At 36.9% G+C, this 72089-nt stretch overlaps 1 protein-coding gene across 2 annotated transcripts; it reads right to left on the reverse strand.

Moving 5' to 3' along the window:
• Window positions 1–17190: 17190 nt before the first annotated feature.
• Window positions 17191–38106, reverse strand: LOC116263142 (omega-amidase, chloroplastic). Of its 2 annotated transcripts, XM_031642755.2 has the most exons (10): window positions 37697–38095; window positions 32975–33091; window positions 30028–30252; window positions 29730–29823; window positions 27498–27572; window positions 25320–25398; window positions 18537–18552; window positions 17742–17822; window positions 17562–17644; window positions 17191–17472 (listed from the first exon to the last, which is right to left on the reverse strand). In XM_031642755.2, exons 1-10 carry the CDS (start codon window positions 38009–38011, stop codon window positions 17391–17393), a joined length of 1167 nt encoding a protein of 388 aa, XP_031498615.1. In that variant the 5' UTR covers window positions 38012–38095; the 3' UTR covers window positions 17191–17390. The 2 variants fall into 2 exon arrangements, with proteins under 2 accessions (XP_031498615.1, XP_031498616.1); XM_031642756.2 differs by lacking the exons at window positions 17191–17472; window positions 17562–17644; window positions 17742–17822; window positions 18537–18552; window positions 25320–25398 and adding an exon at window positions 25405–25750 and having other exon boundaries at window positions 37697–38106.
• Between the last annotated feature and the right edge of the window lie 33983 nt (window positions 38107–72089).

Below are 72089 nucleotides of genomic sequence, written 5' to 3' on the forward strand. Positions count from 1 at the left end.
AACCATAAAAGAAACTTGTAAAGATAAATTTTGAGTGTGTTCTATATTGAAAGTTAGCCAAATGTGGCAACCATGTACATCCCTTGGCATTACATAAATAAGAGCTAACTCTGTTGTGCTCTTTCTTGATTAATGAGAGAAAAGTGGCAGGCTAGATGTATGTCTATGATAGACCAAACCACATAAAAAATTTGTGTTGTATGATTGCTTGTTCTCCCTTGATCATATTTTTCACTCATAACTCAAATAAAAAATATGATAGAATCCAGTTGTCTTTGAGGGTAACTCCAGTCAAGTGTCAAAGCTCTCTTTGGTTCAAGTCTAGGCTCCCAACATCTCCCCGTAGTGCGAGCAAGCTACTTCTTAGACTTGGGGCCACTCATGCATCCACTCGATCTCATCAGTCCTACAACTACAACCCTAGACTAAAGGACATGATTGTTCCTACCAAATCCATCACAAGAATGAGGTGCAGCTAAAACTCCCAACCATCTAATGCATTGACATTTCTTGCATCACAATGGCCATGGAGCCAAGTGCCGTGGGCAGTAGTTCCATGTGTTAATGTGAAGGGCCCCACCCCAAGGCTATATCACTTATAGACACTAGCAAGATTATGAGTGCAAGATGCAAGGATCCAAGAAATGTTTGAGATCCTTAAGAATCTCCATATCATCTCCCTCTCCTATATGCTATAAAGCAAGTTCCACCATATGATCAAAGTTCCTCAGAAACTTCATATATAGAAAAGGAAGTCCTAAGGAAACGCCCCGTCAAGGTCCTTTTAATAAGTAGGTGGATTAGGTGCTTCAACATCATACACCACACAAGTTCAAGGACCTTGGTAATCATTTTATGTATTGTAAAAGGCATCAATGTGGAGCATGCACTTTTCAAATATATAGGCAAGTTTAAACACCCTCCTTGGGTTTTATTACCATTTTGAATTAGTGGAGAAGAGGTCAAGAGACTAATGACCCTTTAGTTAGTTGACTGTTATGTGAAGATTCCATGAGGCATTCTTGAAGATGTACTACTGGAGCTTGATGACTCCTTCCCAAATGGATTCGTCATTTTTGACATGTGAATAGATGAGAAAGGCAAACACCAATGATTTTGGATAGACGATTAGTAACAACGGCCGATGCATGGATCGACTGCATGACCAGAGCATTCAACCTCTTGTTTGGTCATGTACTTTGTTTACAATATTACACTTTAAAATGATGTTTTCAATACAAATAATGGACATTGTGCTTCAACTATACATTATCAAACTTTCACAATGTGATGTCAACACCCATAGGAAATAGTCCAAATAAAAACATTAATCTTTATTTATTGCTAAAACAAAGCAATTCACATTAACAAAAATATCAAACTCACATACTTGTATTATATTTCTTCTTGGAGGTGGAGCGATAACTTGGTCCTATAAGAAATAGTGATGTGTTGCTCAACATACTCGGAAAATAGAGTATCTAGCATGTAGTGTAGTAATTACATTTCTTGCTTAGATACATTAGTTCTTGAAAGACTTGAAATTAAACCTTGATCATGAATTGATTCAATTATATTATGATAATCAAACTATAATTTTACTTATAAAAATAGAGTTTTTAGATAAAAAAGTAAGCATTTAATGGTGAAATACCACCATATACATGAAATGATTGAAAAAAATGAAATAATAATTGATTATATGCCTACAAATGATATGGTTGTTGATGCATAAGGGAATTTCAAGGGACATGTTTCCCAAACATGTAGTCCACATGAAGCTGAGATATCTATGAAAATTTGCATTGGGAAAACCACTTTAGGAAAACCTCACTAGTTACCTTAAATATCTTGATGATTAAGTAACGTCAAATAAACCAAGTATGGAAAACGATGTAACTAAATTTGAGGAAGCCTATAATAGTGAGAGCAAATTGATGATCTCATGACTAAGTGGGAGATGTTGGATAGTAGCCATGAGCCATATCCGATCACATTAGGAATTGTGAGGAGGGCCACTCACAATTATTTTCCAAAATAAATTTTTATTGAAAAACAATTGTTTGACAAATCTATCTTTCTGATTTCTCTTGCTGGCCCTAACCATAAAGTTAAGCTTATGGGGAATCCAACAAAGATGACTTTAAATTGCCCAGTGCTCTCTATCTATGGAAAATCAACAAATTAGCCTTTGAGTTGCCCCATTGAAGCAAACTTGAGAACAACCCTCACCATCATCTCCGTCTCATCTCTCATCTTTTGTCAACTTCTCTTCTTCTTTTTCTTTTTCTTCTTCTTCTTCTTCTTCTTGTTGTTGTCCCATGTAGTGTCATTCAAGAAATTTATATCTGACCAGTCAACGGAAAATTTGGAGACTCCTCTAGTGATCCTACTACAAAGATTGAGGGCCCACACGTGCCATCTGTTGTGCAAAGTCTAACAAAGGACCGATAATTAGTTTAATAGTTTCAACCTTTGAACACTAACACAAATGTTAATGTTCTAGACATCAAGTAAGGAAATGGATATGGCTGAAAAGTTTACTTGATTGCAAGAGTTCTGTCTTTGAGAAATAAATTAGCTATTTGTCACTACAAAAAAAGATGGATTTACCGACACATGAAAAATCTCACGTCGGTGAACATCAACTTTTATCAACGTTCAGAAACAAATGTCGGTGAATATGAATTTTCACCGATGTCCAGAGGCAAATGTCGGTGAAAAGCTTCCTTCACCAACACGTGGCTATATTATATCATTGAAGTTTGCATTTTAATGATGACCGCAACTTGTATGTTGAAAAAAGGCAACCTTTAGCGATGTCCTATTCTGATTGTCGGTGAAAGTACTGAAGAGTGTAAATGTTCTCGTGTCGATGAAAGCTTTCCCCAATGATTTATGAAGCAAAGAAGATCATTGGAGAGTTGGAGTTTGATTTCCAAAACTTTGATATATGTCCCACTAATTGTACGTTATTCAAAAAGAAAGACGCAACAAAAAATGCATGTGATAAATGTAGTACTTTGCGATTGAAGGAAGATGATGATGAATTGAGGAGCACAAAGGCCGATAAGCGTCAAAGAACATCAATAAAGTCTCTACGATATTTTCTCCTTACTGCATGGTTGAAGAGAATATCCACAATGACTAAAGTTGCAAAACATACGACATGGCCTAGTGACCAACATGTAAAGGATGCAGTCCTAAGACACTCAACAGATGGTGAAACATGGAAGAACTCTGATGAGATGTATCCATCATTTTCATTAGAAGCTCAAAATGCATCTTTGGGTTTGGCTAGGATAGGTTCAACCTATTTGAAAATTTAAATTCAACTTACAGCAAATGGCTTGTTTTGCTAGTGATATAAAATTTGCCACATTAGATATGCATGAAGCAACCACATATGTTGTTGACATTAATCATATAAGGACCAACAACTCTAAATGCAAATGACATGGATGTATGTCTACAACCATTGGTCAGTGAATTGAATTTGTTAAGGGCTGAAGGCGTACCGTGGGAGCATAATTATGTTTATGTTTTTGTGACTTTGAACTGTAATGAATTAGTTGTATCGTAATATAAGTTCGAACATTTGTTATACATATATGTTTGGTTTATGAACATTTAGTTGCATTGTCTGTTCCATTTGATGTATGAAAAATGTAAGTAGGTATCTTCTATACATATTTTTTATTTTTGAAAAAAATATGTTCTACGTGGATTAGAAAAAAAATTAAAACACTTTCACCGACATGTAAGTTTGCTTCGATGACGATTAATAACAACATATGGTGGACATCAGTTAAAAATTTACTGACGTCCAGGACAAGTGTTGGTATAAAGTTTTACCGACGCTAATTTAGATGCTGGAAAAAACGAACTATTACCAATGCACTTGGACGTCGGTAATAATCAATGTTTACCTACGCATCATAGGCGTCGGTGATAAAAACATACACCTACGTGCTAAACATTGTGGTGGTGAAGATTTTTACCGACACTATCTTCACCTATGATGAAAGGAAAAGTTGGTAAAACCTTTACTGATGCATTGTCATGTTTCACCGACATGTTCCAGCCATCAATAATGCTTAGGTGTTTTGTAGTGTGTGCTCTTGATTATATACATTCCAATAGCAACAGAGTTCTAAATGACATTAGAATAATTTACAACCATGCAACCTGTAACATGTATCTTTAGTAGGTGCTAGCTCTTAACAATATGAGCAAACCAAATGCTATTGATGCCTATGGTTCTTCCCTTTATATTGTCATGAATTTGAATTAAGATTTGCAAGACTAACATGATCTGTTGATGGAAGCAATCTAACCACCTTTTTCATTCTTCCTGCAGAATTAGAGAACAAACCTTTTAAACAAAAGCCAAGGGATTGATTCATTAGCAGAGTTACTCTGGTTGTTGAGTCGCAAGACTTATTTAATCCCATTGATAATTGAATTACCTTTTTTCTTGGTTTTCAATGGACCTTTTGATTGCTTAATAAGTGCTCATAAAGGATCATATGAAGAAAAATCCAGCCCAAAAATCCAAACCCTTAACATCCCTACCAAATGCAGAAACAATATTTATCAAGCCATGATACTTACAGATAGAAACCATATCTCTCTCTACTTGTTTTATATGCCTAGCAGCAGTACATGCCACATGCATGGCTCTAACAATGCCATGAGGTACTAGGTAAGCTCATTATGTCTACTATCACATGCTTTTCGACCTAAGATAAAATTGGTAGCATCCTTACATGTTTCCTTAGTCCTAATTCAGTTTTATTGGGTTTTAGTCTAGTAAACTTAGCATTGTGAAACACTGTTCTCTCTAACTATCAGTGGGTCATATGCAATGGCAAGATGATTAGTGCAAGTTGCATAAATTAACATTAAGTTGCCTGATTCCAGTTTTACTTTCCGTATGTAATTAGCTTTCGTTGCCAATAAGACATGACTCGTTTTTCATGTTCATATGATCATTACTGAAAGCACCTGCAAAAAGCAGGGGAGAGTGAGCTATTGCGATGCAACAAAAAAATAAAAAATAGAACAAACAAAAAAGCCGATCAACAGGTTCAGTTTCTCTTTGCTTCAGAGTGTGGGCGAGTAGTCCCTTCAAGAACGGAAATTAAGTAAAGAGAGCGAAAAGGACACAGCTAGAAGGTGCAGAGTTGCTCTGCCATAGTGGGGTGGGCTGTACACGTGCTCACTGTTTCCACACAGAGCAGCACCACCACCACCACCACCAATGCCAGTACACTTTAGTGAAGCTTCTTCACTACGCTTCAATGCCACAGCTACTGCTGTTCCTCTCTCTCTCTCTCTCTCTCTCTCTCTGTAGATATATGTGTGTGCGCACCACACGTGCAGTAGACCAGGGTGAGACAAAAAGTGGGCATCAGCCCACGCGTGGCCGGGCTGCAGTAGGACATCCTGCTGCAGAATCTGATGATCCTTCTCTCCCTTCATTCACTCTCTCTTTCTCTCTAGTGGCAGCCCTATTTCAATTTTCTCTTTTTTATTTCTCAAATTCACTTTACGATATTTCCTGAGGATCTCTCTCTCCATGATAGATAACTCAACCTGTTGAGCTGCGTGGCATATATTATTCATATCCTCACTTCAATTCTAAATGAAGGTATTCAGGAGTGCTGATTTCGGCAAGTTGTGCGGCGTGTATTAGCCATGTCCTCGGTTTGATTATGGAGGATGGCATTATGATGATATTGAGGAGTACTGATTTCAATTGAGGAGATTTAAAATATGCCATGGAAGTAATATTAGTTCAAAACCATCACGGAGAGATTCATCTCCCAAACAGCCTCTATATGATCTTATTGAGAAAATTTAACATGCTACGTTCCTCGCCAGAACACCCAAAAAAGCAAAAAGATTGCTATATCTTTTGCTGAATCAGAATCCATATTACGGACGACCAATCACTTTATTTCGTAAAGAATAAATTCACTGCATTTAGTGCCTAGAATAGGGTTCTAGCTGTAACACTCTATGTGGTCGCGTAGGCACATGGCAAGTTGGACCGCATTGAGGAGCAAAGATCCATCGTGGACCCAGATCCAATTCAATCTTTGTCTCGATCATAACATTATGTGCAACACCATTGTCCCTTCAGATTCACCTTCTTTTATCTTACATTGGTATCCAACCCCCCATCCACTCCATTGAAACATCACTTTTAGAATTTTCACCTACATTGGGATCCAAATCTAAGTGGGCCTCAAATTTATATCCGATGATTTCAATAGGGCCCATCGGGAAGTTGTGTACCCAGCTAGACTTGTTTTTTTTTTATTTTCCATTTTTTTTTCCATATCGTAGGCTTGTCAAAAATAAGTTCTTAAGTGGGGCCATGGTGAGAAATATATATGGTTGATATCACAGGAGAATGGCAGGATTGAGACTTGGCATACGGTCTTCTTCACACCCTTGACATTCCCCTTTTTACCACCCACTTTGCCACCAGGCCGGTGCGCGGGTACTTGACAGCTTTTTCTCACTGCATGTGCTCTCACAAGAGCCAAAACATCTTTGAGATGCAAGTTTTATATGACTACCAAAGCTTTTTTTATTTCCGACAACTAATCGCCTTTCAGCAAAAAAAAGTATACAAATGTTAATTTAGATTAAAAAAAGTATTATTTCTTTTAGCAAGAATGTTGAAAATGGAACAAGTTTTGGAAAAAATAGAAATTAAGAAGAAGAAAAGAAAAGAAAATATCTCATATAATCAAACCTTCCAATCAATTGGTTGAGAACTTTGTTTTTATTTTGGAAAGTAAATAGATGAGATATACTTGATAAATGAATTTTATTCAACGCGGTGTTACCGATAATTTAAGAAGGATATCTACTTCCAAACAAGAAGAGAACTTCCACTGTCCTAATCCGTGCATGGTATTTATCCACGTAATATCTGTGGCCAATTCACACCATGCCGACACCTTTAGGTTTGGAGAAAGATTAAATTCGTCTCAATAAATTTGTTCAACCCAAGTTAGAAGTCTATTACATGAGCCACGAAAAAACGAAATGACACGGACATAGATATGTACTTTGTATATCCACCATCAGTCATTTATTAAAGTAGGTTGCATAAATCATATACTGTCATGTCAACAGTATTTTTTGATCAAACGACGTATTCCATGTTTAAAGTGACAAGGCATGAATTATTTAATCTAATTAATTTAGTGGACAACTCGAAGTAGTTTTTGCAGGTTCCATATTTTTAGTTCACATATTTAGTGTATATGTACGTACGTATGCATAAGGAAGTTAAATCCTGGCTTTTCACAATCTTAATAACCTAACTCTTAGCCTGCATCCCTTTTTACCTGCCAAGGGGGGAGAGAAAGAGAGAGTGTGTGTGTGTAGGTGTGATGATACTGTGAAATAAACACGTGGAAATTTTACTGTTTCCTACTGGTGCAACTCTAAACCTTGAGAGCAAGGGAAAAGAAGGGCCTTTGGCTCTTGTTCGGACGGTTGGATAAGCCTTCTGCTCACCCAAAAAGTTTATTAGATAGTTTTTAAGGAGATCAGGGACATCCATGCGTCAGAGTACAATTCCCTCAATTGGAAAAACAGCGTATAGATCACTCTTCTTCCAACCACCATCTCTTTCCATAGACTTCTGCTGATCCAGCTCCTCACTTTAACTAAAGTTTCTTAAGGGATCGGGAAACTGAGCAAAAAGAAAGAAAGGAATAGATGCGCCTCGTGCACTACTGGTGATGAAGGCAACCTAAGAATCTCCTTTTCGACATGGTGGGTTGTGTGCTCCTCTGATCACAACATGATACACCAAATTCAAAGGAAGAAGCATCTCATTGTCATGTGAACAATGAAACAGGTGGGCCCTCATTGACACCTTCTGCTGTGGAAAATGGTAGTTGCTTGAGTCTTCAGCAACTCATTGTCACCCTCTTTCAACAACAATGTCTATTCATGTACTTAACGTGCATCCCAATTTCAAATTACATAATAAATGCTGGCTTAAGTCATGTCCACAGATCGTCCTTGAAGGGTTTCTTTCAAAACACCCACTTGTATGTCAAAGTGAGACAAGTTGCACGGTGTGTTTCAGATGAAATTCCCCATCACGTGCACTTTCCTGCTTTGAAAGGTGCATAGTGGAATTTGAGCAAGGGGAGAAAATTCTTCTAAATTCACAGATTCGATTTCAAAACAAGGTATGAGATCCATGCTATTTAAATAAACAAGGAAAATAACTAGAAAGGATCAAAAGTTTGCTTTTCAAATATACAGATTTGATGCTCTAACCAACTTTATGCCACATTACATACAGAAAAAAAAGTGTAGCCAATCAATCTGAAATTGGGTATGATAAAATTCTCTCTGTGTAGAGTTAGAATTGGTTCACTTAAAGTTTGTAAATTGAAGGAGGTCAGGAATGGCCAAAGATTGATGTAGAGACCTTTTTGTCAAAATCATTATGTGGGCCTTCATATATCACTAGCAATTTTGGATGTTATGTGCTATCCAAGAGAAATATCTATAAAATGATCAATTAAATTAATATTTTTGTCATTTTTTATAGTGTGAATTAATTTTTATATGTGCAAATGCCTGTATGTAATTTGCATTCTATGATGGGGCGAATCTAAAATTAAACTTACCATAAAATGTAGTGGTCCCTTACTTCATACGTAGAGAAGAATATAATTTTCAGGAATTTCTCTTCCATATCAAAGAGAAATTACTACGTAGAGAGCTTGGAAGATCCTGCCCCTAATCCTGCCATCACTTTCATCAAGATGAATTCAAGTCTATTGCATTGTTTTTCGAGGATTCGGCATGAACATGTATTGTTTTTTAGAATATTCATTTCTAACATGTAGTATTAGAGCCATTGTTTACTGCTGAATCATTGAATGCATGCTTGAATATTCTTTCCTTCTTTCATGTATGAAATTGGGTTCTCTCTCATACTGCATCTTTCTCCATCCTTGTTGCATGTCAGGCGCAAACGAGCTTCAGATATTTCAGAACTGATTCATATTGATGTTTGTGATTGATTTTCTATTGAAATGAGCAATAATATTTTATCACATTCATAGATGATCATTCTTGTTGTAATTACATGTATCTAAGTGATGAGAAATCTTCGTCCTCAAATGTATTCAAATCGTTTAAGGCCCAAGTTAAAAACCAACTCAGCAAAATAATTAAAGCCATCAAATCTGGCCATAGTGGTGAGTACTATTACAGGTTTGATGGACCATGAGAACAATGCCCAAAGCCTTTTGCTAAGTTCTTAAAGAAAAGTGGTATAGTTCCTCATTATACCATCAGCTACTCATAGAATGAATCATGTAGCTGAGAGATAAAATATGACTCTAATAGATATGGTAAGAAATATGATTAATCACCTTGTCAGAGTCATTTTGGAGAAAAACATTAAAAACTATAACTTGCATTCTATACAGGGTACCAATTAAAGCAGCAATCAAAACCTCAAATGAATTATGGACATGCAAAGGGATTACTATGAGACATTTTTATACATGAGGATGTCTAGTTGAGGCAAGACCATACAAGCCGAATGAAAAGAAATTGGACCATAGGCTAGATAGTTGTTATTTTGTTGGAAGCTTTGAAAGATTTAGGGGTTACAAGTTTTATACCTAACTAACAAACCATTCTTTTAGACGGGAAATGCCTATTTCTTTGAGAATGTTGAGTTTAGCAGATGTGATAAGGTTAGAACCATTTTCTTTGATGAGGAACTTGAGTTTCAAATCTCAAGAATAGATAGATTGTATGAATAAGGAAATTAAGTCCATAATAAATAATGTTGTTGGGACATTGTCCCATTACCTGAAGGTGTAAAGTCTATTAGTTGCAAATGTATATTTAAAATCAAGGGATTCATTAGGTAACATCAAAAGATATAAAACATGTCATATTGCAAAGGGATTGACTTAGAAAGAAGACAATGATTATATGGGTTCTTTCTCTCCAAATTCATTTGAAAGACTCTTTTAAGGTTATTATAAAGCGAATAGCTCATTTTGATCTAGAGTTGTATCAAATTGATGTTACAACAACATTTCTTAATGGAAATATTGATAGGACTATATATATTGTGCAATTAGAAAACTTTGTTTCAATAGAGGCAAAGAAAATGGTAAGCAAACTTAAGAAATCCTTGTGGTAAAAGTCAAGCTTTTTGTCAGTTGCATTATAAATTTAGGCTGTGGTTTCATTTGGCTTTGAAACCAATATGGTTGATGAATGTATGTACCATAAATTTAATAGGCGTAAATTCATCTTCTTAGTTTTATATATTCATAAAAATATTGTTTTCCAACAATAATGTAGGTTTACTATATGAAACCAAGAGATTGTATCGACAAAGATTTAAATGACAGATATTGGTGATGCCTCATTTTATGATAGGGATTTTGATATTTCATGTTATTTTTTTATGTGTTATTAGATTATCGCAAAAAGCTTACACTGATAAGGTACTTCAAAGATATAATATGAAAATTTGTAAGTCAAGAGATACCCTTGTTGCAAAAAGCAACAAGTTTAGTCTCCACCAGTACCCAAAAATGAAGTTGAAACTAATAGATGGAAAGGATTCCCTACACATCTATTGTGGGGCGTCTGATGTGTGCTCAGGTCTATACTCATTCATATATTACATATATAGTTGGAATGTTGGGTAGACATCTGAGCAATTTTGGCATAGATCAATGAAGAGAAACCAAAAGGATAATGTGGTGCATATAAAGAGTAAATGATTTCATGCTCACATATTGAAAGTTAGATTAGTTGAAAATCATTGAGTATTCATATTCTGACTTTGTTGGATACCAAGATAGTCATAAGTTCACTTTGGGTTATATATATACATATGTTGGTTAGAGGAGGTATAACATGAAAAAGTGTTAACCAAAAAGTTGTAGCTACTTTCATCATAGCTGCTGAATTCACAACATGTTATGAGACATCCAACCATACATTATGGTTGTAGAATTCATAACATATTATGAAGTATCTAATCATGCATTATAATTTCAAAATTTTGTTACGGATTTGTACATTGTGAACGTTGTTCATAGACCACTAAGATGACAATAATTCAATAAATCAATGTTTTAACAACAATCATAGTTTTTGTCATATCGACATTAAGTTTCTAGTTATTAAAGAAGTAATATAGAATGGTTAACTGCCTTTAGATAACATTAAAATATGCTCCATCATTGATGTGCTCACTAAAGGTTTAGCATCCAATGTTTTTCATGAGTATATATTGTTACTCATGTGAGTGTTTTGTCACTTGATGATGCATTGGTTTAGTATAAGTTTGTATCTTAATTATTCTTATGCAATAGAGACATTAAAGTTTCTGCATAATACAATTTTAAGTTCTTTAGTTCGATTTTATACTTGTCAATTTTTTATCTTCATAAGGGATTAAAATATAACCAATTGAAAATAGATATGTTATGATCATGTTGCATGTAATTTTCAAGCTACACATCTGTATATGATCTATGTCATTGATTATATTAACATTTGTAATCACTGAATTATTCAAAATGTAGGGAAAACCATTTAGGTTTATGTTAATATGATCATGGACAAGATTAGTGGAAATGATATGTAATAAAATAGCATTTTAGAGCTCATAAGGTTTCCCTATAATGTAGGGTTGTATAATGACATATTTAGCTCAAGAGGAATATTATTAGAATTATTTTATGGGCCTTCATATATCATTAGAAATTTCGAATATTCTCTATACTGTCTAAGAAGAACCATAAAGAGACTAATTAAGTTGGATATTTTGTCATTTTATATGGCATAAGGTCATTTTTATGTGTACATGCATATACGTAAGTTTAGATTTTATGGTAGACTGAATCTGAAATTAGTCTTAATATAAATGATACTAGTCCCCCAGGTTATACGTAAAGGAGAACAAAATTTTCTGGGTTTCATCTTTCCTATATGAAAGAAACTACATATCACATAGAGGCTTCGAAAGATCCTACTGTCACTTTCATCAAGATAGGTTCAAGTATGCTTCTGCTTCGATCGGCATTATTGTTTGACATTTCGACATGAACATATATTGTTTTCTAGAATATTTGGTTTTAACATTTCCTTCACATGCAAACATTATATGAGGATTTTGCCCTAAGAAAAGAACTAAGCATAGCCAACATGCATCTCTATATAAAAAAAGGCTTTCACACATCCAAACAACCCTAAATGTTTTATTCTGTCACCATAAAAAAGAGATTGACTCGACTTTACTTACAAGGTGCCTGAAGGCTCATACAAGATCCTCATGATGAACATCCAAAGCAAGGAATTCTAAATATGATACTTAGACTGGTAGGAGGGTACTCTCTTACAAGTGAACAGACATATACAAATGGGCCTTGTAAATAAAAGAAACATTATACAGACACAAACACATCGGAACATGCTTCCCCTTCAAATTATACGCTGTCCTCGACACCAACTGCACCGTGGTATATCCAGATTCCTTTTGGGTAGCGTTGCTTCATCCTGAACACATACTCCCATGTTGGCTACTCCACATGCACCTACTTGATAAAATACTTCTTTGGCTCGCTAAGATAGTTGATTTTAGGCTGACAAAATAAAATCAACTACTCCATTTGCACCATAATAGAATGTTTGCTCACTCAATTTTTCTGGTTTGCACTGACAAAATGCCACAAGTACTACTCCAACAAGGCAATGATATGCTATGTCTAGTCGTGTATCTATGGGTGAAAACTGGTGAAAAATAGCAAGTCTAAACTGAACAATCGCCAAAACTTGCCTGTGATGCGAGCATTGCAATCACTCATAGTGCTCTTTGGCATGCCCTAGTGCTTCACTGTATTCTTCACAAAAACTCCACCATCTTAACCACAAAATAGAACTGAAGTTGTTTACTTTTGGGAGCTCACATTGAATCCATGGAGAGACTTTTCCATGGATGCTCTGAAATACGTTGTGGTTCTAAGAGGCCGGTGGTTTCTGTCCGACCCCTATCTTGTTGACAGATGAAACACATCTTCACATATGTCTCGACATCATCCCACATCCACGACCAATAATAGCCCATATTCAGTGAGTACTAGGGTCTGGTCATGGTTAGGGTGGCCAACCCATAATGTGTCATGACACTTCTTTAAGAGCTCTTGTCGAAGGTTGTCCCACATTGGCATGAATACACATCCGTCTTTAATGAGGAGAAGTCTGTCATATAGCCAGAACTTCTGCATCTTCCCTGCTTCGACCAAGGCCACCAAGTGTTGTGCCATTGGGTCATGTTGCAGCCCTTCACGAACATGCTCGAGGAGTGCATCCTCCAATTGTACTTCAGAAGCCTCCGCCCGAGTTGCTGCAAGTTCTACATTTTGAATCAACACCTCAGCAACAATGTTGGCCTTTTCTGCCTTGTAATCTAAAGCAAACTCAAACTCTACCAAGAATTCCTGCCAATGGGCCTGCTTTGGGGACAGCTTCTTCTACGCTTAAAAAGAGCTTGTAGCTATATTGTCTATTTTCACAACAAACTGAGTTTCCAGTAAATAATGCCTCTATATGCGAAGGCAATGCACAATAGCAGTCATCTCTTTCTCATGCGTAGTATAGTGTCTCTCTGCCTCCTTCAGTTTTTGGCTCTTATAAGTGATCAAAATGACCATTTTGAATCAACACTTCATTGATGGCAAAATTGGAAGTGTTTATGTGGACTTCAAAATGTTTCAAGTGGTGGAACAACTTAAGCACAGACTCTCGCACAAGAGCTCTCTTCAAAGCTTTAAAAGCATCGTAGGCAAACTCTGTCCATACCCAGATCATGTTTTTCTTAAGCAAGCCAGTGAAAGGAACAACAATCAAAGAGTACCCTTGATGAACCGCCTATAGTAATTGACCGATCCAAGGAAGAACTACATTTCAAGCACGGTAGTTGGCAGCTTTCATTCCTAAATGGCTCTTACCTTCTTTAGATCTATTTGTGGCTCTTTGTGTCCGACAACATGGCCAGAAAGCTGATCTTATGTTGGCCAAAGAGACTTCCTTTTTTTCATGTAGGTCGACAATTGGAGCCCCATCTACAAGTGACAAACATGCTCCTCCATGTTGCTGCTAAGGACCACTATATCATCAAGATAGACCACCACGAACTTGTCAATGTACAAGCATAAGATCATGTTTATCAATGTTGAGAAGGTATTGATCAACCTGAATGGCATGACTAAGAATTCATAAGCTCCATAACAAATTATATAAGTGGTCTTTAGTTCATCTTCTTCTGCAATTCTGACCTGCCAGTAACCCGAACGAATGTCCTATTTCGAGGAGATTTGTGCATTGCCTAACCAATCGAACAAGTTAGCAATATATGTGAAAGGGTATTTGTTCTTGATTGTTACCTTGTTCATGCATGGTACTCCCCACATAGTCGTTTTTAGTTACCATGCTTTATTTGAAACAACACAAGGGCTCCAAATGGTGCGTCCATATGAAAAGAAACCAAGGTTGGTGGCCTAGTTCTAGGAACCAGTTTAATTTGATGATCAACTTCTCGCTTCAGTGGTAATCACCTTGGTAATTCAGGTGGTATTACTTCCTGAAACTCTTTCAATAAATGAACTAGGATTAGCGAAAGAACAACTGGCATGGATTCTACTTCGGCACAAATGGACACAAGGAACGTCTGCTTTTTGTGCCTCATGCCTTTCTTTAGCTGCATGGCTAACAACATAGAAGATGACTTTCCACTAGCAAAGTAGCAGTGCACCCTGTGAGCAATCTACCCCATCAATGTCAATGAATTGAATCTTGACAACATCATAACGTTTTAACTTCGAAGGAACTCCAGACCAAGAATCACCTTGAAATCATTTAAAGGAACAACTGAGAAGCTTGTAGTGGCAACCCAACTCTGATTTGGATGGCTATATGCTTTGCTTCTTCAAGGATGGGTTTGGCCATAGAGTTCACTACCTTTAGGGTTCTCTATCTAGGCTCGAGCTTCAAACCTAATCACTCTGCCTCTTTTTTTGAAACGAATTTGTGTATTGCCCCTGCGTCTACCATACCTACAATAGACTTTCCCTGCAGAGTAATGTCCAAATACATTAGCTCTTTATTCATCATCATATTGATGTCATTCGGCTTTGGACAACATTGAGCATCTAAACTGGCCCCATCCGCGACTGTGTTTCTTCGACCTCATCATCAATAACTTTGTGGCATTGACCTACCTGTCGTCTTCTGTAAGGTGCTTTGGATATTGTCTGGCTACATGCCTATCTCCACAGAACCAACAAGCCATAACTTTACCTTGGTCATTGTTGTTCTTGTGAAAGAAAGGTTTCTTTTCGAATTGGTGTTGGGCCGACAACTCGCCTCCATTATCCCATCGGTCCTCATTCTTTCCTCTATAGTCAGATTACTTTGAGGACTTGAAGGTGTTAGCATAGTTCTTGCATTAGGTATCGGTCAAACGCTCTACCGCCACATAAGCATCATTCAAGGTCTCTAAATTACCTCTTTCCACTTCGAATTTTGCCTATGGCTAAAGTTCCAAAACAAAACAGTCAAGTTTATCCTCTTCATAACAGGTACGTCCAACATGAGTTTCTGGTTGGTCCTCACATAGTCTTGCAAGGATCCTATGTGCTTCAATTCACCCACCATCCAATAGGCCTGCCATCTTGCATTTGAGGGCTTGAAGTAATTGCTCAACTCTCTAAAAAGTCATCGAATGTATTGATTTTGCAGATCTCCTTTTTTATGTCAAGCTATTTTTGCCTCCACCAAGCAACAGTGCCCCTTCCAAATGACAATGTTGTGGTCTTAACCTAGAGGTCATCTTTCACAACGCTCTGTAGATCCAAGTAGAATTCCTCTTGGAATAAAAAGTTATCGATCAACCGGCTATCTCGGTCTCCATTATATTTTGCTAGTCTTTGAATGTCGACCTTTGATTGTCATCACTACCACTCTTTGAAACGTCACTACAAAGTGTGGTTGTTTGCTTGACGTTCCTTAACTTCACCTTGTAGTGTGGTCACTATGTCATAAAGTGAGTGACCTATTCATGACCACAAGTTCAGCCCATCATTTCTGAATAGTCTTCATTTCGTCCCTCAATTCCTCGAAGGACTCAATTGCATTAACCAATGCTTCCTCATGTCTAGTTAGGTCGGCAACCAACTTGTTTAAATTTCTGTCGAGTCTTCCTAACCATGGGATGTGCCCATATCGTCAAAATGGGCCACTCTCCTACCCTTTGCGCTTCGCAAATTATATTGAGCCGTCAGGATATCCTCCTCAATTACCGCTTGTCGGCGTGTTGCTCTACAACTCCTCTCCAACTGTTTTCCCAACTTTAGATAAGCGTAACTCTTATACCAGTTGTCACGGTACGACTGTTCTATAGCCCATGCGGTACGACAATCCTTCTAACCGCCACAAGCTTAAAGGGATGTGCAAGTTCATATATAACTTAAAAATAAAGAGTGCGTAAAAAAAACAACGGACACAAAGAGGAGAAGAACTTGCAAAGAGTTGTTTCATTCACTTAGAAAGCTAGAAAGCTAATACATCACAAAAGAGAGTAAGCGAAGAGATTGACTCGACTTTACTTACATGAATGCCTCAAGGCTCATACAGGTCCTCATATCGAACACTCAAAACAAAAAATCCCAAACATGACACTTGAACCGGTAGGAATCGACTCCCTTACGAACAAGCATATACATATAAACCTTGTAAAAAAAAAAAGACCATAAGCTTACCAACCAAATTACAGGAAAAGGGACTACACCAAGAAATTAAAGGTCGATAGCATCTAATAATTTGCTCCAAAACTGATCAGTCTTTGAACGTGATTGGTGGTGGTTAATGACATCAACAATTGATCCTCAAAAAAAATGCCAAGGCAATCTTATCCATGCAGAATTCTGGAATTTTCAGACACACTGAAATATTTGGGTGCCAGTGGAATTTTGAAAGGAAATGAAAATTTTGTTTAATTACTGGTCCTGAAAATGTTAAATTTCAACCAAAGATCAAAAGCTTCCAGTTTCTCAATAATATGTGCGCTGGCCACATGCATGCAAAGGTCTGGATCTGATGTCGTAAAGACAACCATATTTATTGAACGATTCCATCATTCATCAGACCTAACCATCCAGCAAGAATACAGATGATCAAGCTAGCAGCATACTCCTGTCTCTGCACGGTGGAGAATAGTTATTCGTGTTGTACAAAAACTCCCGCTAATGGGGTTCCTTAACTAATAGCATTTCATTCCACGTAAAGGCACAAATCAAAGACTACTCAGTTTCCCTTAATCTGCAAATGTCAACAAGTTGATACAAATCTCCACGCCTTTGCTTCTCCAGAGGAAGGCTCATTCTGCAACCAAAAACATGAATCGACTTGAAATAACAGGAAAAATAATACCGAAAAAGCATGGTGAGAACATTTTAACAGAGATATTTGACCTTCTCAATTCAATCTGTGAGTAATCAACCTCAGCTACTATGGTCATCTCTTCGTGCTCAGTTGTTGCAATGATTTCTCCAAACTTCCAAAGAGAGAAAGAAAACAATAAGTTTCACCATACTGGATCTTCAATGAAGTAAAAACTAAAAACAGATAAGCAGCCTTTTAAACTTTCATACAGGTCCAACAAGGGTAGAGTGACCCCAGGCAACGTAACCAGCACCAGCATCTCGAGCAGGTGAACATGTTGCTACAAATACCTGGAATCCAAGCACAAAAATTAGGTTCCTCCGGATGCCAAAGAAAGAAAAAATGCGATATAAAATTGTTACCCTGAAATTTGCATCCCTCCTTTACTACCAAGACTATCTATACAATTTCTCAAGCTAGGTTCATATTAATCAGGCATACAAAAAATGGATTTTTCTTTTTCTTTTTGGTAGATGATGGTCTTCTTTAATTCTTAAGGACCCAATCTTAATTCTATCCTAATAGGCGAGCCCAGACTTAGCACAAGATCTATACTCACATCTCGACAATTCCAGGCCAGTTACTTGAAGTTGATGTATCAGTCCAGTGAAGGGCCAGTTATGAACTTGACAAGGTAGATTTCCATAGATCATACTTTTATCTATGACCAAATATGTGAGGTTATTTCAGCCAAGAGCAAAGAAAGGATAGAGGCCTCTGCTAGAACGAGAAACAAGAAAATTTCTTGCATCTTCAATTAGAAGACATTACATTGAATCGACAATTCCTTCTAACTTGAGGAAAAAGTATCTGTCCATGCTCTCAGAGAGGATTTACTGAGAGAAGTTTCAACCAATATATCTTCCTGTAGGTTAGTCCTTACTATATTCAATTAACAAGTCATCTATTCCGTATAGATTATATAAGTTCTTAAATAATGCAAGCTTCCCCAAAAATTAATATTAGTGGTAATTCCCCAGAAAAAATATAATAATAAGAATTACCTGGTTATCAACTGCCCTGTCGAACAAGAAAAGTAAAAAAGGCATCATTAGGATATCTATAACAAAAAAAAAATCATGATTCATGATAACAAACTACAGGAAAACATAACTGAATAAAACTGTACTTATTTGACACATATCTTAAGGGTCAAATCTGCATTCTGATTTGATATACTAACAATTACAAATGCATATGATATCGAAGGTTATTTTACAGAGACGAGAAAAGGAAACACCCAGCCTATACATCTGAATTATGGAATTCGAGGTAATAGTGAAAGGGAAAAATAACAGAAAAGTAAAGTAGCAGCACCAATTACAGCCATAACTTGCGACAGCTGGTCAAGCACTGGATAATATTGTTAATCTCTAACTACTTAAGTTATATATTACAGTATTATTGCACTTACAGTTTGTAGAAACCAGGCTGAAAGGAGAACGCAAAATCAATCTTCATTAGAAAGCATAATCACGTTTTTATAGTGATTAAGCCATTAAGGGCAGCAAAAAGAATTACATTAAATGTCCACTAAGAAACGGAAAAAGTAGTTAAGACTACCACATGACTTATAGATATTTCATAAAATCACCTAACGACTATAATTATTTCTCAGCGCTCCCCTCAAGTTGGACTGTTGGAGCATGTATGTCAATCATGCTTAGCTTGTTACAACATTTTCAAAATCAGAAATAGAATAATATTTGTTAACATGTCCACAACTTGATCTTCTAAAGCAACATGAATAGTAGAAACAATCCATGCTTGAATCATACCCAATGACAATCTACTTCAATATGTGTCATCCTTTTGTTCTGAATTGTTAGCAATGTATGTCGCAGCTTTATTATCACACAACTTCATAGGCAAAGAGAATTGAATTCCCAGGAATGCAAGCATTGATAACCCACGATATCTCTATGGCATTTGTGCCATCGCTCTATATTCAGATTCTGCATGCGATCTCACTACCACACACTTACTCTTACATGATATCAAGTTTCCTAAAAAAGAAACACAAAAAACAGTGATAGGATTTTTATCATCAACAGATCTTGCAAAATCAGCATCAGTAAAAGCAGTAATATCAAGAGAGGAACCTTTTGTAAATAGAATGCCCTTTCCAGGAGAGGATTTTAAATATTTGAATACCATCATAGCAGCCTCCCAATGCACCATACACAGTTTGTCACTGACTTAGCTTCTAACTGCTAGAGATATATCAAGTCTTGTGACAATAACATATAAGAGTTTATCTATCAAAGACTGATATGATTTTATCAACACACTCTGAATCTTCATCCTGTAGGTGAACTTTAGGATTTATAAGAATAGACACTGCTTTTGCCCCTAACATCCCTGCCTCCTATAAAAGGTCTATGACATACTTCCTTTGACACAATACAATGTTTTCTTTATTTGTTGCAACTTCTATTCTTAAGAAATATCTGAGAAGACCAAGATCTTTTGTGACAAAATTCTGATGTAAATATTTCTTGGTTTCTTGGATGTCAATTTTGCTGCCACCTATCAATATAATGTCATCCACAAATACCACCATGACCACAATACCCCGAGAACTTCTTTCTAAAAAAAGAGAGTGATCAGATAGAGATCTCTGAAAATCAACCTCTGACATTACCTCAAAAAGTTTATAGAACCACACATCAAGACTTTGTTTCAGACCATAAATAGCTTTCTTCAACTTATATACCTTATGACACTCCTCATGTCAATCAAACCCAGGAGGTTGTTGCATATACACAGTTTCAAACAAGATTCCACAGAGAAATCCATTCTTTCCATCAAGTTGTGTCATGGTCCACCATCAAGAAGTACAACAAAAATAACTAATCTGATGATCCCAAGCCTAGCTATAGGAGAAACGTCTCAAAGAAGTCGAAGCCATACGTTTGTGTGTAGCTCCTTGCCAACAAGGCACACTTTGTACCTCTCCACAATACCATTGGACTGGTACTTAATAGCAAATACCCACTTGGGGCCTACTATATCTGCCCTAGGGGAAGGTTCTACAAGCTCCCACGTGCCTCGTGAAATCAATGCATCTAACTCCTCCTGCATTGCCTTTTTCCATTGAGGACCAATCAGTGCCTTGTGGTGGCTCAATGGAACAATAGTAGAAAGAGCCCTTGCAAATTGCTGCATGCTATGCCCTAATTTGTCTAGTGAGCCAAATTTAGAAATGGGAGGGTGCACTGCTGTCTACCCTTCCGTAGGGCTATAGGTAAGTTTGATATCAACATCTATTGGCTCATCTGCACAAATATCATCCTCAATATTGTTAGTGGAACTTACCTCATGAGTAGGAGATGATGAAGGCTCATGAGAAGAGGTGGCAGTACCGCAACGTAAGTAGACCAGCAGAGAATCTTGAAATCTAGTTGGTATGGGAGCTGAAGGAGATGGGGATGCAACTGACATACACTCCAATAGAAAAGGATGAATGGCTAAAGGAAAAGACTCATTTGGATCAGGACAGATGACTCTTGACTAGAATAGTATGGAATAGACTCATTGAATGTAACTTCCACACTATATTCTTTTCTGACCATGAGATCATAGCAATTGTACCTTTTTTTATGTTTAGCATATCTCAAGTAAATGCATTTGATGGCATGGGCCACAAGTTTATCTCGAGTAAGCCCAAGTTTATGAACAAAACAAACACATATAAACACCTTAGGAAGTTAGGAGCCAACTGAAATAGAGGCCGGTCTGGATACAAAAGCTTTATAGGTATTTGATCCCCAATAGTCGACAAAGGCATGTAGTTAATCAAGTAACATGTAGTTAGGATGGCATCCCCCTAATAATAAACAGGCATATTGGTCTGAAGCATAAGAATTCGGGCAACAACAAGTAAATGTCTATGTTTTTTTTCAGCAACTCCATTTTGTTGAGATGTATGAGCATACCATGTTCTTTATAAAAGAGAAGTAAAGTAGAAGTCTTGAATTTCAAGGGCGTTATCAGTGTGAACAGTATTGACACAAAGATTAAACTAAGTCTTCGTTTCAATAATAAAATGTTTTCAGATACAAGGAATTTCAAATCTCTCTTTTATTAAGAAACCCCATGACAACTTGGAAAAATCATCAATAAAAACCAGATAGTATATAGACTGGGACCGACTAGGAACACGACTTGGTCCTCACACATCTACATGAAGATAAAAAGACACTGACTCGACTTTTGCTGGCTGGAAGGAAAGGAACTACGATAGTGCTTGCCCAGTTGGCGAACCTCACACTGGGAAAAAAAGTGTCACGAGAGATCAGAGGGATGGCATTATGAAGTTTAAACAACAATAGATGGACCAACCTAAGATGCCAGCAAAAGGGGACCCGAACTAAATTTCTCACTTGAGTTTGCAGCTCCAACTGGTTCAAAGTAGATGCTGCCTTCCTCACAGCCTCCACCAATCTTTCTCCTCATTGATAAATCCTGAAAATGCAAGAGACAAGGACAAACAACTTTGCAATGTAACTCCTTAGTGCTGTGTCTAATAGACAAAAGTTTTGTAGGAAAGTGTGGCGTATGCAGGAGATTGTTAATATGTAGATCAAGAGTGAGATACATCCCCTTGACCAGCTATAGGAGATAAACTTCCATCTGCCAAATTAACATGAGCAGAAGGGGAGGTAGACAGATAGGTCCAAAAAAAATTTGGAGTCTCCACAGAAGTGGCGAGAAGCTCCAGAAGCAATTATCCACAACTTACCTTGATATTGCTTCTTAGTACCTATTGACAAGGTTGTATCTGTCACAATTGTAGAAGATGAACCAGTAAGAGTGAGTCTCTGAGCCAACACCTGACTATATTCTGCGTGAATGAGATTAAGGGTAAATGATTTAGCTTGAGAAGTAGACGTTTGATCAATGCTAGGAGATGTTGTCTGTGTTGTGGTCTTAGTAGAGGATGTAGATCACGTAGAAGAGTGGTCATGCTTGTCCAACATCGGTCTTCAAATGCCCTTGTTTACCACAATAGGAACACTGAAGACGTTCACAGCCTCCACCTCCACGCCCACAATCTCTGCCTCTACTAGATAAGTTAGAGCCAGGACCACAACCTCTACTAACAGCTAGGGCAGAAGATGTTGAATCACCTTGGGACTGAAAGAGAGATAGAGCAAGCCAATTCAATCTGTTATAGGCATCTGCCAATTTAGGAATGTCACCGCCCGTGAGCATCTGCACCTTAGCAATAGAATAATCAGCAGATAGCCCAAACAAAAATTGTGCAATCATCATCGTATGTTTATCACAACACAAAGGGCACAAGGCATTGAGTCTCTTATGGGCTGACCTTACCAAGGCATAGTACTGTGCCAAATTTTGACCACCTTGCAGCATGCCAAAGATTTCCTGCTCAATTTGCAAGAAGCAACCAATATTTGTCTTGTGAATAATCATGTAAAACATCCCACATCTTCCTGACTGTATCGAAGCACACCAGTCGGCTAGCACTGTGAGGCTGCATGTTATTCATGATCCATGCTATCACAATATCATTATCCTCAGTCCATGCAGCACAGTTTCCGATTTTCTCAGTGGGTTCCTTTTCAACAAGTATATGCTTGCAACAGTGCCCTAAGACTGACATCATAAAGGTCTTCGACCAAATTTCATAATTATTATCATTCAATTTCACAGAGGCCTCATAAGAAAAAGGGTTAGCAAAGGCTTTATAATCTGATGTTAAATCAGATTTCTGCTCTCCTTCCTTTACCTCGATTTCAGCCATAATGAAAGCTTAAGATAAACTAATATATCAGTCAGCCAGCCTATGAAAGACTCGACAGCAGAAAGAAACAGTCCAGCAGAATGACTCCTAGCAACAAGATAACTCGGATTTCCAACCACCCAAGCTACTGATAATACATGACAAATAAATTCAATAAATTAATCGAATGCCCGAACGAATCAGAAGCAACAAGTCTATCCATTGCAGTTAGGTTTCAGGGCATAAGACAACCAAGCTTAAATCAGATGGAAACAAGAATCTATTATACTAGCAGTTTTTGAATCAGATTCTGAAATATATCACAACACAATGCACCATGTTCTTAATTGAATCTGTAGCAACTTGATTCAACTCTTCCAACTAAGAAAGAAACAAATCAAATGACAACAGAAGAACTCCAAATTCATGACTCCAACTGCAATGTATGTAACGACTAGATCAATATCTTCAAAGGTCCATGACACCATCAACAGGATAAACAACACTTCTGTGCAGTCTGCTCTAACTGCTATAGCCAACTTACATCACCATTCTCAGATTAGGGCAAGTTCTGACATCCCTCTACGAGCCTTCTCAAGTTTGCCAACATCTATACAGGATTGAGTCTCTACTGACAGCAACACTAGTCAAGACTCAAGATCAAGGGTTTCTGATTACATCTGCCTACCGAAATCATGTGATCAGATCCCTGATCTTTGGGTGAAAAGAGAAGAAGAAACTCAGACCAGAATCTGTGTCAGTGCATCAGATTGAAGAGAGAAGAGGAAGAAGTGAGGAAGAAGGTAGGTGGGGGAAGAAGTTCAACCTGCATGGCATCAGAACCTCCTAGGAATGTGATGCTCTAATACCGTGTAGAAACCAGGTTGAAAGGAGAAAGCAAATCTTCATTAGAAAGCCCTAATCAAGTTTTTTTTTATAGTGATTAGGGGCAGCAAAGGTAATTGCATCAAATGTCCACCAAGAAACAGAAAAATAATTAAGAACCACAGACTTATAAATATTTCATAAAACCGATTAACGACTATTATCATTTCTCAGTCCAGTTACATTAAATGTTTTTCCTGAAAATTCTTTGAAGGCTTTTTAGGTTTGGAAAATGTCCCCTTAATGCTTGGGAAGTGCCAAAAAGTGCAATTCTCCATCCAATAACAACAAGCACAGAACCTTCCTCATCATCAAAAGGAAAATGCTTTCAGGACATAACAGAATTCAAAAAGATAAAGTGTCTAAGTAAAACCGAACTTAACTTGCAATATGATGAAGACTTGACATAATGGGCAGCTGGAGAAAATTGAAGATATGTGCTTGGTGGACAAAGGGAAGGTGTTAGACATGTTTAACAGCTACCAAAAATTAGATTCATTTTGCATAATTATAGTAGCTTAGGTGTCTGCATATTTTTCTTTTTCTTTTTCTTTTTCTTTTTTGGAGGTGCTCCAGTAAAGTTACAAGCTTTTGTGCCTCACATAACTGCACTATTGTTCAAATCATATTCATGCAGAAACACAAATTGCAGATTGCAGTAATAATAATTTAGGATGTCAAGTTAAATCACCCCCAGAACTCTACTGAATTCCAACCATCTTATCCAAGCTGCAGACAGAATAAGGGGAGATTAGAGGTAAATATCATCCCTTTGACTTACCAATAGCCATATATAATTGCACATTTTAACAAGTATCGATGTCCATTGAAATTCTACATAATTCTAAACACAAGCTGCGTTTCTGAAAATTTCGCTTTTTGCTTTTAAGCTTTTGTTTTAAAACTGAAAGCTTATACGCATGCTCCAATATGCACATCCCGTTTTTCAGAAGGCACTTATACACAAAACTATAGATTAGCTCCAGGATAACCAATGTTCCATCAGCAGCATCAAGAGAGAGGGGGAGAGAGAGAGAGAGATTCTACGAGCTATTAGAATAATTCAGATTGTATATGTTTGAGCCGACTGATTTTAGATATCTTATACAGACAAACAAATTAGTCGCATTGAAGCAATCACAACTACTATTACCTTGCTCGCTGTAGTAGTTCCCAATGTAAGGGACCAGTGGTCATGTTAAATGCTCCAGGGTAGCATAAGAGATGAGCTCCTGAAACCAGATTGGTGTCCTCCATGTCAAAATACACACGAAACAATTAGCTATTTGTATGTTATCTGCTATTAGCTCTTCCTTCCTTGGTTCACATAACCCAAACACGAAATCTTTTTTATAATCAATATAAAACTTTCTTTTTGTCATTTCATCTGTTAATCTCAATGAGATGACAAGAGAGCAATGGAAGATAGTGAAAGCATGCAGAAGATGAATATGCACGATCCACAATTGGGCCATGTAAAGTTCCTCTCCATGTAGGGCAGGTAAGGGCACATGTAGACTAAATGAGACTGCTGTTGCATGCTGCTGTAGATAAAACTGCCCAGATAGTGGAACAATTCTTGAACTGCAGGTGAGATCCCAAGATAGCCTATTACTTCTTCAATTTAATTACAAATAAAAAACAGAAATTTCCATGTTCATGCAAAGAGCATCCTTGAGAAAATGTCCACAAACTCTACAAGCCCTTACATTTTTAAGCTTATCAAGAGATTCTTTTGATGGACTTTCCGGAGCTAAATACAATGTATAACAATGTCGACAACATCAAATTCAGAGAGATGTACGTGTGTGCGTGTATGTGTGTCCATTGTACTATACATGTGTGTGTCCATCAAGAGCGGGGAGATGAATAACATGAAATTGTTTACTTTTATCAAAAACCTGTGAGTTCTGCACTTCTGTTATATAAATTATTTGAATGCCGATCATATTTTACCAGTTAGTATGCTAAAATATGAAGCAACAGAATGAAACTGCACAAAACCTATGAAATGGCCCATTGACAAGAAACAGCAACTGAATTACGAATCCAAAAAATTGATAAAGTAATCAAGGATGTTAGATAATCAAGGTTTCATAAACATGAAGTAGGAAACAGAAATAGGCAGGAAAAACTAAAACAGTTTACACAAGAACTGTTTCATATACAAAAAGAAAAAGGATCTCCATATCATAATCATTGACATGCAAAACATGTGTATTGAAATCTAAAAAGTTGAAAACCCTAACATGGCCCAGGTTATCTGATTGGTTTGCAGCAGTATTGTAGAAGAGCTATTAGAAAGCCCACCAGATGAACAAGGTATGTGAAGTTATGCTCCTATATATGGTCCCAGTATTCCGAAGTTAAATGTTTGAATCTGGATGTGCAGATATTCTATAATCTCCAAGTACGGCTGGAGGCTGGCCTAGGGCCAGCAAGTTTGGACTCTTGCAGGTCAAATGCCCTTGCAGGATGCTCAGACCCCTGACATTTTGATTATCGGTCCAGGACAGCGCAAGGGTCGTGTGAGTGTCCAAGCTCAGTCCTGTACAGGCTGGGGCTCAGCCCCATGCCTTCAAAGGGGAATATGAAAGAGAAAGATCACATTGCAGACCTACAGAAAAGATGCCTGGCACTGGATGCAATATCGCAAGTCCACAAGCACCAGATGAGGCCCAGGAAGGGAGAGAGGAAGCAGGGTTTCAAGAGAAATACTTGATCACAAGAGAGAGAGACTGGGTGTCATTCATGCGAAGATGGGGACTTACGCTTTTATATTACCCAGCTATCAATGGACTCCCATTACCTTGCCAACCCAACCCAATTGTTAATAGGGCCGGGCAAAGGTTATTTACAGCCCGAGGATCATTTTAAAGACCCAGGCCTGGCCCATCACCCAGCCTTAATTTGGGGCAACAGAGGTCATGAAAATACAAGATAAGGTCAATTGAGATCATTTCAGCATTCCACGTTGTTTTGTTCCTTTCCCCATTTTCAAGATATTGCACACCATAATTATGTATCAATCCAATAAACAGATCACCAGGATATAAGTTTCATTGCTTGCATTAGGCACACATCTTTCAGATGTACATGTGTGTCTACATATTCTCATACCCATATCCAGACATGCAGGTAAGTGAACATGCAGAAATATGTTTAGACAAATCAATAAATACTCATGTATGTCTGCATGGGTAAACACGTGCTTTTCATGAAGAAGCTATTGCAAAGCTGAGAAAGATGTCCCAATAAGATTTCAGTTAAATTGATTTGACTGGAAAATGAATACTCTTAAGTCTTAACAAAGAAGTGAGCAACAACAGACCTCTTGCGCCATATAACATGCCTAGTTCTTGAAAGCGGATATCATAGCAGATACCAACACCAATTCTCCCCACATCTGCAACCAAACACTCGGTCATAAGGCTTTGTATGCCTATGTGCAAGCTGAAGCATAAACATCTATAACAGCAAAAGGAAATGAAGAAAAAGGTCTGCCATATGGAGTCCAAAACCACAGAAACAAGAACACTTAACAATTCAATTTATAGCACACTTCAGCATCTTTTAATGTTGAAGAGAGTGGACATCTGTTACATGATTTTGAAACGTTTAAATGACCAAGTATAGAATCAGCACGTGACAGAAGTAATGCGAAAAAAACCACATATACCAACTAAACAATGAGAATTTACAGTGACACGATTGAAATAACATAGATAACCTATAAGAAAACTATCAAAAACTGAATCTAGGTACAATTGTTCCAAATGATAACTACACCTTAGTCATACTAAAAAATTCAAATATGTTAATAAGCCTGCTCTAGAATCAAGGCCTACTTTGGATGGCAAGAGCGAAGAAACTCTAAACCAGGTTTTTGGCAAGCTTTAGAACCACAAGTTCATAACTTTTTTTTTTTAAAGATGGTTCATCTGACCATCACCATTGCGTGCTGGTGGAGTGTTAAAATGAAGGGGATGCAACCCCTTTCCCTAAAAAACCGGGTTCGGAGATTCAAAAATGAAAACCTGCCACCGCTCAAACCCACCCACCAACCTTCCTCCACACCCCCCTCTTCCCTTCAAGCAATGTTATAAAAGGCGTAGCGTATCGCGTATCGGTCAGCCCGACCTATATGCCATATCGTAACGTATCGCAAATGTAGCGTAGCATATCGTAAAATTAATTTTTTAATTAAAAAATATTAAAAAATCAGAAAAAATAGAGAAAAATCATTTAAAATCTGAAAAAATAAACAAAAAATCAGAAATCAAGAAAAATGTTTTCAAATATCAAAAAGATCATCATACATAAGGGACATTCATGTGTATCGGCAACACATTCAAAAATAAGAAATCAGAGATTCAAAATAACATAATAAGCACCCATCACAATTTTAAACTTGAAAATTTTATAGAATCTTAGGACTTAGAGTCTTAGGACTTAGAATACATCACAATTTCATAAGTTCAAAACATATAGTTATCATCTTTCATGATTCAACGATAATATCTCCCCAAATCGATGAATCCTCAGTTATTTTTTATGAAAATGGGCAAAATCTCTCCCTCCCACGTCTCTTGGAGTCTTCAAATACAAGAAGAAAGAGAGGGAGGAGTGTTTAAACTTTAAAAATTAAAGAATTTTGTGTTTTTCCCCGTATCATACAATACGGGGGTGTATCTCCCATATCGTACGATACGGGTGATACGCTTACGATACACGAGCATATCGTGTATCGTAAGCATATCGTATTGGTTTTTTAGACCTATACGATACGTATCGCACGATACGGATAACATTGCCTTCAAGTAAGTTTGGTCTTGGCAAAACTGAATTATGTGGTAGTGAAACCTGCTCTGACATCCACAGTTTGGCTTCCTACCAGATTTACAGTGCCATCTGCACATTACTAAAAAGGAAAAAGAAAATATTGGCTGTCATAAATAGCAGGCTTCACCAGCAACCGTCGATTTTATGTCAGAAATTTTCATTAGTGAGTATAACATGAATACATGAGAATAAGAGCACATACATGCTGGAGAGACAACAAATGTCTATCAGTATCCATTCACCATCAGATAGTGATGCCAATAAGCATAAAATTATTCATTAATTCAATCACAATATGTTAACACCCCCACAGTTTCTGTTGAAAAAGCATATGGATTTAGATACAAAAACATAAACACACACACCTGTGATATTAACTAAGATCTTATCTGGATGCATCTCCCATAAATAAGTAATGCCTAGGCAGGAATTTTGCAACATAGGTGTGTTTAACCATTGAAAAAGCCACAAGCTTAATTCTAATGGTTGGAAAATGTCAATTTGAAAAAACTGCCCACCCACTCCAACAGAAGATTCCTCTACTTCCTTACAGGTAGACCGCCAATCCAGCTTCCAATCCCAAATCATCAATGTTCCTTGCATGTATATATGTATGCGGACATAAAGCCATCCATTTCCCTTTTTACCTTTCTGATTTCTAGAACACTATTAAACCAATATCTATAAAGACGAGGTATATGAGCAAGCAAGACTTACAAACCTGTATCTACTATAGTCGGTGTTTCTCCTGCAGTAAGGGTTTTTGATTCCTTGAAAGTAATCTTTCCTGGAATGTCAATGTCAAATAGGTGTATCTGCAATCAATGTGTCCACTAAATCAGACACGTCACAAGTCACTTGATCAGTTTTATGTTAATGTTGAGGAAGAAAGGGAGTCCATTGAAGACATAGACTAAGTAACATTAAACTGTTCAGTGGGTGTGCATAAGGAATACTTTGATTTCGTACAGCAGCATTTCTGCACCTATTTGCATAAGCCTAATTAACAAAATCCTGACCTTTCGATGCTTAGCTTTCAGCTTTCCATCTGAACCAAATATGCAACAAGTATTGTATAACCGATCACCAAAGCGTTCTGGTATAGACCCACCAACTATTGTGATCTGCTTACTGCGAGCAACTTCAGATAGCATTGCGGATGATGGAGAAGCATCACCACCAGCATCAATTTCTTCCGCATACACTGGAAAGCTATCATTTGAATATGGACTGTTCCAGATTTCCTTCAGCACAAATAGGAAAACCACAGAATTGGTGCCACAATATATCAGAAAGGAAACAAAGTATCGATACATAATAAGTGACACTACACTAGTTAGCGGGTAACTCAAATAGAGGTTAATCATATGATCTTAGATTGTTATCATCGCTTCAGAAAATATATACCATAATCACTGTTCCAAAGAAAAAGTACTTGATAGCAACTACGTTGTCAAAAGCAGGTCTATGTCCTCACGTTTGGCAGTCATCTAGGCTAGCTGTTTCTACATGACCTGCCACTTGAAAACACCTAGAATATTTTCTAGGGCTCAGTAACCTAGAGGTTTTTCATGACAACCTAAATTCTTGTTTGTTTTCTTCTTGTGTTTGTGCAGTTTTTTTTTTCTTTTTGCATGTGAATTTTCATTAAAAGTGTAATGCATATATGTGTGGCCTCACACTTATAGATACAATTCATACACTATTATACTATGAATGAAACTGTTCATATGATATTTTAGGTTTTTAACTATGTTTTGTATATATCAATAATCTTGTCAAAAAAGTTTTTCTTATTTATTAGAATTATAATGGAAGTCAGTGTTACAAACAATGTTAACATGAAACTTGTGATTATACTGAGATATATGTTCCTTCTTATTTTCCAATTATATTAGTAATTTCCGTGTTTTGTCTTTAGGAATTTACTTTACAAAATTGTAATTAGAGATTTAATAGTTGGAATTTAATAAATGGAAGATTTTGCATAACTTGAGCCATTGGAAAAAGAAAAAGATATTTCCTTGTGAGCTTTATTTTTATGTTACATAACTCATAAACATTAATTGTTCAACTTCATTAAATTTGATTTTAAAAAACTTTTGATTATGTTCACTGCCACGTTTTATGCATTTGTATATCAGATGCATTTTAAATGTTTCATTGTTAGATGCAGAAAGAAGGAAACCCATCTTTGACTCACTGCCAAAAGAAACTGATTATTGCCATCCAGGAATCCTCTCTAGGAAGAAATCAAGCTTTCTAGCACTTGACAGAGTGAATGGAACTCAAACACTCTATGATCTGCAGCACCTGTTGAGGGTTCTAGTTGGAAAGAAGGAAGAATGAAATCCTAAGTGAGTAGAGCAAACTGCTTAGCACAACTGGTATGACTACTGAATGAACCAAAAGATTCTCTAAGCAAACAGGGCCTTCCTGAAAACCTAATCTTCCAATCACTAAATTGATCCACTTACATTACCTTAGTTATTGTAACAAAAAGATGTCAATTCTTTCTTTTCTAAATTTATAATATGCTTTTAGCCACACTTCGCTTGTCGTTATTACTCTGCTGCATTTTTTATTAGGAAATATATTGGTTTTATTGTTAATTCCAACTAGTATTTCATTTTAATAGCTTCCCATTTTGAGGAGGACCACTTGATGGGCTTAGTCCTGCCTAGGCTCTAGCCTCGTTAACCATGTAGGTTGCACCTCCCTAGAATCCATTTGGCATCGTTGGCTGCTTTGGGCATCCACCATCTGGTGATATTTCATCTCTGTCCGGTGACTGCTATAGCTTCAAAGTTGTTGTTAATAGTTTTTTTATGATTTGTTACATGTTAAGAGATTTCAGCCGATCTATTTTGTAGTTAAGGTTTGTTGAGTATTGTTGTTATCTTCAAAGTATGTCTAATGTTTTATCTCTGTCTGGCGACCCGTACAATATTTTTGTTAGTTGTACCAACTTACAGCAATATGGTTCATTATGGGTCTGGTTGAAGACCCATTTTTCTTAGTTTCTGTCGAATGCTAGACTTAGAAGATCCAAGATGCTTTGTTATCTGTTTTCCTTTTCACGGGCTTCTGCTTTTTGCTCAATGCTCCCTTGATCTCTGCCTGTGCCGACTCTGTGGGGGGCTGGTAGCACAATCCAGTCCATTGACTCAAATGACTGGCTTAGGAAGCAAGGTGATGTTGTCAGAATACATGTTGTATTAATAATTTAATATTTTTTTTAATTAATACATTAGGTAGTTTTTTTTTCTTTAAATGAGTATTGCAAGTTGCTGCCATGCTATAGCCTTATACTTTTTATCTTAAATCTTCGTGTATGTCATAGATTTCTATGTTCTGTATTATTTCTTCCTAAATTTGTCCTTTTTGTCTTACTTATTTGTGTGCCACAGCAATTTCATTTATAGCTTTTCAAATATATATATATATATATATATATATATACATTGCATTTCTTTTCCTTATTTCTTAGTTTTTTTGCTTATAACAGTTTCACAAAATGATAAAACTGTCCTTGGAAGACACCTATTGGGAGGCCGAGCAGCTAACTTTCTAGTCATTGGACCAGTCAACAGCATGCCCTCTTGACGATTGCTTCATGTATTTAAAGAGGGGATAACTCTTCTAATTTCTTGGAGAGATTTTTGCTCATTCTATTACTTGAATATATTAGTTTTCATATGTGGTGTTTGTGTTTTGTTCTCACTTTGTGATTTTATATACCCTTTGAGCATATAGTGTGAGGTTCATGTAGATCTTCAAGAATATTAAGATTTACTTCTTGGAGAGATCATATCAGTTTCAAAGCATTTTTACAGTTACATGAAGCATTATTATCATTCAACATCAAGATGTGAACCATGCAGGTCATGTACTAAATCTTTACAGGAGTCTAGAATCATTATCTAGTCCAGAATCATTATCTATCAAACTGATTAGATTGCTCACAGGCAGGACAACTAGCTTAGCACCCTTGTCTGCTGCTTCTTCAATTGCTTTGCGTGCATGGGCAATGTTCTTCTCTTTGTCTGCAGTAACTAACAACTGGCAAAGAGCAATCTTGAACTGATACAAAAGAAAAAATTATCAGTAAACAAATATTCAAAACAGATGATGGTGTTCAAGTTCATCTGTTATATAAAATAACCCTGAATCATGTCATTAAATAGGGAAGACCAATGTACCCTGAATTCATGAAGGAATAATAAAAAAGTAGATGTTACCTATAGTAACATATGTTCCAGCTTCAAGTGATCCAAAAAAACGGGGGGAATAAATGCTGCTTAGCAGCATGAGTCATCCAAATTGTGGACTATATTATGTATTTAGACATATTATGTATTTAGGCACTTCTCTCAGGAACAAATAAGCTTCTGACATCAAAATATCCTTGTGTCCTACTCCTTGCTACTTAAACTGAAGTCATGGCCCTAGTAAATGAACATGCCCTTTAAATTTTCAAGTGAAAAAGGCTTGCTAGAAGGCCAGAAGTGTGCCCTATGTAAATTCAACACTTTGTCAGACATTGCAGAACTTTTGCAATATAGTAGTTTTGTTAGTTACCTTTTCATTTGCACTTTTCTAGGTAAAACTTTCAACTTCCTGAAGGAGGAAGCAATGTTGTCAGTATGACGATATCAGACTCTATGTCATATTGATTCCCTCAATGATACATTATCAGACTCTATGTCATATTGGTCCCCTCAATGATACATTTTAACAGCCTACATCAGCCATATCAGCCATGCCTGAAAAGATTTTCAATACGAGAAAGGCCAAAAAAAAAAAAAGTTCTAAAAATCTCATGCACACAAAAAGAACCACCTTACTATATCTCTAACCTTAAAATCTAGAACTTCAACTTTAAACCAAGAACTTCAAGAAAAAGGAAATGTTAGATTTGAATGGAATATTATTTCTAAAACACAAATGAACAATACATTTGCTAAGTATGGAACCAATAGGGTCATATGAAAGGAAGCTCCTGAGTTAAGAACCCAAGAATACCTACTTGATGATGTAGATGCAACTGTAGCTTCCAATGTTGGAGTATCTCCTCCTTGTAGTAGAAGTTGAAGAGCATCCAAAAGCTTTAGTTGAAGTGCATTTACCAACTTGTCAATATCTAAAGTCAATGATGCATTATTACTTTCATCATTCATGTCTCCAACTCTACCTTCCTTCTTTCAAATTTCTTCAATTTAGGACACTTTGATTTCAGGCATCCATGTTCACGACAATATAGGCATTTAAGTACATAACTTTTTTTTCCCCTTCCTCATTTGACTTGTTAAAGTGTGGTGGTCTATATGGTCTAATATTAGACCCAAGACGAGAAGTTGCTACAGCACCATGATTCCTTTCTTTAAAGATCTAAACGATTCTCTTCCATTTGCAATTCAGCAATGGCTTCAATCACTTTGGATCAATGAAACAAAGAGGTTTTCACATCATCAAATTCTGGTCTTAAACCAATAACAAGTTTATAGAACTTTTCCCTTTGAATTTGTTTTTCCATTAACCACATCATAGGGGTCTACCCAATTTGGTTCAAACATTGTCATCTCATCCCACAATTGATCCATCTCGGCAATGTATTCTTTGATGGTTTTATTTTCTTGTCGGAGTATTAATTTTAACTTGGATATTGCACATATAAGCCACGTCCTTCATCATTTGAGTTTTCTTCAAGACAAAAAAACTCATGCTTCATGAGCCTAATTGAGTTTAGAAATTTCTCTATCGGTTGCATTCTTCACATTACTTAAGATCCAAGTAACATTTTTGTGACATCCAATCTTCCCTTCTTCCTAGTTCTTTTCATAGTCAGATACCATCTTTCTTGGTATCCTATCCTCTAATTCTTGGGCTTTATCATCAACTACTTTAGTCGATATTTGGCTTTGGTCCCCTCAACCAATTGCCAAAAACCTTACTTCTAATAAAGTGTTCCATGGTTCTAGCTCATTGAGAATAATTAGTATAAGTAAATTTTGGAAAGGGAATTGTAGAAACTTTCTCATCCATAATTCCCACAAGATATATAGGAGGTCAGCAAAAAGGTGATTAACTTACAAGTTTTGAAGCAAATCTGGCTGCAAGTTTAGCCTTCAAATAAATCAAGATTGATGCCACACAACTGTCAACAAGAATCCTGTCAGTCCTTTCAATCCAATCATCAAACACTAGGTGGGCGGAGTCAAGACATAATTTTCCTTCAATAAGTATCAATCAAGCTGCTGTTCTTCACAACAACAATGAGCAGCAACCAATTTCCAAGAAGAAAACTTTCAACAGAAGAAATCAGCAGCTAAAATCCAAACAGTAAATTAACTGAACAGTTGGTGAACAAAATCTTCCATTCATCCTGAAAACACTTCCCTAAGACGAACACAGCTTGAAGAATCAAGAGAAAATCAGGTTGTGCAGAGCCCAAGCTCTGATATCATGAAAACTAGAGCTCTAACTTGTCACAAGAGCTATAACTCTTCAACCACAGAAATGAATAGTCTAGCACACAGAAAATAATGAACTCTCTTGTAGAACTGAATATTATTTCGCAGGAGACCTCAGAAAACTGGCCTAACAAGCCATGCTTTACAACAGTAAACAGTGCCTATTTATAAAGGAGAGAAGTGAGAATAATAATGAGGAGAACTAGCAGTAGGTGTTGGAGTGGTTCGAACAGCTAGAAAAGCTAGCCGTTGGACCAGCCAACAGCTAGAATATAAGATAATATAAAGAAAACAAAAAAAGAATACATGCCTATCCACATAATATATACATAGCCTAGACATGAAAACTTTCATTTGTTTATTCCTTAGTCATCAATGATCAAACATGTGAAATTTTGCTTCATAAGGGTTTTGCTTAAAAAAAGTTTGACCAAGCACACTTTTTTCCCATTTGCATGCCTTTAAGGTGAATCAGCTGGCCTGCCAATTTTAGCAGAACTTTGCCAAATGCAAAGGTTTTGCCTCTACCAAAAGGACATCAAACCCTGTTTGACAAAGGCAAAACTTTTGCTCTAGGCAAGATTGCTAAAAATGGTAGATCAACTCATTTTTATATACTTTTACAAATATTGATTAACCTTTTGCAAAGCAAAAATTTCCCACTTTCTTGCCACTTTCCAAGACAATTTTTCCTTCCCAAAAAGTGCTGCCTACATTTTAAAGTTTTGTCATTGTTGCGAGGGTTTTTACATTTTACTTGGAAAAAAAATATTTGTATTTTATCATACAAATTATATATAGCAAAGTTTGTTTGTGGAGAGAAACCTTCTTCAATCGATGGATATTCTATTAAATAATTGATCTCTTCATTTATACCTTCCACTAGGATGAGGGTCTAATGAGGCCCAGATTCAGAGCCTTCAACTCAGTATCAAGACTATGCACAGGTATAAGGCCTAGACACTTCACCAACTTTAATTAAAACCCACTGCTATTTACAAGGAAAAAAATCACTGGCTAGACCAATCAAACGGAAAGGGACACTTTCAGTTTCATCCGTAAAGTAAAAAAAATGCAACTAAATGAAGGACATTGTAGCCTTGTTCTATTCCATATAATCTGTGCTCCAGACACTAGACTAGCTAAACAACAAGCAGGAAACATTTCTCTGGATGAGATGACAGACTTATAAACAACCCCATTCAAAGTTTTCTCCTGTTTCAATATTGAATCAGAAGGCGGAGAGTTGGAGTCAAGTGTAGACCACTTGACAGGGTTGCTCTCTTACTAATGTTTAGATTATCCTTTTCTTCTTTTTCTTTCAATTCTGTAGTAAATTTTACATGACTGATCATTCTAACCCAACTTATATAATGTCCTATTCTAGAGCTATCTATCTAGACTACTCTCATCATCTCTTTCCGCAATATAATGCTGAACGTGAGCACTGAATAAGAAGAGAAACAGGAGGAGCTATCTGGCTTGTCTAGAATCTGGATTGGTATTCTTAGGATCGTAAATATAGCAAAAATTTTCTCTTGCAAGAGTTTCGCTTATGAAAGGTTTTCATATGACAAAACTTTTGAAACTAAGTCAAATGGCCCCCTAATTAACTTGTAAATTGTCTGCTTGGAATAAGTTCTCTCACGCAAAAGTTTCGTGACTGTCGTCTATGGCAGAACTTTTGACGTGAATCAGACGGCCCACCAATTGTTGCAACACATTTGCCTATCAAACGAGCCGAGTATAATAAAATCGCAAAAAGAACATATGTGTTGAACTGAACTAGGCAAGTTCATCTTGCCCTCAACAGATTAATCAAATTAAAGCAGGAAGCAAGAAGGATTAACGAGGCCACCCGATTAGATCAAGAAATAGTATTGAGAAGGCAGATCCAAGAAAACACTATGAAGCCACTCATCACCTCGGTGGAATCATCACTCCGGAGCACATCATCAACTGAATATCACTCGCTCCTTGAACTCACTCAAGCGACCGGCGGCAATTTTAGATGAAGATATGAAACCAAATCAAAATCACACTAATTCAACAAAGAAGAAAGAAGCAGAGAATGCAAGCAAAGAACAACCGGATTTCATTTCGATCTTTACCTGTGTACTTCAAAATTTACATCTGAAGATAATTCTCCTCCTAAAATTTTCCCATTTTCTCCACAAAAGCACGTGAAATTTCATAAGAAAGATAAAGGAAGTACCTTTTGGATGGGTGGTGGGGGCAAGGGGATGGCGGGAGGTCGTCGGGACTCCTCGGGCTTGAAAGCGGAAGCCATCGCAGAGAATGCGTTACTGGATGTCGCCCGCTTCAGGACGGCGATGCTCCGGGAAGCAGGGGAGACGCAGAGCGCCCTGAGAGGAGAGGACGAAAGAGAAGAAAAATTGCACCCGCAACCTGGAGAAAATGCGGGAGAGGCGAAGAAGAGGCGGAGACACAACCCCAAAGAAGATGCAGATGAGGAAGAAGTAATAGAACTGGAGCAAGGAAGCGGCATCTGTGAGAGTGCCGTCAGCATCCAGCCTTTGTTTTTTCTCTTTTGTTTCTTTTATTTTTTTCCTTCTTAGCCTTTTCCTCCAACCAAGAGCGCATTGCATGCAAAACCAAACCACCATGGCCACAAAACCCCCCACCTACCTTTTCCTACTTTTTTCCATCACCTCGTTTGTTCTAAAATTGCGTCACTGGGCGTGTTTGTTTGAATATGATTTCCCGAACACTTTGTCCCATATTTCTTGAAGAGGAATCTTATGTGCAATGTCACAGGATGGAAGACAGGTTGTGGGGGTGGGTATCAAAGCCCCCAGTGAAACAAATCGAAGTCTATTGGCAATGCAGATCTGCAGAATTTTTAACCAAACAAATATCTTGAAAGACTGGTTTCAAAAGAAGTATTTGGCTCAATGGTAGAAGCTTATGGACAAGGAAGAAGCCGTGGAAGGGCTCCCGGGTTTGGAAGAGCCTTGGATGGGGTTGGAGGTGGACAGAGGGCCATGTGCAGTGGAATGCAAGTCAAATTTTGGGTTGATGATTGACAACGGACCCTCCTTCTTGATAACCTCGGTAGTCTTTATGATAGTCTATGGGCCATTGACAAAAACATTTCTCTGCCAGAGAAGCGCATACCAAATGTACGGCTACCAGCTCTTATCCACATGGGGCAGCAAAGGGTGCTCAGCGCCATACTTTTATGTGAAGTCAATGACACGTTAGTATGGAAGGACAATGCATGTATGCGCCTCAAGAGTGGAAACTCAGGACTAGAGGAACAACAACAGTTTGGAGGAGGAAGATTTGGTTGCATCACGCCCCTCCAAGGACAGCCTGGACTCTTTACTTCGCATGTGAGGGTCATATCTGCATCCAAGACAGATTAAAGAAATGGGGCATTCCTCTGGTTAATAGATACCACTTTTGTTGCAGTAAAGAAGAATCGAATTGGGATCTTTTTATCTCTTGTAAAGTAGCCCAGTCTGTTTGGGTATGCCTTACTTCTAAGTTTGGGCGCCATCCAATGCCGAAAAATAATGTAGGTAAAGAATTTGAACTGAGTTAAGAAATAGTGGCATTCAAAGTGGCTGCAAAAATTTTGGAATGTCTCCTTTCATGTAGTTATTTGGAGGCTATGGTGGCTTAGGAATTGTTTTGCTCATGACAAGATTGATGCAAGTATTTTGCTTCCTTTTAAGACGTTCATATGGAGATCATGTACCGAAGTTTACAGTTCTATGAACTTAGATGAGAATGAGCATACTCTGCTTAAAATCTAGCTCGAAACAAGGGGTTGTCTGCAGTAAAAATGACGAGCTTGAAGTGGACGCAGATCTGGTGCAAATCATCTCCTTCAAAATTAATGATAACAGGTGGGTGATGGCAGTGTGGTTCAGTGTCAATGATCCACAAGCTTTGAGAGCTGTGGATAGAAGGGACCAGGCTGAAATGGGGCTGCTAACTAACTGGCTGCAGGGTAGAAGATCTTCCAAATCTAGGAAGAGAATTATAACTAACAACAAGGATTGGAGCAGGCGCATGAAGGCCTTTCTAAAAGGCAACATGGCTCCTTCGACGAGCTGTGGGGCACGATCTTGTTTTTTGTGGTAATCACATCCTTATCATTAATCATCTCCCCACCCTCAATGCAGGCATCTGATTTGTCGGTATGGGTAAAGATGGTAAAATTGACACAAGTTGATGGCTCTAGTATTAACTCAGACGCTATGTAACACGGGTACTGCTCTGAAGGAGCAGACCTGCACCGTACCGGATGGGTATGGGTGCAGCTCGGATACGCCGTTGATCGTACTGGGTATGGTCAATGTACTTGAGGTCAAATCCGACCATTTCCGAACTCGGTTTTGGTTTTTAACGTGTTTTACATTTAACGCTTTTTATATTTTTCACGTTAAAAATATCGAAACCCATCAAAATCTTTCATCGACAGCGGTTCTTCACTTCATCTTCACTGATAGAGACCGACGACGGGAGGTGAACGGCGAGCGGTGAATAGCGAGCAGTGAACAGCGATTCACCTCAACGGTTCTGCTTCTTCCTCTTTGGCAAGCTCTTTCTTTTGGTCTTGCTTGGTCTTTAGGGCTTTATTTAGGATCTTTCGTTTGTTTTGTGAAGGTCGAGTTCCTTTCTTCATTTTTTGTTCTTCTGTTTTCTCATATGTGCCTTTCTAATCATTCTTGACCGGTTGATCAAGCTCTGTTCTTCCATTCTTCTGTTAATGCATAAGACTATATTTTGTGGTTGTTGTTGTGTTAAAAACATCCAATATATCCTATTTTGTTTTGTGGAGATATTATGTTTCCTCTTCGTTATTTTTAATATGACAGTACACAGATCGAGCTCTGTTCTTTTGTTTTGTGGAGATATCATGTCTCCTCTTCATTTTCATTTTTCTTACTCCAGAGTTGTTCAAATTGACTTTTCTGGTTTTCCCCTTCCTCCTTTTACCTAGCTGCCCTTCATTTTTCAATTTTCTCAGTCGAAAATCGTTCAAAGTGGTTTGTCATGAGCAAGAGTGATGAAGGTCTGTGAGCTCTTTCTTCCAATAACACGATTTTCATCTTTTTGGTAGATCATCTATTTTTTGTGTTTTTCTTCCATGTGTGCTTGCACTGTTTTCTGGTAGATCATCTGATTTTTTTTTACGTGTTTGAATTGTTGATATATATTTTCAGTTATCTCTTTATTGATTATAGTTTTTTGCTTTTCAGATATAAGTTGTAATGGCTGATAAAGGAAAAGAAATGATGCCTACAAGTAGAAGTGGAAATATGGCACGTAGCAGTAGTAGTGTTAATACCGCTGTTGTGGTAGAAATGGATAATCCATCTCAACCTCTTTGACGCTATGTGAAAAAACTAGGAAAAGCTAGTGGTGGCGGTGGGTTTCGATCATAGTCATTTTACGGGCTCTTATACACATTGCAAGACACATTTATTGCATATCAAAGGCCATGGAATTAGACCATGCACAAAAATTAGCAATGAATTGATGAAGGTATTGAAAAAAGAACAAGACGCAACTGAAACGAAAAAATCTTCAACCAAGTCAAGTGAACTATATGTTCCTCTTTATGCTATTGAAGAAGGTGAAGATGCTTCAACAAAAAGAAAAATAAACATGTTCATTGGACCTACCAAAACAATAGCACAAGCATTCAAAAATATGGGAAGGGTAAAGATGGATAGAAGGATTGGAAGGTTCTTTTTTGCAAGTTCACTTCTATTTAATGTAGCCAGAAATCCTTATTGAAAAGATGTTGTTACAAGTTTGGCTAATAGCAGTTTGGTTGATCATGTACCCCTGAGTTCATAAAAGTTGAGAACAATAATTATTCCATAAGAGAAGGTAAACATCGAAAAAATATTAGAGAAAAATAAATTTTCATGGACACAATATGGAGTATCCATTGTTTCTAATGGGTGGACTGATATACAAAGACGGCTACTGATAAATTTTATTGCTTATTTGCTTAATTGACCAATCTTCTTGAAATGTGTTGATGCATTTGGGGAGAATAAAAATGTTGTGCAAATGAGCAGGGATGAATTTGGCAAGTGATCCCAAGTATAGTCACATATTTTGAACTCCTTGTGTGGCACACAGTATAAATCTAGCATTTAAAAGTGTTTGCAACTCATCAAAAGATTATACAAACACTATTAAATTGTGTTCATGGATAGAGGAGCTTGATCATGATGTCAAAAACATCAGAAATTTTGTTTTAAACCACCACAATGCTCTTGTTGTATTTAATAAGCATTCTGATTTGAAATTGTTGAAGGTAGGAGAAGCTCGTTTTACATCCATTATTGTAATGATAAAAAGAATAAAGCATGTGAAACATGCATTAACACTTATGGTGGACAATGATTGGGAGTTTTATCGGAGTGATGACATTGTGAAGGTTCGAGAAATTAAAAAATGTATTTTAGATGATGAATGGTGAGATAAGATTACATATTTTCTGCAGTTTACAGAGCCTATTTGGCAGATGCTGAGAGAAGTTGGTAAAGAAGGGCACATGCTTCATAGAGTTTATGATATGTGGGATAACATGATTGAAAAAATTCAAAACATCATTTTTAGACATGAGAAGAAGAATGTTGCACTTGATGATCATGAGTTTTTCGATTATGTGCATAAAATTTTAGTAAAAAAATGGAATAGAAGCAATAACCCTTTGCATTGTATGGTACACTCCTTAAATCCCAAATATTATGGACAAACAAGGTTGGCAGGAAGTACTTGTTGTGTTCCTCCTAATCGAGATCCGGAAATATCAAACAATAGGGAGATATGTTTGGGAAGACTATTTTTTTTATTCTCATCAGTTGAAGATAATAAATAATGAGTTTGTGAGCTTCTCCGATGGAATAAGTGATTCATTACAAGCTGCAATGGCAAGAGATGAAGAAGATCCTGCTAATTGGTGGTTATGTTTTGGAGCATCGAGACCAAATCTCCAACAACTTGCATTGAAGTTATTATCTCAACCTGCAACCTCTTCATGTTGTGAAAGAAACTGGAGCATTTATTCTCAAATTCACAACACCAAGAGAAATAAGCTAACTAGTAAGCGAGTAGAAGATTTATTTTAAGTCTACTCCAACCTACACTTACTTTCATGTACTTCAGATGATGTGTATTCTCTTGCTCAAAGTATCAGAGATACCAGAGCACATTGTAATCGATAAGAGAAATTATCTCAGCCCATCTCTGTTTTCCTTTATAGTATCAGAGCAATCACAAAGAAAGGTCACATCCATGGCTTTCCCCAGTACTCCCATCGCATCAAACCAGTAGTTTCCTTACCCATCCAAGTTGAATGTAGCCAATTTTGTATCCATAATGCTTTCTCAAACATATTTCTTCCTATGGAAAACATAGGTGCTTTGCCTTATTGAGAGCCAAGATTTGCAGGGGTTCATTAATGGAGAAGTCGCTGCACCAAATCAACTTATCATCAATGGTAGCAAGCAGGAAGTTACCTACAATGGAAGAAGTCGGATCGCCTCCTGCATGGATGGATCATAGGTACACTCTTGAAGGATATTCTAGGCTTGGTTGTTGGATTGGAAACAACACAACAGGTGTGGAAAACACTTGAAGAAGAATATGCATTGGATTCCCAAGAGAGAGAATGTTGCTTGCTGCAAAAGTTGTAGGAGAAGAAAAACATGATATGGCAGATTACATCTGAATTTTCAAAGGTACATGTGACAAACTTCAGACGATTGGAAAACCAGTGAAAGATTACACCAAGGTTTTCCTCCTCTTGAATGGATTCAGACCAGAATATGAATCTTTCATCATGTCTATGTTGAAGCCCCTAGTTCCATCTTATAAGGAGGTTGTCTCGCTACTCCAAAGCCATGAAACAATGAAGCTGCTCAATGGATACAAAAAAACATTCTGCACCAATCTACACTCAAAGACATGGATTCAATAGCAATCATGGAGGATGAGGAAAACCAACATTCTCTTCTCAAGGTAGAGGGTTTTACCCATACAACCGAGGACAACAAGAGAAACCAGGAAACTCAAATAGGGCACCACATAACCAAATGGATATACAACAAAAATCAGCGGACAACAAAGCCAAAGCTACAATAAACAAAGAAAAAGGTATTATCTGTCAAATTTGTTCTAAACCAATTCACTTTGCACTTAGATGTTGGTTCAGGTTTAATGATGCCTACAAAGCAAAAGATACTATTGAGGCACTGGTGGTAGTAACTATGGCCGACAACCAAGATCATTCATGGTTTCTAGACTTTGGAGTGACATCACACGTAACCTCAGGCACATGTATGCTTGAAAATTTATCTAAATACAAAGAAAAAGATAGAGTACTAGTTGGTAATGGAAATGCTCTTAAGATCACTAATGTTGGAAATGCTAAAATCAGTTCCAAAGATGGATTACAGTTAAGAAATGTGTTGGTTGTTCCTGAAATTAAGATGAATTTGATGTCAATAAGCTAGTTGACAAACGATTTACTAGTCGATTTTTGTTTTTCACATGATCGCTTCCGAATCAAGAATAGGGAGTTAGGACGAGTGATTGGTAAAGGCCAATGGCAAGGTGATCCTTACGTTCTTGCAGCTGAAATAAAGGAGGCATGCTTCTCGGATCGTCAAAGGGTGGTTAGTCTAGAGATATGGCATAGGAGATTAGCTCATGTTAATTTTGGAGTTTAAAAGTTTTTGAATAGACAAAACCAAATCTGTAGCTCAAATATTACGGAAAGAAATATGTTGGTTGTTCTATGGCAAAATCTTCTCATCTACCTTTCTTTTCTATTGATAACCAGGAATCACAACCTTTTGACATATTGCATTGTGATTTGTGGGGTCTATCACTAAATTCAGCTGCCTTTTCCCTTTAAAAGAGAAATTTGAATTTGTGCTATGTTTTGAAAGGTTCATAACATATGTAAAGAATCAATTTAATAAAATGATCAAAGTGTTCCACTCAGATAGTGGAATAGAATTTGATAATTTCAGGATGGAGAAAATTTTTCAAGAAAATGGGATTCAACACAGGATGTCATATCCATACATGCTACAACAAAATGGACTGGCAAAGAGAAAACATATGGTTGTTATAGAACTCAGCTTAGCTATGTTGTTCCATGCTGGTTTGCCTCCCAAATATTGGGTTGAGTCATTCAATACTGTTGTTTGGGTTCATAATAGAGTTCCTTCGCTTGGTCTGAACATGACCTCCCATATAAAAATTTATTTAGAACTAAGTCTGACTATAGTTATATGAGAACCTTCAGATGTTTATGCTACCCATACCTAAGAGATTATGCCAAGCATAATCGAGGATCATTGCCTGCATTTTCTTGAGCTATAGTGCGGTGCATGTCAAAATAGGATGTGTTAGGCATTGTATTTTGATGGGTATAAATTTTCATTCAAAGATATAGATGATACAAGAATTGAAATTTCTGAAGATGAATATGAAGCATGGTTTTCTATTGATGAAGAGGCAAGTAAAAGCCCACTTACTGGAGAATAAAAACAAAACATTGACCATGACATAACAGCAAGTGATGTCACAACAATGCATGGAATAGAGGAAGAGAGTCGAGTTGATCTTAAACAACCTACTGGTTCACAAGGTGGCAGCATGGACAATGGTGAACAAAGAGTAGAGTAGGGTAACATGGAGGGGATTGCTACATCCTCCAATGAACAGCCTGAAACCGACCAAGTAGAGACAACTTCAACACATGTTCCCATGAGGCAAATGGTGACTCATTCAATGCATGGAATAGTGAAATTGAACCCTCGGTATTTGCTCACTTGCGAGACATTGCATGAACCAAACACCATTAAAGAAGCTTTATCATATGTAGGTTGGACAGCTGCAATGGAGGAAGAAATTAATGCTCTCAAACAAAGACAAACATGGGATTTGTTACATAAAGAACAGCCTATGCATATTATTCACTGCAAATGTGTATTTAAGACCAAGGTAAAAGCATATGGAAGCTTAGAGTGATTAAAGACAAGGATCATGGCTAAGGAATACAACCAACTTCTAGGTATAGATTTTGTGGAGACATTTTTGCTTGTTATTAAACCTACAACAATCAGAATTATCTTCACTTTTGCTCTATCTAGAGGATGGATGATACATGAAATTGATATAAAAAATGCATTTCTCCATGGCAAGCTCGAAGAACTTGTGTGTATGGAACAAGCACTAGGATTCAAGGACTCATACCAGCTCAATCATGTTTGTAAGTTAAACAAAAACATATATGGATTGCGTCAATCTGCTAGAATGTGATTTAATAAATTTAGCAATTTTCTATTGGACTATGGATTTTTTTGTAGTCTAGCAGTCTCCTCTTTATTCATATGCAAAGGAAATTGTGGAGCTAGATGGTTACTTCTGCGTGTCGATGACATACTAATAACTGGTGACATGCCCAACACATTGAAGGAATTCATTTCAGATATTAGCCACACCTTTGCTATGAAAGATTTAGGAAGCGTCCATCATTTCATTGGTATACAGGTACAATATAGAGAAAAAGATATATTTTTGAACCAAACCAGATATGCCAAGGTGATCCTCCAACAAGCTAACATGCTAAATTGCAAGTCTAGCAATACTCCCATGGGAGAATCCCCCTACTATAATCAGTTGAAATCAAACCTTTAGGATGCTACTTTTGCCAGGAGCTTGGTTGGGAGCTTACAATACTTGATGTTCACACACCTGCATTTGGTTTATAGCTTGAATTTTGTGTCACAGTATATGCAATTACCATCACAATTTCACTTCTAGCTAGTCAAGAAAATCCTCAAATATGTAAAGGCCACTATCAATTATGGTTTAAGGATAAAACCTACAACTTCTATGCTTCTTCAAGGGCACTCGGATGCTGATTGGGCAGGCTATAGCATATACCTTGTGCCTAATTGCATCTCCAACTCTGCTAAGAAGCAGCCCACCATAGGGCAGGGCAATCAAGTTCAGAGGCAAAGTATTGTGCACTAGTTGCTACTGCTTGTTCGCATACCCAAAATTTCATTTTTGGTTTTGGAGTGTTTCAAAAAAATGAGTTGTTTTGAAAATAAAAAAGAAAGGGACTCACCCGTCGGTACGAGGATCGACCATTCCTGGCGCCCTTACGAGGGGTAATCAATCCAAGGGCTATGTTTATTATTCATGTATGTCGTTTTGGCTTAAACATCTTTTTCATTCTATATGCGGTGTAGAAAAATATTGAAAGTTTGATATTTCAAACTTTTGAAAAGGTTAAAGCATTACTTGAGAATGTGAAATATTTTAGGAAAAACTAGAATTGAGAAATCATTGTAAATACCATTTGGAAAGCTTAGGAAATCATTTTGAACTCATTTTAGTGTTCATTTAAGACTTTAAGTAGGTTTGAGATTTTGCTCTAATTCGGTTACTACATAGTTAGAGCTCCATCTCATCTTACTTAAGTTTTTTTAAAGATGTGCTTGTGGTCATTTGTGGTATTAAGTGAATGTGGATGCATAAATGCATTGATCATATATGGTTCATTCATACCACAACTTTCATCTAAATGCATTCTTACCATCACGTGCATCTAAGATTTTTGTTTTCATATTTATCATATATAAGAAGGAAAAAATTTTGAAAATGGATTGGGGTTGTAGACCATCAAACATGAATTCAATATTGGGTCATTACTTGATTTTTGGTCTTGATAAAGTCGGTAAATAAAAAAATCACGAGAAAAAAATGTTAAAAAGAATAAATATGAAAAACTCTCATGAAAAGAAAGAGATGGAGATATAGAGAAAGACATGCATATACGTGTACATACCATCATATATACACATATATGAAAGTTTAAAAGAAAAGGGGTATTGATTTGAAGAAAAAGAGAGATTTTAGAGTAAAAGAGAAATATACATTTGTATATATGTATATGTATAAGAAATTTTGTATGGGAAGATATTTGACTTGAAAAGAGAAATAAAATATTCAAAAGATATGAAATAGAAGACATGTATATACGCATTCATGTGCACATGAAAATTTGTAAAATAGAATGTGGAAGCATTGAGAGAGAATGATAAAGGGAATCATCATGTGCACATATATGTATATAACATGTAAATACATACATGTCTTCAAGAGATTCGAAATCAAGAAATAGCTTAAAATAACCGACTTCAAGTTTAATGTAGGCCGGAGGGGAGATTGGACTCATGCAAAAGCCTAAGCTAAGCCTTCAAAGCCATATTAGAAAGGGTCTTTCGAAAACATTTTGGAAAGCATGATTTCAAATATTTTTATATATGAACATAAAACATGATCATTTCATTGTTTACAAGGGAATATGTTTCTTCCATCGTTGGGTATAGAAGATAATCAAACCATATGATAAAATGCTCATTAGGGTTCCTGAGTTCCTAATCGGATCAATAGAACGCAAAATAGCGCAAAATGACATGAAAATGCATATTAACATGTACATTTTCGTGAGAGTTTCCCCCAGGTTGGACAAGTCTCAACCTTAAAAATTAACATAAGAATAAAGAGAAAATCCCAAACCATACCTTCATTCTCACCGTGCATTCACATATAAATGGAAAATCAACCAACTATGCATAGATAATATCTTGAAACAAAGCAATATTCAAGGAAAGAGAGAGAGCATGATTCAACCATAAAATGAAATATCATCTCATCTTCTCATGCTCTCAGTGCACTCGAGCATAGTCTCTTGACTCTAAAATAGAGATTGAGAGCTATCTCATATGGTCATGGGAAGATGAAGAGAAGAGAAAAAAATGAAACCAAAACAAGGCTATATTTAAGAAAAGATTGAACATGATGCAATCATAAAATGAAATGCCATCTCTTCTTCTCATGCTCCCGGTGCACTCGAGCATAGCTTTTTGATTTTAAAATAGAGATTGACAGCTATCTTATATGGTCATGGGGAGATGAAGATGAGAAGAAAGAAGAAAACCAAAACAATGCTATATTTCAGAAAATAGATGGCATGCTTCAATCATAAAATGAAATGTTGCTTCACCTTCTCATGCTCACGGTGCACCCAAGAATAGACCATTGACTCTAAAATAGAAATTTTAGAGCTACATTGTATAGCCATGGGGAGATGAAGAATGGAAAAAATAAAGAAAAGCATGGAGTGGGATGAGGGTTACATACCTCTTATGAGAATGATGTTGAGAAGAAAATGACCACCCTTGCTTGGAATGATCTTAGATTCACCTTGAGTAGAAATCCAAGATGATGAAGATGAGGTTTCCAAGAGATCTTTGTGCTCTTTTAAAGAGTTGTAGCTTGATGAAGTTTGCTCCAAGTTGGAGAAGAAGAAGAAGAATGAGAAGGAAATGGATGAAGAGAGCTAAAAACTCTAAGTCCTCAAGTGAGAATGCACTAGAGCTTCTCCAAGGCTAGCTCCTTGCCCAAGAGGGAGAAAATGGGGGTATTTATAGAGTTTTGGAGTCAAAACTCAAAATTCAAATTTTTTTAAATTTCACAACATTTTCATGCGAATTTCAAATAATTTTGCATTATTTTCAATATTTTTTGAAAAGAAATAGGTTTGAAATGAGTATGATTGGTCATTAGCCTTAAAATTCATTTTTTGAGGTGTAGGGAAGACTAATGCCCACTAAAAATGTTCAAAAATGCCCTCCAACGATCAATTTTTGAAGAAAAATGGGGCCTACGCACAAGGCAAGCTCCATAAGGCATCTTCGGCAACGCTTGCGCACGTTGCTGGCTCCCACGCGCGGTTGTGCATTGCACGACGCACGATCGCACGGTCGTGCGTGGTCATGCGACTGCGTTGTCGCACGAGCGCAATGCTATCATGCTCGATTGCACGCGCGCGGTCGTGCGTGGTCATGCGACTGCGTTGTCGCACGAGCGCGCGTCGCGAGACACACATAAAAAAAAAATTAAATTTAAATAAAATCAAATAAAATAAAAAATGTTGTTTATATAGGAAGCATAAAACATATTTTTTCAAAAAAAATGTGTAAAAGAAAATGTTTTTGTTAAAAATGGGTGGCCAACTCTATTTCGGGCCACTCCATGCTTGTTTTGAATTCAATTTTGGTTCAGTCGGTTGTCGACTCGTTCAAGTGTGCAACTTGGGTTTAAAACATGTTTTGTTGTGAGAATGAGACCTTAAAACAAAGGGAAGGTCTGCACACACGCGACGCTCAAATTTTGTCGTTTCGCACTTAATTTCGAATTTTAGGTTTGAAATGCTTGATTTGAATATGAACTTGGGTTTTGCATCTAATTTAGATCCAAAATTAGATTTTGTGTTTTGGTAAAAGAGTGTAGCATTTTCGAAAAATTTGGGTGATTACAGATGCCCCTTTTTGTTACTAAGCCAGCACTAGCCGTGCTTAGTGACAAAGATAAACACCCCAGATTTTTCAAACAAAACATGTGTAGAGTGATGTTTCAGGCTTACCCTCTCACTTGGTTGTTTGAGCTTAAATTGCAAGATTAACCCCCTTAAAATGGATTGCTTTAGCTTGCATTGTAGGTTTGACCCCTTACCTACGTGGGTTGTCCTCATATTGTAGGTTTTACCCTTTACCTCCATGGGCTGCTCTCAAATCTGAATTGATAATAAAAAAATGCCCTAGTGTAATTGTCATGTTTTACGACTGGGAAGAATCCAAATTGAATGGTAGATTGGATGTGAAAACATAAATATTTGTCATTGATTGGAAAATGGATACAAAAGGACTAGGCATAGAATTTCTTGATGTGAAGAGCATTAACAGGATGAACATGTTTCAACCCATCAGCATCAATCACTCGGTATGAATTATGGGGCAAGGCTTCCTCAATAACATATGGGTCTTCCCAGTTTGGTGCCCACTTACCTCGCAGCCGTCCTCTAAGGTACACCGCCGATCGTAGGACTAAGTCATTCACTTTGAACTGTCTCTCGATAGCTGACTTGGCAAACTATTTGGCGTCCCTTTGGCGATAGGCTTCAACGTGTTCGGCTGCTTTTAACCTATGATACCATGGTACGGCTAATTTGAAGCCACACTCGCGTCGACGCGACGCGGGTGCGGATTCGGGTGCGGGTGCGACCCTGATTCGCACCCAAGACCGTCAACGCTGAGTCGGGTGCAGTCAAATGCACCCGACTAAAAATGTCATTTATTGACACGCACCCGACTCGTGTCAAACGTGAGTCGGGTGCGATCAAAAACGAGTCTGGCCATTTTTGTCCTTTTTAGGGTTTTTTTTAATTTTCAAGAAATGAACAAAATTAGTTGGGCATGGGTGCACGGCTTTTTTTTCCCCCTTTGAACGCTTTCTTCGTTCTCTCTCTTTGCTGCAATCCCTTCCACCAGCGGTAGCTTCCTCCCTGTCCGGCGACCGGCGGTAGTTTCCTCTCTGTCCAGCGACCGGAGTTGGCTGCGATCATCTCTTCTGGCGGCATCCAGGTATTTCGTTTTCTCCAGCCGTCTATCTCCCTCCACTGTTTTCCCCATTTCGTTTTCTTCCTCAACCTCAACCCTCTTTCAAATTTCAATGCCCCTATTTTCTCTCATTTTCTCCAGCCATCTTGTCACCATCATTCCCTTCTATATCTGTGAAATGTTTCTCTTGAGCTCTTGTGAGTCTGTGACCTTGTTCTTAGGACATGGTATTACCATATTGGCTATTGCCTATTGCAGACTTTCTCTCTCGATTACTATTACAGGACAGTATAGGTTAGCATCATATATTATATAAATGATTGTCTCTACTTCTTAATTCTTATATTGGCAAAAATAGCATGCTTGATTGCTTTCTCCTTCTTCGCAAGTTTCATATGCCATGACTGCTCTAAAATCACATTTGCAAACATGGTGGGGTTAGCAGTACCGCTCTGAAATTTTATTGGCTGCTCTTAGCCGTTAATGCAAGCAAAGAATGAATGCAAATTTTTTAGCCGCACCATGGTATCATAGTTTATTGGCTGACATTATTTATTTGCTTTTGTTCACATTTTTTTTTACATTCTATCGTCTGGTTTATCATATATCAAAATCAAATAGTTTGAAAGATTGCTTTGTCAAATAGTTTCATCTATGGCTTGTTCAAGCCAATGGATCTCAAAGTAATTTTTTTTTTAATCTAAAATATTGATCTCAAAGCCAATGGACAACAATGAATTCATTGTTGGCACTCTGATGTGAACAATGGTTAAGCGAATCGGCTGAATCAAATTGGAATCGTTTATGAGTTGTGTTGAAGTTAAAATGATCTCTCTTTTATATAAAAATATCAGAGAGCAACAAAATGAATAAACTTGAAAATATAAAGTGTTAGAACCATGATTATGCTTCGTGTGTCGTCCTCGAATTGAACCATGTGTTAAATGTTGAAGAGGTCTGTTTCCATTTGAATAGGCCGATTCAAGTGATTCAGCAAAGGTTTAGCTTCAGGAGTTGTTGAGTCATGCTCAATTATCATAGTTGTCTGCATATCATGATTCTCTCTTTGTTGTTCTATTTTTTTTTCATGTTATTCTTCTGCCATTGGCACTTGGGCTGAACATATGCATGATGGCTGATGCAGTGGTTGATCAAAATGCTAGCTCTCCTTATGCTTGATTGGTGCTTAATGTTAAGATTTGGTTTCTTGATTTTCTCACTTGCTAGCCTCTTGTCATTTATTCAATCTGAATGTCACTTGAATTTTTGCAATTATTGTTTCATATCCATAGATAGTTTTAAAATTAAAGCTCATTGTTCGATGTTCTACCTGTGCAACAGTGCAAGAGCTGGTCAACACTAGATAAAGTGATAAACCATAAAAGATGGCAAATAGAAGGAAAGTAAAAGAAGTTGTTTCAGATTCTCCTGCAATAGGTTCTTCATCTAGTGTGAATGTATATGAAGGTGATGTTTCAAAGTCTTCTACGGTACCTGGTGAAGCATATGCATCTGAAAAACAACCACTATGAAAAGAAATGAAAGTGGTCACTAAAGATGTAGGCAGTGGTGGTGGAAATGTGAATTTTGTATACAAATATTGTGAAGCTACATTTATAGGATCTTACACAAGAATTAAGGCACATTTGTTGAAGTTGTCAGGTTGTGAAATTCGAGGATGTCAAAAAATTTCTACAGAAAAAGCTCGAGAGTTCAAGAGGTTGCAAGATCGTGGTGATGCAATCCACAACAAGAAGAGAACAAGTATTATTGTGACAAATCCTAAGTGCTCTGATAGGAAAAAAAGACTATGAAGGCATGTTTTGATTCTTGTGGATGGGCAGAAATAGATAAAGTGATTGCTAAGTTTTTCTATTCTAGTTGCATTCCATTCAATGTAGCTAGAAATCCATTTTGGAAGAAGGCTTGTACTATGCTTGCAAATATCAAATTATCAGGATATATATCTCCATGTTCAGAAAGGTTGCATACATCACTTCTTCAAAATGAAAAAAACGAGGTTGAGCAAAGTTTAGAAAGGAAAAAGTTTACATGGAACACGACTAGGGTATCAATTGTTTCTGATGGGTGGACAGATGTTCAAAGATGTCCACTAATTAATTTCATTGTCATTGTATATGATGAACCAATATTTTTTAAGGCAGTTGATGCATCTGGAGAATATAAAGATGCTAGATATTAGAAGCAATTATTTACAGAAGCCATCAAGGAGATTGGTCCTGATAAAGTGGTGCAGCTCATTACAGACAATGTCGTTGTATGCAAAAGTACTGGACTTAGTTTGAGGTATGATTCTCCACATATTTTTTGGACTCCATGTATTGCACACGAATTTAGCACTAAAGGACATATGCAATCCTCCAAGTGAAGATGTAGATCCCAAGGGACATGAGCTATTCTCATGGATTCAAGAGATTGAAAAAGATGCAAGAAATATTAGAAATTTCATCATCAATCACCAACATGCATTGTTTCTTTTTAGTAGTTATTCTGATTTGAGATTGTTAAAGGTTGCAAAGACAAGATTTGCTTCAATAATTGTCATGTTGAAAAGAATTCAAAGAGTGCGAGATGCACTTATTCATATGGTGTTTAGTAGAGAATGGAGCTTTTATCGGGTTGAAGATGAGGCTAAAGCTCAAAGTATTAAAAGCCTTATTGTTGAAGACGAATGGTGGGATAAAATTGCATATTTTTTGGATTTCTCAGAGCCAATTTGGTGCATGTTGAGAGCTGTTGATAAAGATGAACCTATGCTTCATAAAGTTTATGAAATGTGGGAAAATATGATTAAAGAAATTCAACATATAGTTTTTAAGAAAGAACAAAAAAACATTGTACTTAATAATTCAGAGTTCTTTGATTGCATAAGTACAATATTAGTTGAAAGATGGGATAAAAGCAATACTCCCTTGCATTGCATGGCACATTTTTTAAATCCCAAATATTATACTAAAAAATGGATTGAAGGAACTCCTGAACGTGTTACTCCAAATCTAGATAGTGAGTTAAATGCTCAAAGAATGTCATGTATGGACAGACTTTTTACATATTCTTATACCAAAAAACAAGCAATTTGTGAATATAACAAGTTTTTTTAGGAAATTTTACTTTAGAAGGTGCATCAACAGCAAGAGAAGATGATGACATGAGTCCTTTTGATTGGTGGGCATCTTATGGATCAGAAATGTCTGTGCTTCATAAACTTGCTTTGAAGTTACTATCACAACCTGTTACATCATTGTGTTCTGAAAGAAATTGGAGTATATATGGTCATATACACAACATTAAAAGGAACAAGCTCACTAGCCAACGTGCAGAGAACTTGGTTTATGTGCATTCTAATTTGCGTCTTCTTTTAAGGAAAGAAAAAGAATATAGGTATTTCTTTATTATGTTGTTTTGCTTTGCTCAATTTCTTATGTTGTGTTATATGGTCAATATTTTTTATTGTTTAACTTTCATCTTTAATAAAATGCAGTTGTGGATCATCTCAATATTGGGATGTAAATCCAGATGAATTTGATTTTGATGGAGAACACAATTTACATATTGCTAACATGGATTTTTCTGATCCTGTTTTTCCTTTTGAGGCATTCGATGATGATGATATCATCGAAAGCATTGAAGAAAATCAAGATATTGCTGGAAGTGAAAGTGGAACGCAACTCTGACAATAGAGGTAATATGTATGAATTATGAATTATGACTATATGAACTGTGATTTGTGAATCTGTTATTTTGTGAACTCAAAACTAGAGTATATTTCTTGTTGAATGTTGAACTTAAGTCTGTTGATTGATAATGATATTGATATCATGATTAGCAAATTGCTGTTTTGATGTTGTTATTTAATAATTTTGTGGTTTATGACAATTTTTTGTCATGTATATACTATATACATATTAATATTATTACAATAAATTAATTAATGATAATAATAATAATAATAAATACTCTCACTGCACCACCGCACCTAAATTTTTTGAAATGTGCCACACCGGCACCCGCACCTTGGTGACATAGCTTTTAATCTCTTTTTATCTAACAAATCAAGCTGCATTAGCCTTTTTTGCTGATATTGATGTAAAGGAAACTCTATAAGAGAAGTGAACTTCAAAGCAGGTTTCAATACATGTAATGGTAAAACCACTTCAGTTCCATAGACTATCTCTACTGGAGTCGCATTTGTCAGAGTTCTCATGGTGGTGTGATATGTCCATAGAGTGGTATGCATCCTTTCATGTCAATCTCTTCTAGTTTCTACTGTCCTCTTCAAGATGCGGCTCAGGATCTTGTTAGTGGCCTCTACTTGTCCATTGCCTTGGGGGTAATAAGAAGCTAAGAAATGATGCATGGTATGGTACTTGCTGCACAACTGTCTCATCTTTTCATTTTTTAAATGAGTCCCCTTGTCAGACACTATCATGAGGGACTCCAAATCTGCAAAGAAGATTTTTGTGAATGATGGACACTACATGACGCCCTTCCACTATTATGAGTGTGACGACTTCTACCCATTTGGTAAAATAGTATGTTGCAGCAAAAAAATACTTATGGCCATTGGAAGCTGCAGGAGATATTGGTCTGACTACATCGAATGCCCACATTGAAAATGGCCAATGAGTTGTCATAGAATGCAAGTGAGAGGCTGATGCATGGATTACTAGAGCATGCAGTTGACATTCTTTACATTTTTTGATGAACTGTTAACAATCTTTTTGCATAGTAGGCTAATAATATCTTGCTCAAATTATCTGTTTGTTGAGGGTTTGGTAACCAACATGGCCCCCATAGTCTCTTCGATGTGACTCTTTGATGACTTCCCTTGCCTAATCTTCATTAAGGTACTGAGAGCATTTAATACTAAATCCACATTTGTATAGCACTCCTGCAAGAAAAAAGTACCTTGCTGACATACATTGAATTACTTTCTGTTCATTTTTTGGCATTCCAGTCAAGAATTCTCAGCTTTCAATGTATCTTTTAATGTATTGATACCAAGGCATATTCCCCTCTTAGATATGATGTACATGCTTCATTGTTTCAAAAGCATGGTCTTTTAATCTTCCAATCTCAAAAGAATGGATTGCTTCATTGGTTCGAAAGGTGATGATGGACCCTAGACTCCCGAGACCATCCGCAATAGGGTTACCTTCTCTCTTTATGTGAGCCAGTTGTACTTCTTCAAACTGACGGATCAAAGTGGTAGCGATCTCTTGATATGGCACCAATTTTTCGTCTTTGACTTGAATTTTTCCATTCACTTGGTTTACGATAAGTTGAGAGCCGCCGAAGACAAGTACCTTTTTCACTTGAAAACTTAGTAAAGAACGAAGTCCTTGTATGAGGGCTTCATATGCAGCCATGTTATGGGTACATAGAAAGTCAAGTTTCAAAGAGTACGGGATCATTTCATCTTCTGGAGTGATCAGTAAGATGCCTATACCAACTCTCATCATGTTTCTAGATCCATCAAAGTACATTTTTCATATCAGAATTGTTTCCAAACTAACTCTCATCACGTTTCTAGATCCATCAAAGTACATTTTTCATATCGGAACTATTTCCAAACTTATTACGTGTTCGTCCAGAAACTCATCGTTAGTTTTGATCTCAATGTATTGTGGAAAATATGTTGACTGATCTGCAATTGCTTGTCCTTTTATTGACTTCTGGGACACATATTCAAGATCATATTGCATGAGCAGAACTTGCCATTTGGCGATGTGTCCATTAAGGAAGGGTTGCTCCAAGATGTACTCAAGAGGATTTAGCTTGGAGAGTATCTTGACCTCACAAGCTAACAAATAATGTCTCTGCTTCTGACACATCCAAACCAATGCTAGATAAGTTTTTTTTATTGGAGAGTACTTCTTCTCGTACTGGACAAAAGTTTTGCTAATGTAATAAATTGCATGCTTGATGCGACTTCCTTCTTCATATTGTGCCAAAAAGCTGCCACATGCTGACTCATTCACTGTGATGTAAAGCAGCAATGGTCTACCCAACACCGGGGTTTTAGAATTGGTAGATTTATGAGGTATTTCTTGATCTTCTCAATGACTGTTGACATTCAAAACTCCATTCAAACTTGACGCATTTCCTTAACAGTTGGTTGAATGGTTCGCATCTCAGGGCTAGATTGGAAATGAATCGTCTGATAGACTGGATTCGCCCTTGCAAGCTTCGCAACTCCTTGATATTGTTAGGTGGTGGCATATCAATGATTGTTGTAGCTTTGGTGAGATCCATCTCGATCCTTTTCTTACTGACCAAGAAACCCAAAAGTTTACCTGATTCAATCCCAAACATGCATTTTTGAGGATTCAAGCGAAGCTTGTACTGCAAGAGTCTCTCAAACACCTAGGCGAGGGCTTCAATGTGATCTTCTCTTCTCTTGTATTTGATTAATATGTCATCGATATATGCATCCATGATTTTATGCATCTGGTCACGGAAGATAGCGGCCATGGCTCTTTGATAAGTTGCACCAGCATTCTTCAATCCAAACGGCATCACAGTATAACAAAAGTGCCCTAGGGTGTAGTAAAAGTGGTTTTATGTTTATCTTTGACTGCTAATTTGATTTGGTTATATCTAGAACATCCATCCATAAAAGTGAACATGGCATGACCTGCAGTACTGTCTACCAACAAATCAACGTTCGAAAGTGGATAATTGTCTTTTGATGTGGCTTTGTTCAAGTCTCGAAAGTCGATGCATAATCTGACTTTACCATTTTTCTTAGGGACCACCACAATGTTAGCCAACCATTCGAGGTAATCGATAGCACGAATCAATTTTGTCTTTAGTAGGTCCTCTAATCCCTCTTTTACAGGCTCTTTTAGTCGAGGATCAAGTTTGCATAACTTTTGCTTAACTGGCTTGCAACTAGGATTTAAGGGCAAATGATGTTCAACCAACTGAAGGTTTAAGCCTTGCATGTCTTCATAAGTCCAAGCAAAAGCTTCTTGGTTACTTATAAGAAAGTCCACCAATCTTTTCTTCTTATATACTGACAAACTGGTTCCAATTTAAAGGATTTTAGGATTCTCACTAGTTCCAATATTAATCTCTTCAATTGAATCATTAACCAAGGATGAGGGATGTTCTTGTTTCTGAATCTGAGTGAATTCCTTGTTGATGAAATTTTGGATAATGTTTTTTATGACAAAATTATCCTCAATGTCATGACCAGAGGCACGATGAAACTTATATAGTTTTTTTTTATCTCCTCCCATCATTTTTGGAAGCTCTGATACTTTTGGCAAGACGATAGTTCCTTTGGCAAGGAGGTATTCTAGGATCTTCTCACTGAACTGACTGAGATGAGTGAATTTGTGGTCATAACCTCAGCCTGGGTGTTTGTTTTTCCTTTCATCATTGCCTTTGGGAAACTGTGTGTTCCTCTTATGATTGATTTCTTCGTCCAGCTTATAACTGGTGTTGTTGTCCTTTCAAATCTCGGCATTAGCTACGAAGTGTGCAGGCAACTGTGTCTTTCCTCCTTTCTTTCCATCTTCCTTATTCTTAGGAGCAATGATTCCACTAACATCACCTTCCTCAATTCCTTCCTCTATTGAATTTGTTTGTTCAATCAACTCAGCAAAAGTCTTGATTGGGGCATTACGGATGAGACTTTTCAAGGGCGGGCAAGATTTTTTCTAATGAGTGACAAAGCTTGTGTTTTAGAAATGGGTTCCTTCATCATGTTGCATTGAATTCTGCATTTTTAGATGAATTCTCGAGCCTTTTCTTCTTGTTTCTGACGGAGACTGCAAATGGTACTGAGGGTTGGGGCCATAGGAGCATTTTGCTCAAATCTTTCGACAAACATGTTAATCAATTTGTCAAATTCCTTTAAATTTGACCGGGTTGACATTGTCTTTGTACCATTGCGCCGCGATACCATCAAGAATTTTTGGAAAATAACGAAATAAAGCTCTATCATTTGTCTAGATTTTGTAGCAAGCATTGAAGAAGGTTGAAAGATGAACGTGTTGGCATGTGGTTCCATCATATTTGACGAACTCCTTGGGTAAGCCTTTCACGTCTTCGTCCCATTCAATACCAAGGTAGTAATCATCACATGAGTATGAGTGTTTTCTTTTTCCCCTGAGTTCAAGGTTATTCATTCTTTTCTCCATTTCATAAAACATGCACTTAGTTGGAGTTTCATCATCACTTGATTCAACTAATTCTGGCTTTGTCTTTTTCTTCTTTCCCTTGATCTCTTTTACTTTTTCTTCAAAACTTCACTGTCCGAGCTACTGCTGGGGATATATTTTTTTGTCTTTTTGCCTTTTTTGGTAGGCTTTTTCTTTCTTTTGGATTTTTCTTTCGAACTTCAAGTGGTGATAGGGCTAGGTGAGCTACTTTCCCATAATTTCTTTTCCCATCTTGCTTCTCTTTGTTGTCTTTTTCTTCTTGAGAGGAAGTAGTTCAGGTTTTTCCTCCTTACTGGTTACTGAATCTGAACCCAGATAATCTTCATCCCAATCTAAAGGAGAAGTTTTGTTGTTTTTCTTCTTTCTCTTCTACTTGACAGCTTTTTCAATTTCTGATTTTGGAGTAAGCATCAGGGCCTTTTCTTCTTCTTGTTCCTTTAGAAATCGCTCCATGAACAACCAGAACATAAGGTAGCCTTCTGGCTCAATTGTTGGGAGGTCAAATGTTTTTGGCCTAAGCTAGGAAGATGAAGTCTCGTTCTGAGGAGTCTGCTTATCTTGTGATTTTGTTTCAACCATCTTATTGGCTTTCAAGTATCCACCTTATGAGACAAGAAAATGAGAGTCATTTGAGGAAAATGATGACAAAATGAAAGTTCATATTGCATAAAGAGTTTTAAAAAGTTACATTCAAAGAAAACACCAACAAAGATGACAATGACATAAGGAGTGCAAAGTTGACAACATAAACTTTCAGGGAATGATTGATGGTGGTCGGTTGGTATCCCACCACTCGGCATATTCCTTCTTTACCACTGGGCCTGTGAACCAAGTGTATCAGATCTGTGTCTTCCATTTTTGTCGAGCCACTGCAAACAATGCTGCCCATTGAGGAGAACTGAGGTCAAATTCGAGAATAGCTTCGATTGGTGCATGCAAAGAAACTATCTTCTGCTCTGAGAGAACTGTGTCGCGCATCTATCAGCACAATAATCAACTATGAAGTAAGGGCCCAAGAGTGTGGTACACCTATGATGATGGTGAGTGTATTGAGGCGGGCCCTGATGACGATCACAATAGTCCCAAACGATCTCATCTCCATCCAACTGATCGATCAGACAACGGTATTGTTCTAAGATTGTCAATGCTCCATCAGTGTTTCTGAATAGATTGGTTTGGGGTCCCGTGTGCTTGAGGAACCACAATTGCAAAGCATATGTGCATCCTTCTATAAAGAACATCTCCAACGGTGAAGCGGGTGAGTCCTCAGTAATAAAAAGTCAAGGTTGTCATTGCTACAAACAAGTGTCAGGTCCCACTATGCCCCCCCCCCCCCCATATCCGAAAAAATTGGGCAACACGAACATTTAGGAGGTCACTTCCACTGGTGAAAAGGGTCACTCCCACTGTGCAAAGTATCATACAATGTTAATTTCTTCCTATGGCTTTTCGAGGTAAAGTGGAAGGCTCAACATAGGCTCCAAATTCTTCATACAAGTTTTTCAGGTTAATGCTTTGGTTTTCAAGGTTCTCTACTAGAGGCCAAGTTTTTCATCCAGTAAAGGGAGCAATAAGGTCATTTGCATGAACCTTGGTCGGGTTCATGAGGAATTGTTTTTTCAATGGTTCATTTGGGTCACAAGTTGGGGTGGGGAGGTCTAGTATTTCAGCAAATTCGTTTAATAACATTGTCATTTTTCCCCATAGAAACGAAAAAGAGGAGGTCCTTGGGTTCCATTGCTCGACAATTGCGTGCACCAAATTTCCATCCACTGATCGCACTCCTCTGGCTGCCACTGTCTTGAGCTCACATTCTTCAAAATAAAAAAGAAACATCCAACATAATGTGGATGCCAAGACCAATACCATTCGGGGGCCAAAGGTTTAAACTCAAGAGAGATGTAAGTAGACCGTTCAGACCCTTCCCCAAAGAGGATATGACCATAAGAGAAGGTAACACCACATTGGAAATAATACATCTTGAATGATGACTCTGAAGAGTAGAGATTAGATTAGTAAAAAAGATTGACTAGGTTGACAAAAACAATATGGAGTAGAGGTATATAATGAGGTTGTAAAACATCACACAAGGTTTTATGCACATCCATATGACATTTGAAATAATTTTGGACAAAATAGATATATGAACCTAATTGAGATAATTTTGTGTCATGATAATCCAATGTCAAGTTATGCTTATATACTTTAGCTGAATCACTTAGTAGCATAGATTCTCCCTTGGGCAACTAATGGTAGGATTCATCAACTTCTTCTTGATCACTCGTTGATATACCACAAATTACCACTCATGGTACTAACAAGGGGGCTTTCCCGCCCAAGGTGTAGTCCAGTTGTAAGGCTTAGTCTTGTGCTACTGCCTAAGACCAAGCCCGGCAACATAATGACCGGGACAAATAGGTATGAAGAATTTTGAAATATGAAAAATCATGCAAAATTAATTGTCCCTAATGCAATGTTACTTAATTTAATGATTAAAACAAATAGAAGAGCAAACATTGTTTTCAAACAACTCTTAAATTGAGGAGGGTTGTATTTGATACTATATCTAAGTGAACATGATTGATCATCCTTAATTAGTCTTGTATGCAAGAAAGCAAATACAATCACCAAGAAATGTAATGAAATGTTGATGGGGTCAAGGCCAAAGAAGGGAACATACTTTATCATCGGCAATATGGGAGATGTTCAAGTAAATAAAAATACATCGATGATAATCATATACAAACGATGACGGGGTCCCATCACGTTCGCCATCTGTTTGCATTCCCAAAATTTTATTTTTGGTTTTGGAGTGTTTCAGAAAAATGATTTGTTTTGAAAGTGAGAAAGAAAGGGACTCGCCCATCGGTACGAGGATCGACCGTTCCTGGCGCCCTTACTGGACGTAATCAATCCAAGGGCTATGTTTATTATTGATGCATTTCATTTTGGCTTAAACATCTTTTTCATTTTATATGTTATGTAGAAAAATATTGAAAGTTTGATGTTTCAAACTTTTGAAAAGGTTCTTGAATCATTACTTGAAAATGTGAAATATTTTAAGGAAAACTAAAATTGAGAAGTCTTTGTAAATATCATTTAGAAAGCTTAGGAAATCAGTTTGAAGTCATTTTAGTGATCCATTAAGACTTTAAGTAGGTTTGAGATTTTGCTCTAATTCGGCTACTACTCAGTTAGAGCTCAATCTCATCTTGCTTAAGTTCTTTTAGAGATGTGCATGTGATCATTTGTGGTGTTAAGTGAATGTGGATGAATTAATGCATTAATCATATATGGTTCATTATTACCACAACTTTCATGTAAATGCATTTCTACCATCACATACATTCAAAATTTTTTTTTTCATAATTATCATATATAAGAAGAAAAAATTTTTGAAAATGGATTGTGGTTGTAGACCATCAAGCATGAATCCAATATTGGGTCATTACTTGATTGTTGGTCTTGATTAAGTTGGTAAATAAAAAGATCATGAGAGGAAAATGTTAAAAATAATAGAAGATATGAAATACTCTCATGAAAAGAAAGAGATGGAGATATAGAGAAAGACATGCATATACGTAAACATACCATCATATATACACATATATGAAAGTTTAAAAGAAAAATGGTATTGATTTAAAGAGAAATAGATTTTAGAGTAAACGATAAATATACACACGTATATATGTGTATGTATAAGAAATTTTGTAAGGACAGATATTTATTTTGAAAAGAGAAATAAAATATTCAAAAGAGAGGAAATAGAAAACATGTATATATGTATTCATGTGCATATGAAAATTTGTAAAATAGAATATGGAAGCATAGAGAGAGAAGGATAAAGGGAATCATCATGTACATATATATGTATATAACATGTATATACACACGTGCCTTCATGAGATTCAAAATCAAGAAATGGCTTAAAATCACCGACTTCAAGTTTGCTGCAGGCCGGAGGGTAGCTTGGACTCATGCAAGAGCTTAGGCTAAGTCTCCAAAGCCATATTAGAAAGGGTTCTTTCGAAAATATTTTGGAAAATATGATTTCAAATATGTTTATATATGAACATAAAACATTACAATTTCATTGGTTACAAGGAATTATGTTTCTTCTACCGTTGGGTATGGATGAAAATTAAACCATACAATAAGATGCTCATTAGGGTTCCTAAGCGGATTATTAGAAAGAAAACTACCGCAAAATGACATAAAAATACATACTAACATGTACATTTTCATGAGGGTTTTCTCCGGGTTGGACAAGTCCCAACCTCAAAAATTAACATAAGAATAAAGGAAAAATCTCAATTCATACCCTTATTATCACCGTGCATTCACATGTAAATGGAAAATCAACCAACTATACACGGATAATAACTTGAAACAAAGCAATATTCAAGGAAAGAGGAAGAGCATGATTCAACCATAAAATGAAATATCATATCATCTTCTCGTACTCTCGACGCACTCGAGCATAGCCTCTTAACTCTAAAATATAGATTGAGAGCTATCTTATATGGCCACGAGGGGATGAAGAGAAGAGAAAAGAAGAAAACCAAAACAAGACTATATTTAAGAAAAAATAGAACATGATGCAATCATAAAATGAAAAGTCATCTCTTCTTCTCATGCTCCCGGTGCACTCGAGCATAGCTTCTAGATTTTAAAATAGATATTAAGAGCTATCTTATATGGCCATGGGAAGATGAAGATGAGAGGAAAGAATGAAACCAAAACGATGCTATACTTAAGAAAATATATAGCATGTTTCAATCACAAAATGAAATATCATTTCACCTTCTCATGTTCTCGGTGCACTCATAAATAGTCTCTTGACTCTAAAATAGAGATTTTAGAGCTATCTTGTATAGTCATGGGGAGATGAAGAAGAGAAGAAATAAAAAAAAGTATGGAGTGGGATGTAGGTTACATACCTCTTATAAGAATGATTTTGGGAAGAAAATGATTATCCTTGCTTGGAATGATCATAGATTCACCTTAAATAGAGTTCCAAGATGATGAAGATGAGGCCTCCAAGAGATCTTCGTCCTTGAAGAGTTCTAGTTTGATGAAGCTTGCTCCAAGTTGGAGAAGAAGAAGAAGAAGGAAATGGAAATGGAAATGGAGGAAGAGAGATAAAAACTCTAAGTCCTCAGGTGAGAATGCACTAGAGCTTCTCCAAAGGCTAGCACCTTGCCCAAGAGGGAGAAAATAAGGGTATTTATAGAGAGTTTTGGAGTCAAAACTCAAAATTCAAATTTTTTTGAATTTCATAATATTTTCATGCGAATTTCAAATAATTTTGTATTATTTTCAATATTTTTTGAAAAGAAAAAGGTTTGAAATGAGTATGATTGGCCATTAGACCGAAAATTCATTTTTTGAGGTGTAGGGAGGGTTAATGCCCACAAAAAATGTTCAAAAATGCACTCCAACGATCAATTTTTGAAGAAAAATGGGGCATGCGCACAAGGCAGACCCTAGAAGGCATCTTCGGCAACACGGTCGCGCAATGTGATCGCGTGCGATCACATGCGTGATTGCACAATGCAATTACGAACGATCGCATGTGTGCGGTTACGCGTGGTCACGCGACCCCGCGTTGCGAGACATGTAGAAAAAAAACTTTTTTAAAATTTAAATAAAATCTGATAAAATAAAATAAAATTTGTTGTTTATATAGGAAGCATAAAACATTTTTTTTTAATGTGTAAAAAATGATTTTTGTTAAAAATGGGCGGCCAACTGTAGTCTGTATTTCAGGCCACTCCGAGCTCATTTTGAATTCGATTTTGGTTCAGTCGGTTGTCGACTCGTTCGAGTGTGCGGCTTGGGTTTAAAACATGTTTCGGCATGATAATGCGACCTTAAAACAAAGGGTAGGTCCGCACAGGTACGACGCTCAAATTTTGGGTTTGAAATGTTTGATTTAGATCTGAACTTGGGTTTTGGATCTAATTTAGATCCAAAAATTAGATTTTGTATTTTGGTAAAAGAGTGTAGCATTTTTGAAAAATTTGGGGTGATTACCCTGCTGCATCTGAAATAACTTGGATTAGCTATATATTGAGAGATATTGGAGGTTGTTTACACAAAACACTTGTCCTGTATTGTGATAAGCTATCAGCCTTTTACATATTGTTTTATGAATTTTCATGTACACATGAATTCATATATATATGTGTGTGTGTGTGTGTTGCATTTTCCCTCTCTAGAATCTTTTGTTTCTCTCTCTTCAAGTTAAATGTCTTCCTCTACAAATTTCTTACATATATTGAATTTTCATGTACACATGAATGCATATATATATATATATATATATATATATATATATATATATATATATATATATATATTTCCTCTAAAATCTCTCTCTCTTCTAGTTAATACCCTCTTTTTATAAACTTTCATATGTGTGTAAAATGATAGTAGGTACATGTATATGTGCATTTCTCTATTTCTCTCTCTCTCTCTTTTAAGATCTTTTTTTTTCTCTCTATTTAAGTTAATACTTCATTGTCACATGATTTCACATATATACGTGTACATATATGCATACATATACGTACATACATGTATGTATATGCATATAAAATACATATAAAAATACGTATCTCTCCTTCTCTTTTAAAATCTTTCATTTAGTGATCTTAAAAATCTCTTTGTCTCTCTTTTTCCTTTTATGGGAGTATTTCATCTTTTTCATTCTTTTTTAGATGATACTATTTCTCTAAAGATCTAAGGTTTTAACTTCCAATTCGTCGACTTCACCAACGCCAAAAATTAAGTAATGACTCAATATTGAAATTATGCTTGATGGTCTACAACTTCATTCCATTTTCAAAAACTTTTCTCTCTTCATAAAAATATTTACAACAATTACACCAAGAAACTTAGATGTATGTGAGTGTAAGAATGCTTTTAAAAGAATGTTATGGTAAGAATGAATAATTTCTTTCTAATCATGCAAGATAAATGCATTCATGCATTCATATTCACTTAACACTATGAATGATCATAAGCACCTCTCTAAAAAAACATAAGAAAGATGAGATAGAGGTCTAACTAGGTAGTAACCAAATTAGACAAAACATCAAGCCTACTTAAAGTCTTGAGAGAACACCAAAGTGATTTCCAAAAGTGATCTTCAAATCAAAATGATATTTATAAAGATTTTTCCACTCAATATTTTCCTAACCAAAAAATTTTACATTCGTCAAAAACTTTCTCAAAAGTTTGAAACATCAAATCTCCAACATTTTCTCAAACACAACACCATATTTAGAATTAAAAAGATGTTTAAGCCAAAACGGAATGCATCAAGGATAAGCATAGCCCTTGAGTTGGTTACTCCTGGTAAAGGCGCCGAGAACGGTCAATCCTCGTACCGATGGGCGAGTCCCCTTCTCTCTAATTTAAAATAAAAACATGATTTTTTTGGAGCACTCCAAAAACTAAAAATTTTTGGGAATGCAAACAGATGATGACCATGATGGGACTTGTCATCGTTTGGTTACGATTATCATTGATGTATTTCCATTAACTTGAACATCTCATATATTGCCGATGATAAAGCATGTTCCCTTCTTTGGCCTTGATTCCATTGGCATTCCATTACATTGCATGGTGATTGTGTTTTCTTTCTTGCATATAAGACTAATTGAGGAGGATCAATCATGTTCACCTAGATCTAAGATCAATCATATTCACTTAGATCTATGATCAAATACAACCTTCCTTAATTTCAGGCTTGATTGAAAATAATGTTTGTTCTTCTACTTATTTTAGTCACCATCTTAGGAAACATTGCATTAGAGACAGCCGATTTTACATGATTTCTCATATTTCAAAACTCTCCATACCTATTTATTCTGGTCCTCACGTTGTCGGGCAGGGTCTTAGGTGGTAGCACAAGACTAAGTCTTACAACTAGCACACCTTGGGTAGGAAAGGCCCCTCGTTAGTACCATGGGTAGGAACTTATGCTATGTTGACGAGTGACATAGAAAAAGTTGATAAACCCTATCCTTAGTTGCCTAAAGAAGAATTTATGCTAGTAGTAAGTCATTCGACTAAAGTATATAAGCAGAGCTTGATATTGGATTATCGTGATGCAAAATTATCTCAATTAGGTCCCTATATCCCTTTTTCTCTAAAATTATTTTACATGATACAAGTATAAAGGATGTTGGTGTGCATAAAACTTTATGTGATGATTTGCACCTCATTATATATCTTCATTTCATATTGTCTTTGTCGTCCTAGTCAATCTTTTCCACTAATTTAATCTCTACCCTTCAGAGTCATCATTCAACATGTATTCTTTCCAACGTTGTGTCACATTCCCTTATAATCACATTCTCTTTGAGGAAGGACCCGAATAGTCTACTTATATGTCTCTTGCGTCTAAACTTTTGGCTCCCGAATGATATTGGTCTTGGCATCTCACCTTATCTCAGATGTTTCCTTCCTACTTTGAAGAATGTGAGCTAGAAATAGTGGCAGCCGGAGGAATGCAATTAGTGAATGAAAATTTGATACATGCAATTGTCGATTGATGGAACCCAAGGACCTCTTTTTGGTTTCCATAGAGAGAAATGACAGTATTATTCGATGAATTTGCCAAAATACTAGACCTCCTCACCCCGACTTGTAACCCAAATGATCCATTGGAGAAACAATTCCTCATGAACGCGACTAAGGTTAATGCAAGTGACCTTATATCTCCTTTTACTGGACGAAAAGCTTGGCCCCTAGTAGAAAACCATGAGAGTCAAAGTATAAACCTGAAAAATCTGCATAAAGAATTTGGAGCCTATGTTGAACCTTCCATCTTATCTCGAAAAGCCATAGAAAGAATTAAATATTATATGATGCTTTGCACAGTAGGTGTGACCCATTTTACTAATGGAAGTGACCTCCTAGATGTTCACATTGCCCAACTTTTCGGAAATAGGGACATAGTAGAACCCGACACTTGTCAATAGCAATGACAGCCTTGGCTTTCCTTTACCAAGGACTCGTTTGCTTCACCATTGAAAATACTGACTTCATTGAAGGATGCAAATATGTCTTACAATTGTGGTTCCTCAAGTACGAGGGACCCCAAGCGAGTTTGTTCAGAAACACTGATGAAGCATTGACAATCTTAAAACAATACCATCGTTTGATCAAGTAATTGGATGGAGATGAGATCATTTGGGACTATTATGATTGTCGTCAGAATTCCCCTAGATGCATTCACCATTACCATGGTCGTACCACACTTTTGGGCCCTTATGTCATAGTTGATTATTGTGCTGATAGATGCATGAGACAATTCTCTCAGAGGCAGAAGATGGTTTTTATTTATGCACTAATTGGAGCTATTCCTGAATTCGACCTCAGGTCTCCTCAATGGGCGGCATTATTCACAGTGGCTCGACAAGAGTGGAAGACACAAATATCATACACTTGGTTCACAGGCCCAGTGGTAAAGAAGGAATACGCCAAGTGGTGGGATGTCAACCGACCACCACCCATCCTTCTTTAAAAGTTTCCATTGTCAACTTTGTACTCTTTATTTCGTATTCATTGTTATTTTTATTAGTGTTTTCTTTGGATATAACTTTTACAACTCTTAATGCAATATGAACCTTCAATTTGTTATCATTTCCTTTCAATAACTATTCATTTTTCTATCTCACGAGATGAATACTTGAAAGCCAACAAGATGGTTGAAATCAGAGCACAAGCTAACCAGGTTACTCAGAACGAGGCTTCATCTTTTGAGCCTATGGCAGAAACACTTGTCTTCCCAACAATCGAGGCAGAAGGCTACCATATGTTCCTGTTTTTCATGGAGTGATTCATGAGTGAACAAGAAGAACAAAAGGCTCTAATGTTTACTCGAAAACCAGAAACTGAAAAGTCAGTCAAGCAAAAGAGAAACAAGAAAGACAACAAATCCTCTCCTACAGATCGAGATGAAAGTCATATAGATTCAGACTCAGCAACTAGTAAGGAGGAAAAACCCAAATTGCTTCCTCTCACGAAGAAAAAGACAACAAAGAAAAGCAAGAAAGGAAAAGAAATTGTAGAGGAAAGCAGTTCACCTAGCCTTATCACCAGTGAAAGTTCGGAGGAAAAGCCAAAAAGAAAGAGAAAGCTTGCTCAAGCAGTAGCTCAGATAGTGAGATTTCTAAAAAGAAAATAAAGGAGATCAAGGGTAGAAAGAAAAAGACAAAGCCAGAATTAGTCAAATCAAGTGATGATGAAAGTCCAACTAAGCTCAAGTTTCATGAAATGAAAAAAAGAATGAGCAACGTCAAACTTGGGGAAAAGGAAAACGCCCATACTCATGAGAGGATTACTACCTCGGTATTGAAGGAGACAAAGACGTAAAAGGGTTTGTCCAAGGAGTTTGTCAACTATGATGGAACTACCTGCCCACACGTTCAACTTTCAACCTTCATCAATGATTGCTAGAGATCCTTGTTGATGAAATCTTAAATAATGTTTTTGAGGACAAAACAATCCTCAGTGTTATGACCAGGGGCATGATGAAACTTACATAGTTTTTCTTTATTACCTCCTATCATTTTCGGATGCTCTGACATTTTTTGTAAGACGATAGTTCCTTTGGTAAGGAGGTATTGTAGGATCTTCTCGTGAGGCTGACTGAAAGGAGTGAACTTCCGATTATAACTCTAACCTAAGTATTTGTTCCTCCATTCTTTATTTCCATTGGACAGTTGTGTGTTCTTTTTGTGGTTAGCTTCTTTGTCATGCTTATAACTGCTTATGCTGTCATTTTGAATGTCGGCATTAGCTATTAAGTGTGCGGGAGAAAAATGGCAAAGTCAGACTATGCATTGACTTTTGAAACCTGAACACCAAAAGATGATTGTTCACTTTAAACATTGATTTATTGGTAGATAGTACTACAGGCTATACTATGTTCTCTTTTATGGATGGATATTCGAGATATAACCAAATGAAATTAGCAGTCAAGGATCAACATAAAACCGCTTTTACTACACCCTGGGGCACTTTCTGTTACACGGTGATGTCATTTGGGTTAAAGAATGTCAGAGCAACTTATCAAAGAGTCATGGCTGCTATCTTCCATGAGTAGATGCACAAAATCATGGATGCATATATCTGTGACATACTAATTAAATCTAAGGCAAGAGAAGGTCACATTGAAACCCTCGTCAAAGTGTTTGAGAGACTCTTACAATACATGTTTCGTTTGAATCCTCCAAAATGTGTATTTATGGTTAGATCAGGTAAACTTTTGGGCTTCATGGTCAGTAAAAGGGGGATCGAGATGAATCTTACCGAAGCTAAAGCAATCATCGATATGCCACCACCTACCAATATCAAGGAACTGTGAAGTTTGCAAGGGCGAATTCAGTCCATGAGATGATTCATTTTCAATCTAGCCATAAGATGCGAACCATTCAATCAACTGTTGAGGAAATGCGTCAAGTTTGAATGGGATTTTGAGTGTCAATAGTCATTTGAAAAGATCAAGAAATACATTTTAACTCCACCAATTCTAAAACCCCCGGTGTTGGGTATGTCATTGCTGCTTTACATTATAGTGAATGAGTCAGGATGTGGTGGCTTTTTGGTACAATATAGGGAAGGAAGTCGCTTCGAGCATGCAATTTATTATATTAGCAAAACCTTTGTCCAGTATGAACAGAAGTACTCTCCCATGAAAAAAACTTGTATAGCATTGGTTTGGATGTGTCAGAAGATGAGACATTATTTATTAGCTTGTGAGGTCAAGATACTCTCCAAGCTAAATCCTCTTAGGTACACCTTGGAACAGCCCTTCCTTAATAGGCGCATCGCCAAATGGCAAGCTTTGCTGATGCAATATGATCTTGAATATGTGTTTCAAAAGTCAATCAAAGGACAAGCAATTGCCGATCAGTTAGTAGATTTTCCCCAGTACGAGGAAATCTGCACCAACGATGAGTTTTCAGACAAACATGTACTAAGATTGAAAACAGTCCCAGTATGAAAGATGTTCTTTGATGGATCCAGGAATGTGATAGGAGCAGGTTTAGGATCCACAATCTCTTTTTGTACCAACAAAGCAATCTGTTCTTTTGATATTGAAAAATTAGAACATCTTGCTTTTGAAGCGGTGAAGCATGTACATCATATCCAAGAGGGAAATATGCTTTGGTATCATGACATCAAAAGATACATTGAAAGTAGAGAATTCCCGATTGGAATGTCCAAAAATGAACAGAAAGCAATTCAACGTATGCCAACAAGGTACTTTATTCTTGCAGGAGTGCTATACAAACGTTGATTTAGTATTGAATGCTCTCGGTACCTTGATGAAGATTAGGCAAGGGAAGTCATCGAAGAGTCACATAGAGGAGACTATGGGGACCATGTTGGTTACCAAACCCTCACCAGTAGATAATTCGAGCAAGATATTATTGGCCTACTATGCAAAAAGATTGTTATCAATTCGTCAAGAGATGTAAAGAATGTCAATTGCATGCTCCAATGATCCATGCACCAGCCTCTCACTTGCATTCTGTAACATCTCCTTGGTTGCTTTCAATATGTGCATTTGATGTAGACAGACCAATATCCCCTGCAACTTCTAAGAGCCATAAGTGTTTTCTTGCTGCTACAAACTATTTTACCAAGTGGGTAGAAGTCGTGTAGTGTCCTTCATTCACAAAAATCTTCTTTGCAGATTTGAAGTCTCTCATAATATAGTATCTGATAACATGACTAATTTCAAAAACAAAAAGATAAGGCAGTTGTGTAGCAAATAACGTATCATGCATCATTTTTCAGCTACTTATTACCCCCAAGGTAATGGGCAAGTAAAGACCACCAACAAGATTCTGATCTGCATCTTGGAGTGGGCCGTGAAAACTGGAAGAAATTGGCATGAAAAGATGCATAA

Source organism: Nymphaea colorata, chromosome 10 (genome assembly GCF_008831285.2).
Source record: "Nymphaea colorata isolate Beijing-Zhang1983 chromosome 10, ASM883128v2, whole genome shotgun sequence".
Classification (NCBI taxonomy): domain Eukaryota; kingdom Viridiplantae; phylum Streptophyta; class Magnoliopsida; order Nymphaeales; family Nymphaeaceae; genus Nymphaea; species Nymphaea colorata.

Coding starts and splice junctions, on each gene's coding strand:
- LOC116263142 (XM_031642755.2), bottom strand. CDS start 38,011: ATGCTGACGGCACTCTCACAGATGCCGCTTCCTTGCTCCAGTTCTATT. Junction 30,253..32,974: donor CTAAGCTAGTTGTCCTGCCT/GTGAGCAATCTA, acceptor TTTGTGCTGAAG/GAAATCTGGAACAGTCCATA. Junction 17,473..17,561: donor TCACAGATTGAATTGAGAAG/GTCAAATATCTC, acceptor TTTTGGTTGCAG/AATGAGCCTTCCTCTGGAGA.